Source organism: Arachis ipaensis, chromosome B8 (assembly GCF_059453495.1).
Source record: "Arachis ipaensis isolate K30076 ecotype BB chromosome B8, ASM5945349v1, whole genome shotgun sequence".
Taxonomy (NCBI): domain Eukaryota; kingdom Viridiplantae; phylum Streptophyta; class Magnoliopsida; order Fabales; family Fabaceae; genus Arachis; species Arachis ipaensis.
The window spans coordinates 85,939,880-86,011,968 of NC_142443.1; the positions used below are offsets into that span (position 1 = coordinate 85,939,880).

A 72,089-nucleotide genomic window follows, 5' to 3' on the forward strand; every position below is an offset into this window, starting at 1 on the left:
CAGAGGATAGCCCTTGATCCGACTGTCCCATGGGTCATGGGTAAGAACACCACAATGCCTAAAGAAATCAAGCTTATGTATCTAAATGATGAGGCTCGGCTCTGGCACCAGATACCGAGCAAATTTGTTATTCTGAGCACTCATGAGACGGAGCTGCCTGCCACTATGATCACCCTCCTCTGGTGTGTGCTAGAGGGTAAGGAGCTGTATCTGCCACGATTCATCCGGCACTTTATGGCCAGGGTCCATGTCAGAGGCACTCTCCCCTTCCCATATCTGATTACCCAGCTCGGCCGTCGAGTTGATGTGCCTTAGGAGCTGGCTGATGCGAAGCCGACTGCTGCAGACTACAAGAAGATCATTCCTCACATGAGGAAGTTTCTGGCTTTAGGCTACAGACCTCCATTTCTTACTGTTTCTGATGAGATAGCCACGCCTTCAGCTGCCCCCTCTTCTTCCACTACTGCACCAGCCCTACCCACTGCACCTCTACCTGCCTCAGAGCCCGTTTACCACCTCGAGCACCGCTTATTCCAGCAGCTGGACCAGATGGAGCGCCGCAACAAGTGGCGATATGAGAGATCTGAGCGTCGCAACAAGCGATGCTATGAGCACCTCAAGATGATGATCCGATCTGGCAGTGACTTCTCCTCCGAGCCTGACACACCATCAGAGCCATCTGAGGAGGAGGCAGACGAGCATGAGGAGGAGACCCATCCACAGAGAGAGGCCGAGCAGGCAGGCTCAGAGCAGGATGCTCCACAGCAGAAGGAGCCACACCAGATATAGGCCGCAGATCCAGAGATTCCTATCCAGTCAGAGCCTCCACTGCAGCAGACAGATCCTCCTACCCTTATCCAGTTCGCAGACCCTCAGGCCACTAGAGAGACTCCATCGGCCCATCCTTCTGGTGATGACACTCCTTCACACCCAGCTTGAGTGAGCATTGAGGATGATGCTTTATTTTAAGTATGGAGAGGTAGCCATCCATGGCATATCTTTTTGGTGAACCACTACAGACTCTTTTTATCTTATTTTGTTTATTTTTCTGTATTTTTATCTTTATTTTTACTTTTCAGTACTTATACATTGTTCTTTTGCTATATTTTTACTTTATTTCCGCATTTTGCACTTTAGTTTATATTTTAGCCATTTAGTTTAGTTTGCAATTATAAACTTATTAGCTATAGAAAATGTGGATTAATTAGTATAGTTTACCCTTTTAGCATATGATAGTTCGGTTTAAATTGAAAATAAAAAGGAAGTAAACTAGAGACTTTAACATAATCAAAACAACCCACACACCTTGTATATATAGCATTACATGTTAGTTAGTTAACAACATTTCATCGAGGAACAACTCTAAAACTTTAAAGGCACCCTAAGATTTACATTGAGAATAATGGGAACTCTTAATTTTTACTTGCATGACATGTATAACTGATATATGATTTTTGAGCTAGAGAACACACAGCCTGTGAGTTTTGAGCTCAATTGTATGGTTACATTCAAACCATAATTTTTATTCCTGTGTGTTTTGCCCTTCTTTTTTATTCTGGTGTTCTTTACTTTGTTTTAATCTATATGTCCAATTATAGAGTATAGATACATACTAAGAGATGATTGAGGCTATCATTTGAATTTTTCCTCACTTATCCCAAATTAGCCTACCTTTTACATCACCCCTGTTAGCCCCTTAAGCTTTTTAATCCCCTCTTGTTCTATAAACCACATTACTAGCCTTAAGTAGAAAAATAAAATAAAAATCCGAAGTTGAATCCTTGGTTAGCTTAAGATAGAAATTGTGTATTGTTTAAGTGTGGGGAACTTTATGGGAACATGGATGATAGAAACAAAGGTAGAAAGTTAAAAAGAATAAACATGTTTCAGAATAAAAATTTGGGAAGCATGCTCATGTGAAATCAAAACAATTGAATTACCATGTGCATTAAAAAAAATTTCGGTATTTAATTAAAGGGATACAAAAATTCCCCAATTGCAAAATAAAAAGAATCAATGCACATGGGATAAAATTAAAGTTAATGCATGAGCTTGCAATAGAAAGTGAGAAAATTTGGGCAATTAGGTTAAGAAACTTTGAATTACAAAATATGTATGTTAGGTGAGATCTTAGACTAATCAAGGATTCACTTATTAGCTCACTTGGCCTTATACATATACCCTTACCTTTACCTTGGCCCCATTACAACCTTGAAAAAGACCTCATGATTTTTGTATGCCTATATTCTATAATTGTTGATTGGTTAGATGAAGAACAAAGTTATAGAAAGTAAGGATAAAAAAGAAGAATAGAGTGATTTACCCAATAAACACTGAGTGACTAGAGAGTAAACACAAAATCCAATGAGGGTTCAATAGCTCATCACCATATATCTCTGCTTAAATTGTTAATTGTCTTGGAAGTTTGTAAAATATTTTACCCATCTCAATTGAAAAAGTGCTTTAACATTATCTAGGGTTTGGCTATGTATATATGATTCCTTGAGGATGTGAATTAATTTAACTACATGTAAGTTTTATATACAAGTGAATAACAATTAGAATTGAATGATTCATTTAGGTAGTTGCATTTAGGATAGATTACATTGCATGAGATTCCACCACTTTAACCTTACCTTACTCTTTATCTTGGACTTAGCATGAGGACATGCTATTGTTTAAGTGTGGGGAGGTTGATAAACCCATATTTTATGATATATATTGTGCTCAATTTAAGTGATTTATTCAACCCTTCACCCACTTATTCATGTAAATTGCATGGTTTCACTTTTCCTTCCTTATTATGTGATATATGTGAAATACATGTTTCCTATGCTTTGAAATTATTTATTTTAATTACCCTTTATTACCATTCGATGCCGTGATTTATGTGTTGAGAAGTTTCAAATCTTCTAAGGTAGGAATGACTTAAAGGATTGAAAGGAAACATACAAAAATGGAAGGAAAGCACAAAATGGAGTTTTTGAAGAAACTGGCAGTGACGCGAACGCATGGACGACGCGGCCGCATGCCTAGCGCAAAAAAGCAGCGACGCGAACGCGTGACTGACGCGGACACGCGCCTTAAGCAGAATACAGATGACGCGGACGCATGACCGAAGCGAACGCGTGATAAGGAAAACGCAAGATGACGCGAACGCGTGACCCACGCAGACGCGTGACAGACGCCACGCACCAGAAATTACAAAAAATTTTCCCATCGATTTCTGAAACCTTTTTTGCCCCAGATCCAAGTCCAGAAGGCACAGATTAGAGGTTATAAAGTGGGGGAATGCATCCATTCATGATGATGTCTTCAATTATTCACTTTTGATAGTTTAGATGTAGTTTTTAGAGAGAGAGGTTCTCTCCTCTCTCTTAGGTTTTTAGGATTAGGATTCCTCTTAAAGGATTTAGAATTTTAACTCTTCATCAGGTTCAATATTCCTTTTACTTTATATTTCTCTTTTACTTTCAGATATTTTAATGCTATCCTTTAATTACTTATATTGCCAAATTGCCTTATGAACTCTTTATGTTTAAATTGGTTTTCTCTTATTAATGCAATTGAGGTATTTCAGATCATTGATTCTTATTTAGCTTTTTATGTTATTGGCTTTAATTGATTAACTGGAAGCTCTTGAGTTATCAACTATCCGTGATTGGTTGCTATGTCGGCTAAATTGACTGGTATTCCACTAACTCTAGTCTTTCCTTAGGAGTTGGCTAGGACTTGTGAATCTAACTAATTAGTTCACTTGTCTTTTCCTTTCTTTCATAAGGGTTAACTAAGTGGGATTAACCTCCATTCTCATAGGAATAACTCGGATAGGACTTCCGAATTTTCATAACTTTCCAAGAGTTTATTTTACAGTTATTTATTTATTTTATTTGTCATTTAAATTACTTGTTCCTTACTTTCCAAACCCCAAATTTACAAAACTCATAACCATTAATAAGAATACCTCCCTGTAGTTCCTTAAGAAGACAACCCGAGGTTTAAATACTTTGGTTATCAATTTATTTAGGGGTTTGTTACTTGTGACAACCAAAACATTTGTAAGAAAGGACATTTGTTGGTTTAGAAGCTATACTTGTAACGGAAATTTATTCTGAATTCTAGACCACGCAAAAGTTCGCTCTTCAGGTTGTCATGCTACACTATATAATAGTGGGAGGAGAGGTAAAGGTTCATGAGATCATTGCAAATGACATTCAAAAGATCTCCGAGAAAAATTCTGCTGAATCCTGGCTATACTATCCCAGCACTATAATGCGGTTATGCATGAAGGCCAGAGTTTCACTGGAGGATTTACACCCAACATGGCTGCACCCAGGCATGCCTATGACCCTCGAAAGGATGATGAATGTCACGGAGGCACAACAAAGTCGAATACCACAAAGGAGGACAAGGAGAGAAGAACCAAGGGAGGAAGAAGGACAACAAGAAGAACAAGAAGAGCAATAATTCCAACCACAAAATGACATGGACATGGGACGGATGCAAGAAGCAATTGAAAGGTTATTAGAACAGTACATGAGAATTCAAGAGAATCAAGAAGAATTCCATTCACAGCACATGAGAGCTCAACAAAGACAAGAGGAGCTTCAGTTGAGAATAATGAGTCAACAGAGAGACTATGAGTCAAGAACCTTAGTTATGTAAAGGGAACAAGCTTCACAATTTCAAGAATCATTCAACCAGCTGGCCCAACTTCAAGTTGATAACATGAGAGCTTTCAAGGAGTTCACGACCCTTCAGGATGTAAGATATCAAGTTGATTATAACATAAATGGCCAAATCAAGCTCAACTACGTTGCTGAACATCTGCATAACATTGACCCAGATTTTCCAATTTACGATGAATACTTCAATGAAAGGAGTGATAGAGAAATAGACAAAGCAATATGCCTTGAAAATAGGGTAGAAGAGACAACGAAGAAAGATGGATTCTGGCAAAAGCTAAAGGGCAAAGGCAAGGGAGAAACTAGTAAGCAAGTAAGCGAGAAGAAGAAGAAAGACAAATAGGATAAAAATTGAAAGGTGGACATGTTCCTTGTTTATCACATTCAATAAAGAAAGAACATGTTTGTTTTAGTTGATAGTAACTTTTGGTTTTAGTCATCTTTCATTCTATGTGTTTAATCTTTGCAATAAGTATGCTAGCCTAGGTGTGTGTTTTCACTATCACCAGTTTAAATATTTGTTTTGTCCCCTGAGTCTTTTCAATCTCAATAAAAGAAATATTTGAATAAGAAGTGGAATAGTTCCTTCTTAGCAAGAAGTCAAATAACAGTAAGTGGTGGTATATATGTTTGATTGTGTAGTAGCTCACCTATAATGAACAAAAGGATAGATTGTTCCCCTTTAGTGTAGATTAGCATGCTGTCTATGAATCTTAGTAAATAAAAGTCCTTGGAGAAAAGAAAAACAAATAGAAAGAAAGAAAAAAAACAGCCAAAAGTGGCAACAAAAACAGAAGAAAGCAAAGAATAAGGCTAGACACCAATAGCTTGGACCTTAGGACATATGCCTGGTGCACGAATTGTGAATCACACTTTTCACAACTCGTACCACTAACCAGAAAGTGCACTGGGTCGTCCAAGTAATACCTTACGTGAGTAAGGGTCGAATCCCATGGAGATTGTTGGCTTGAACCAATCTATAGTTATCTTGTAACTCTTAGTCAAGATATCAATTATATTTATCAGTTTGAATTGCGAGAAATAAAAGAGCATGAAATAAATACTTGTTCTGCAGTAATGGAGAATATGTTAGAGTTTTGGAGATACTTTGTCTTCTGAATCTCTACTTTCTCCCTGTCTTCTTCTCCACGCACGCAAGGTTCCTCCTATGGCAAGCTGTATGTTGGTGGATCACCGTTGTCAATGGCTACCATCCGTCCTCTCAGTGAAAATGGTCTAGGTGCGCTGTCACCGCCCGGCTAATCATCTGTCGGTTCTTACTCATGCTGGAATAGGATCCGTTGGTCCTTTTGCGTCTGTTACTACGCCCAACATTTGTGAGTTTGAAGCTCGTCATAGTCATTCAATCCTTGAATCCTACTCAGAATACCACAGACAAGGTTTAGACTTTCCGGATTCTCAAGAATGCTGCCAATGGATTCTAGCTTATACCACGAAGATTCTGATTAAGGAACCTAAGAGATACTTATTCAATCTAATGTAGAATGGAGGTGGTTGTCAGGCACACGTTCATAGGTTGAGAATGGTGATGAGTGTCACAGATCATCACATTCATCATATTGAAGTGCGAATAAATATTTTAGATAGAAACAAGCGTGTTTGAATGGAAAATAGAAGTAATTGTATTAATTCATCGAGACACAGCAGAGCTCCTCACCCCCAATAATGGAGTTTAGAGACTCATGCCGTCAAAGAGTACAAAGTTCAGATCTAAAATGTCATGAGGTACAAAATAAATCTCTAAAAGTTGTTTAAATACTAAACTAGTAACCTAGGTTTACAGAAAATGAGTAAACTAAGATAGATAGTGCAGAAATCCACTTATGGGGCCCACTTGGTGTGTGCTGGGGCTGAGACTTAAGCTTTACACGTGCCTAGGCTGTTTCTGGAGTTAAACGCCAGGTTGTAACCTGTTTTGGGCGTTTAACTCCAACTTGTAACCTGTTTCTGGCGTTTAACGCCAGACTGTAACTTGGAACTGGCGTTGAACGCCAGTTTACGTCGTTTATCCTTGAGCAAAGTATGGACTATTATATATTGCTGGAAAGCCCTGGATGTCTACTTTCCAACACAATTGGGAGCGCGCCAATTGGACTCCTGTAGCTCCAGAAAATCTATTCCGAGTGTAGAGAGGTCAGAATCCAACAGCATCAGCAGTCCTTTTTCAGCCTGAATCAGATTTTTGCTCAGCTCCCTCAATTTCAGCCAAAAAATACCTGAAATTACAGAAAAACACACAAACTCATAGTAAAGTCTAGAAATGTGATTTTTATTTAAAAACTAATAAAAATATAATAAAAAGTGACTAAAATATATTAAAAACTACCTAAAAACTATGCCAAAAAGCGTATAAATTATCCGCTCATTAATGCCTGTGTTGGATAAAAAGAAGAGAATATACGATGAATTCCAAAAACATGTATGAAGATCAGTCTTAATTGGATGAGCGGGGCTATTAGCTTTTTGCTTCTGAACAGTTTTGGCATCTCACTTTATCCTTTGAAGTTCAGAATGATTGGCATCTATAGGAACTCATAATTCATATAGTGTTATTGATTCTCCTAGTTCAGTATGTTGATTCTTGAACACAGCTACTTTATAAGTCTTGGCCGTGGCCCTAAGCACTCTGTTTTCCAGTATTACCACCGGATACATACATGCCACAGACACATAACTGGGTGAACCTTTTCAGATTGTGACTCAGCTTTGCTAAAGTCCCCAATTAGAGGTGTCCAGGGTTCTTAAGCACACTCTGTTTTTGCTTTGGACCTCGACTTTAACCGCTCAGTCTCAAGTTTTCACTTGACACCTTCACGCCTCAAGCACATGGTTAGGGACAGCTTGGTTTAGCCGCTTAGGCCAGGATTTTATTCCTTTAGGCCCTCCTATCCACTGCTTGCTTTTTCTTTTTCTTGCTCTCTTTTTTTTCGCATTTTTTTCTGCAAGCTTTATTCTTCACTGCTTTTTCTTGCTTCAAGAATCATTTTCATGATTTTTTATATTATCAAATAACATTTCTCCTTTTTCATCATTCTTTCAAGAGCCAACAATTTTAACATTCATAAACAACAAATTCAAAAGACATATGCACTGTTCAAGCATTCATTCAGAGAACAAAAAGTATTGCCACCACATCAAAATAATTAAACTATTTTAAAATTTGAAATTCATGTACTTCTTTTTCTTTTTTCAAAAAATAATTTTCATTTAAGAAAGGTGATGGATTCATAGGACATTCATATCTTTAAGGCATAGACTCTAATCTTTTATTTATTATTTAATAATATAAATTAGGCATAAAAGCAGACACTTAATAATAAAAGACAGGAAATTAAGGACTTAAAAATAAATGACTCTAACTCTAATACTCATATGCTCTTGAAATAGATAAAAGGTTATCTCAGAGTTAGGACTCAACAACCTTTATTTTGGTAGGTAGATGCTTCTTTAGTCTGTGGGGTGCTTGGCCCTTCAAGAGACAGCTTCTGGCGCTTCAGTTCCTTTATGTCACGCCCTTACTCTTCTTGTTCTTTAAGCAGTTTGCATAGCATGCTGTTTTGATTTTGCTGTTCTTCCTTCAGTTGATTCACAGCTTCTTGCAACTTGGTGACAGATGCTTCTAGGCGCTCCCAGTACTCAATTTGAGGGATTTCCGGGAGGAGCTCCTCTGCTTTTCTCTTGATGGGGTCATCCTGCACTTGTAGTCCTTCCATAGACTTTTTGGTGAGTGGATGCTCAACTGAGATATACTTATCTACTCCCATTTTTATTCTAGCATATTTACATAGCAGAGAGACTAAGCTTGGATAAGCCAATTTAGCATCTTTGAAGTTCTTGTTTGCAATTTTGTAAAGCTCACAAGCAATTAGCTGATGAACTTCCACTTCTTTTTTTAGCATAATGCAATGAATCATCACTGCTCTTCTGATGGTAACCTTAGAGCGGTTGCTAGTGGGCAGTATAGAGCGCCCAATGAAGTCCAGCCAGCCTCTGGCAACTGGCTTGAGATCTCCTCTCTTGAGTTGGTTCGGGGCACCCTTTGTGTTGGTTGTCCACTTGGCTCCACGGAGGCATATGTCCTCTAGGATTTTGTCCAATCCCAGGTTTGATCTTATCATTCTCTTATTAAAGGAGTCTGGGTCATCTTGCAGTTGAGGCAGCTTGAAGATCTCCCTTATTTTGTCAGGGTGGGTGTGAACAATCTTCCCTCTGACCAGAGTTCTATAATCATAGAATGCGGTTCCAGCTATTCTCTGCTTGTTCGTCTGCCATAGATTAGCATAGAATTCCTGAACCATGTTTCTTCCCACCTTTGTTTCAGGATTAGCTAGGACTTCCTAGCTCCTGTTTCGAATTTGCTCTTGGATCTCCGGATATTCATCTTCTTTTAGATCGAATTTAACTTCCGGGATCACTGACCTTAGACTCATTATTTTGTAAAAATGGTCTGAATGTTCTTTGGTTATGAACTTCCCTTGATTCCAAAGTGGTTTTGGAATATTCTCCTTCTTGCCTCCTGAGTCGGTTTGTTTTCCCTTGGGAGCCCTGATCTTAGTGGGTATTGGCTTAGTGATCACGGATAAACACCAAACTTAGAGGTTTGCTTGTCCTCAAGCAAAAGAAAGGAGAGGGAAAGAGGGAGAGCCAAGCGCAACCTGTGGAAGAGAGGGGGAGGCCAAATTAGGATTTAAAGGGGAAAGGGAGGGTGGGTTCAAAAGTTTTGAAGGAGATATGATAGAAGATATAATTTTTTAAAGATAAGTATGATAGGAAAAAGATAGGATTTAAAATTGAGAAGATATGAAAGATATTTGAAAAAGATAAATCTGAATTTTGAAAAAGATAATGTGAGGATTTGAAAAAGATATTGATGATTTGAAAAGATTTTAGAGTGAAAAGAGACAGATTTGTTTTGAAAAGGATTTGAAAATAATTTGAGGAGGATTAAGAAAAAGGGCTTATGAATTAAGATACATTTGATATCTTTTTGAAAAAAAGAGGATTTGAAAATTTAGGATTTGTAACATGTTTGTGAAAGAAATCATGAATTGAAACATAAAAATTGGAAAAAATTTGAATTGGAAACGAAATTGCCTACTCCCCACAATCCTGGCGTTAAACGCCCAACTACTGCATGTTTTGGGCGTTTAACGCCCAGTTGCTGCTTGGTTTGGGCGTTTAACGCCCAGCTGTTGCTTCTAGCTGGCGTTAAACGCCAGAAACCCCTTTGTCACTGGGCGTTTTTCTGAACGCCCAGGATGCTGTCAATTTGGTGTTAAACGCCCAGAAGCTGCTTCTTTCTGGTGTTTAACGCCCAGATGGCTATCTTTACTGGCGTTAAACGCCCAGTAGATGCTCCTTTTGGGCGTTTAACGCCCAGTTGTGCCTCTTACTGGCGTTTTCTTGCCAGTGAGCTCTTTTGCTCTGTTTTGTGTGCTGAATCCTTCTGTAACCCTGTGAACCTATGCAATTGACTCTTTACCTTATTAACATTGAACTTATATGCTTTAAAAATAAATAAATAAAATGAAGAATAGGGCAAAATAATAGAAAGAGTTTTGCCAATGGCTGGGTTGCCTCCCAGCAAGCGATTCTTTATCGTCTTTAGCTGGACTTTGCTGAGCTTTTAAACTAGCCTCAGCCTTGAGCACTCTTGCTCAATATTTCCTTCAAGATAGTGTTTGATTCTCTGTCCATTAACAATGAACTTTTTATCAGAATCAATGTCTTGAAGCTCCACATAACCATATGGTGATACACTTGTAATCACATATGGTCCCCTCCACCGGGATTTCAGTTTCCCAGGGAATAGCCTGAGCCTAGAGTTAAACAACAAAACCTTTTGTCCTGGTTCAAAGACTCTTGATGACAGCTTTCTGTCATGCCACCTTTTTTATTTCTCCTTATAAAGCTTGGCATTTTCGAAAGCAGTGAGTCTAAATTCCTTTAGCTCATTTAGCTGGAGTAATCTTTTTTCTCTGGCTAATTTGGCATCAAAGTTCAGGAATCTGGTTGCCCAGTAGGCCTTATGTTCCAGTTCCACGGGTAGATGACAGGCCTTACCATACACAAGCTGGTATGGAGAGGTCCCTATAGGAGTCTTGAATGCTGTTCTGTAAGCCCACAGAGCATCATCCAAGCTTCTTGCCCAATCCTTTCTACGGGTACTTACAATCCGTTCCAGGATTCTTTTTAGTCCTCTGTTAGAGACTTCAGCTTGCCCATTTGTCTGTGGATGATATAGAGTTCCCACCTTGTGGCTCATCCCATATCGGACCATGGCAGAGTAAAGCTGTTTGTTGCAGAAGTAAGTGCCCCCATCACTGATTAGTACTCTAGGGACACTAAACCTGCTGAAGATATATTTCTGGAGGAACTTCAACACTATTTTAGTATCATTAGTGGGTGTGGCAACGGCCTCTACCCATTTTGATACATAGTCGACTGCCACCAGAATGTAAGTGTTTGAGTATGATGGTGGGAAAGGTCCCATGAAATCAATTCTCCATACATCAAACAACTCAATCTCCAAGATTCCCTGTTGAGGCATGGCGTAACCATGAGGCAGATTACCAGCTCTTTGGCAACTGTCACAGTTACGTACAAACTCTCGGGAATCCCTATAGAATGTAGGCCAGTAGAAGCCACATTGGAGGACCTTGGTGGCTGTTCGCTCACCTCCGAAATGGCCTCCATATTGTGATCCATGGCAATGCCATAAGATCCTCTGTGCTTCTTCTCTAGGCACACACCTACGGATTATTCCATCTGCACATCTCTTAAAGAGATAGGGTTCATCCCACAAGTAGTACTTTGCATCAGTAATTAATTTTTTCTTTTGTTGCCTGCTGTACTCTTTGGGTATGAACCTTGCAGCTTTATAGTTTGCAATATCTGCAAACCATGGTGTTTCCTGAATGGCAAACAAATGCTCATCGGGGGGAGGGGGGACTCCCCTTCTACTGGTTCTATCCGGGACAGATGATCAGCCACTTGGTTCTCTGTCCCTTTTCTGTCTCTTATTTCTATATCAAACTCTTGCAGAAGCAGCACCCATCTTATGAGCCTGGGTTTTGAATCCTGCTTTGTGAGTAGATATTTAAGAGCAGCATGGTCAGTGTACACAATCACTTTTGATCCTACTAAGTATGATCTAAACTTGTCAATGGCATAAACCACTACAAGCAATTCTTTTTCTGTGGTTGTGTAATTTTTTTGGGCATCATTTAAAACACGGCTAGCATAATAAATGACATGCAGAAGCTTGCATGCCTCTGCCCCAGTACGGCACCAATGGCGTAGTCACTGGCATCACACATTAGTTCAAATGGTAGAGTCCAATCTGGTGCAGAAATAACTGGTGCTGTGACCAGCTAAGCTTTCAGAGTCTCAAACGCCTGCAGACACTCTGTGTCAAACACAAATGGCGTGTCAGCAGCTAGCAGATTGCTCAGGGGTTTTGCAATTTTTGAAAAATCCTTTATAAACCTCCTGTAGAATCCTGCATACCCCAGAAAGCTTCTGATTGCCTTAACATTAGCAGGTGGTGGTAATTTTTCAATTACTTCCACTTTAGCTTGATCCACCTCTATCCCCTTGTTTGAAATTTTATGCCCAAGGACAATTCCTTCAGTCACCATAAAGTGACATTTTTTCCAGTTTAAAACTAGGTTGGTCTCTTGGAATCTTTTCTAAACAAGTGCTAAATGATCAAGGCAGGAGCTGAATGAGTCTCCAAATACTGAAAAGTCATCCATGAAGACTTCCAGAAATTTCTCTACCATATCAGAGAAGATAGAGAGCATGCACCTCTGGAAGATTGCAGGTGCATTACACAGACCAAAAGGCATTCCTCTATAAGCAAATACTCCAGAAGGACATGTGAATGCTGTTTTCTCTTGGTTCTGAGGATCTACTGCAATTTGGTTGTAACCTGAATAGCCATCCAAAAAACAGTAATATTCATGACCTGCTAGTCTCTCTAGCATCTGGTCTATGAATGGTAAAGGAAAATGATCCTTTCTAGTGGCTGTGTTGAGCCTTCTGTAGTCAATACACATGCGCCACCCTGTAACTGTTCTTGTAGGAACCAGTTCATTTTTTTCATTATGAACCACTGTCATGCCTCCCTTCTTGGGAACAACTTGAACAAGGCTCACCCAGGGGCTATCAGAAATAGGATAAATAATCTCAGCCTCCAGTAACTTGGTGACCTCTTTCTGCACCACTTCCTTCATGGCTGGATTTAGCCGCCTCTGTGGTTGAACCACTGGCTTAGCATCATCCTCCAATAGGATTTTGTTCATGCATCTAGCTGGGCTTATGCCCTTAAGGTCACTTATGGACCACCCAAGAGCTGTCTTGTGTGTCCTTAGCACTTGAATTAGTGCTTTCTCTTCCAGTGGGTTTAAAGCAGAGCTTATGATCATTGGAAAAGTGTCACTTTCTCCCAGAAATGCATATTTCAGGGATGGTAGTAATGGCTTGAGCTCGGGTTTAGAAGGTTTCTCCTCTTCATGAGGAAATCTCAGAGGCTCTTTCAGTTCCTCTGAACCCTCCAAATCAGGCTGAACATCTTTAAAGATGTCTTCCAGCTCTGATTGGAGACTCTCAGCCATGTTGACCTCCTCTACCAAAGAGTCAATGAGATCAACTTTCATGCAGTCTTTTGGTGTGTCTGGATGCTGCATGGCCATGACTTAAACTCATCCTCATTGATTCTCAGGGTTACTTCCCCCTTTTGGACATCATTGAGAGTTCGTCCAGTTGCTAGGAAAGGTCTTCCGAGAATGAGAGTAGCACTCTTGTGCTCCTCCATTTCCAGTACTACAAAGTCAGTGGGAAAGGCGAATGGCCTAACCCTGACAATCATGTCCTCAATCACACCTGATGGGTATTTAATGGAGCCATCAGCAAGTTGGAGACATATCCGGGTTGGTTTAACTTCTTCAGTTAAACCAAGCTTTCTGATAGTGGATACAGGTATTAAGTTGATGCTTGCCCCAAGATCACATAAAGCTGTCTTGGTGCAATTACACTCTAATATGCATGGTATCAGAAAGCTCCCGGGATCTTTAAGCTTTTCTGGAAAGCGTTTTAGAATGACTGCACTACATTCTTCAGTGAGGAGAACTCTTTCAGTTTCTCTCCAATCCTTCTTATGACTCAAGATCTCCTTCATGAACTTGGCATAAGAAGTTATTTGCTCAGGTGCCTTTGCAAATGGAATCTTTATTTCAAGAGTCCTGAGGTAATCTGCAAAGCGAGCAAATTGCTTATCCTGCTCCTCATGACGGAGTTTTTGAGGATAAGGTATCTTGGCTTTATATTCCTCAACCTTAGTTGCTGCAGGTTTATTTCCTACAGAGGTGGTTGGAGAAGCCTTTTTAGAGGGGTTGTTATCAGCACTTGTGAGTGTCTGATCCCTCACTGGCATTTGGATACCAGGGTTAGAAGCTGGAGTGGCGTTGGACTCTAACTCCTTACTTGTTCCTAGCGTTTGAACGCCAGAACTGAACTTCCATTGGGCGTTTGATGCCAAATCCTTGCCTGTTTCTTGCGTTTGAACGCCAGAGTTATTCCTCTCTGGGTTCTTACTATCCTCAGAGGAATTTTGGATAGCAGTTTGTTCTTTTCTTGGCTTCCTGCTGCCTTGAAGTGAGGTATTTAATGTTTTCTTGGTCTTTTACAGCAAATGGAAACAGTAATAATCTGTAGACATCTTGATCTACTTCCTTATCATGTACTGTGTCAGCAATCTGTAAAAACTGTGCCAGAAACTCTGTAGGTTCTTCTTGTGGAAGACCAGAATACTGGCAACTTTGCTGCACCATGATAATGTGCTGAGGATTCAACTCAAAGCTACTGACTCCAATAGAGGGTATACAGATACTACTCCCATATGAAGCAGTAGTGGGGTTGGCATATGACCCCAGAGTCCTTCTGGACTGCTCATTTCCACTTAGGTCCATAATGAAGAAAAGGGAATTGATATGAATAGCAAATAGAATATATCTTTATTATTTTTTTTATAAAAAGAGAACGAAAAGAAAAATGAAATAAAATAACTAGAAATTAAATATAGATTTTGAAAATTAAGAATAAAAAAATTAAAACTAAAATAATTACTTAATTAAGAAGATTTGAAAAGCTTTGGATATGATTTTTGAAAAAGATTTTAAATTTTGAAATAGAAATCTGAATTTTAAAGGCAATTTTCGAAAATTCACTTTAAAATAGAGAGAAAAGATATTTTTTTTTATTTTTGAATTTTATGATGAAAGAGAAAAATACACAAAAGACACACAACTTAAAATTTTTAGATCTAATGTTCCTTATTTTCGAAAATTTTGGAGGGAAACACCAAGGAACACCAAACTTAAAAATTTTAAGATCAAAACACAAGGAAGACTCAAGAACACTTTGAAGAATCACAAGAACAACAAGAACATGAAGATAGAACATCAAACTTAAAATTTTTAGAAAACCAAAATAAAATTTTTGAAAACTAAAGAAAAATCAACAAGAAAACACCAAACTTAAAGTTTGGTACAGGATTTATTCAAAGAAGAATTATTTTTGAAAAAGTTTTTTTAAAAAAGAAGATAGCCAATTACCAAGAACATAAGCATCACGCTCTAGCCAATTGACCTATAAATTTAAAGTGTTTTAACAAGGTATTTAATAAATAATTATTTTTTTAGATACTAATAATTCGAAAATGCACAAGAAAAACAAGAAAAATCCCAAAACAAGAAAAACTAAAGATCAAACAAGGAAAATAAACAAGAACAACTTGAAGATTAAGAAAGAACAATGAACACAATTTCGAAAATTTAAAAGAAAATAAAAACATGCAATTGACACCAAACTTAAAACATGAAACTAAACTCAAACAGAAAAACTCAATTATCAGTTTATAAAATTTAAAAAAAAATTAAAAAGAAAAAATAAGGATTTTTAAAAGAAGAAATTTCAACCAAAGACAATAATAAAAGACTCTAAACTAAAAAGAAAAATTTTTCCTAATCTAAGCAACAAAATAAACCGTCAGTTGTCCATACTCGAACAATTCCCGGCAACGGCGCCAAAAACTTGGTGCACAAATTGTGAATCACACTTTTCACAACTCGTACCACTAACCAGCAAGTGCACTGGGTCGTCCAAGTAATACCTTACGTGAGTAAGGGTCGAATCCCACGGAGATTGTTGGCTTGAAGCAATCTATGGTTATCTTGTAACTCTTAGTCAGGATATCAATTATATTTATCAGTTTGAATTGCGAGAAATAAAAGAGCATGAAATAAATACTTGTTCTGCAGTAATGGAGAATATGTTGGAGTTTTGGAGATGCTTTGTCTTCTGAATCTTTACTTCCCCCTGTTTTCTTCTTCATGCACGCAAGGTTCCTCCTATGGCAAGCTGTATGTTGGTGGATCACCGTTGTCATTGGCTACCATCTGTCCTCTCAGTGAAAATGGTCCAAGTGCGCTGTCACCGCCCGGCTAATCATCTGTCGGTTCTCACTCATGCAGGAATAGGATCCGTTGGTCCTTTTGCGTCTGTCACTACGCCCAACCTTTATGAGTTTGAAGCTCGTCACAGTCATTCAATCCTTGAATCCTACTCAGAATACCATAGACAAGGTTTAGACTTTCCAGATTCTCAAGAATGCTGCCAATGGGTTCTAGCTTATACCACGAAGATTTAAGGAACCCAGGAGATACTTATTCAATCTAATGTAGAACGGAGGTGGTTGTCAGGCACGCGTTCATAGGTTGAGAATGGTGATGAGTGTCACAGATCATCACATTCATCATATTGAAGTGCGAATAAATATTTTAGATAGAAACAAGCGTGTTTGAATGGAAAACAGAAGTAATTGTATTAATTCATCGAGACACAGCAGAGCTCCTCACCCCCAACAATGGAGTTTAGAGACTTATGCCATCAAAGAGTACAAAGTTCAAATCTAAAATGTCATGAGGTACAAAATAAATCTCTAAAAGTTGTTTAAATACTAAACTAGTAACCTAGGTTTATAGAAAATGGGTAAACTAAGATAGATAGTGCAGAAATCCACTTCTGGGGCCCACTTGGTGTGTGCTGGGGCTGAGACTTAAGCCTTACACGTGCCTAGGCTGTTTCTGGAGTTAAACGCCAGGTTGTAACATGTTTTGGGCGTTTAACTCCAACTTGTAACCTGTTTCTGGCGTTTAACGCCAGACTACAACATGGAACTGGCGTTGAACGGCAGTTTACATCGTCTATTCTTGAGAAAAGTATGAACTATTATATATTGCTGGAAAGCCCTGGATGTCTACTTTCCAACACAATTGGTAGCGCGCCAATTGGACTCCTGTAGCTCCAGAAAATCCATTCCGAGTGCAGAGAGGTCAGAATCCAACAGCATCAACAGTCCTTTTTCAGCCTGAATCAGATTTTTGCTCAGCTCCCTCAATTTTAGCCAGAAAATACCTGAAATTACAGAAAAAACACACAAACTCATAGTAAAGTCTAGAAATATGATTTTTATTTAAAAACTAATAAAAATATAATAAAAAGTGACTAAAACATATTAAAAACTACCTAAAAACAATGCCAAAAAGCGTATAAATTATCCGCTCATTAATGCCTGCGTTGTCTTTGTACTAGGATCTGCTTGGATGATTAGGTTCTATGAAGTGCTTTAACACTTGGTTACTTGGGTTAGCTAACCCGGAGTTATCAACCGAAAGTCCATTATCAAGAGCAACCTAGTTACAAGGCATTTAGTTACCCAAAGAGGTGCTGGGCATCAATGTCTTAAGAAGAATTGTGAGCCAAGTGTCTGTAGTGGATATGTGTTGAGTACAAATGAGCTAAAGAAGCTACTACTACACATGACACTAAGCTATAAGTAAGAAACAAGTTTACAGAAAAAGAAAATAAAGAAAAGTAATTACCAAGGATGAGTGAATAATAAGATGTCATAGCAGTGTGTTAATGGATACTTAAAGGAGACAGTCTATACCTAAAGATCAATAAAAAGGTGAGCCACTACATTGTCTGCATAAAACCCATAAGCTACTAATAATGCCTTGCTGATATGAACATCTCCTTCTGTTTCATTCTTTCTTCTCAATAATTCAGTACTTGCTTAGGGACAAGTAAGATTTAAGTTTGGTGTTGTGATGCCAGGGCATCTTAGGCTAGTTTCACCAGCCTTGTTCTTTGTTTTTAATAGGTTTTATGCACTTTCTTGAGCTATAAGTAAGCAAATTGGGTAGAAATTCATGTATGCCTAGATTTATTTAACCATGAATAATTTGATGCAATTTCATGATGATTTAAGCTATGATTACTGTATGCTAAGAATGATAAGAATTCTCATGACTTTAGCAAGACTTTGATGCATTTATTGGTTGATGATAGGTAAAGGAAAGCATGGAGGAAGGTTGGAGAAAGAGCACGGAAAAGACAAAGAGGAAGCAACGTTGGTGGCCAAGTTGGACCACCAACGTTGCCTCAAACATTGGAATGGAAGCAGAGCAACTCTCTGTAAAGTGTGCTGCTGCTCACGTTGGAGGTGGCGTTGGAGGTCTAACATTAACCCCAACGTTGAGTGACGCGTACGCATGAAAAAGCAAGATTTTCATATCCACACACAAGCGTGAGTCTCGCGTACACGTGGAATGGAAAAATTCACTATCCACGCGTACGCGTGGGTCACGCGTATGCATCACTAAACGAATATTGGAGTCCAACGTTACCTCAAACGCTAGCCTCCAACGTCTGCGATGAAGAACCCAAAATTTGGATTTGAAAAATTGGAATCGGCGCGTATGTGTTAGTGACACGTACGCGTGGATGGGAAAAGGGTGAATCACGCGTAAGCGTGGAGTACACACACGCGTGAAAATGCCAACGTTGGAGGGAACGTTGGAGGTCCAACACTGAGGCCAACGTCCCATGCATTGTGTTGAAACTGTAAAATGAAATCTTTGCATCCACGCGCACGCATAAAGCACGCGTACGCGTGGATGATCATTTTTGCCCCTGGTGCGCAACGCATACGCGTGGATTGCGGGACGTTGGCCCTCCAACGTTGAGTCAAATTCCAATAACAGCAAGTTTCACTGGTTTTTCTGAAGAGCGTTTGAGTCAACGTTGGCCATCAAACATTGACCCCAATGTGAAGCATCAGACTCTGCAATTCAAACCAATCTCTTCTCAACAGCAAAGGGAACCAATTGGAGCCAATTCAAACAAATTTCACCAAGGCCAAAATCCCAATTCAGAGATTGAAGATCAATGGAAGAGAGTGTATAAATAGTTTAGAATTTAAGTTAGAGGGACCTTTTTTTTGTTTTCGATTTTCCTTTTACTGAGTACTGCACATTTACTTTCTGTTGATTTTTCTTTTGCAATGTATCTTTCAATCCGAATTTCCATTTTTAATGCTATGAACAACTAAACCCCTTTCATTGGGTTAGGGAGCTCTGTGTAATTCAATGGATCAATAGTAATTTTCATTCATCTTCTTCTTTCTTTTCTCTTGATTTTGCTAGAAAGCTTTCGTTCTTCATCCAATTGGATAGTTATCTTGGGAAAGAAGCTATCCATAATTGGATCTCCTCGGAACCTTGGAAGAGGAATGAGGAGATCATGCTAGAAATACTTTCTCACATTGGATTAGATTGGGGTTTGGATGGATATAATGACATGTAATCCTACCAAAACTTTGATCCATGAATTTGTGTGGTATAATCAGAGACCAAACTTCATCTCTTCCCATGAGCACTTAAATCAAGGAATTGGGAAATTTTTCATGCTTAGAGAGATTGGTGAGCCAAGGAATTGGGATCCACTCAATTAAGAATGCCAAGGAGATCAATGAATGCATTGATTGCGGAAGAGATGAAAATGAATTTGATCCGGAGAGTTATACATCTCCTACCCATTCTATTTACATTCTGCTTCTTTAATTTCATGTTAAATCACCATTCCCTTTTAATTTCTTGCAATTTAAGTTCCTGTTCTTTAATTCCAACAATTTAATTCTCTGTCATTTAATTCTGGCAATTTACGTTTTCCGCCAATTTTACTTTCTGCAAGTCTCAATTCACTTCGAATTTCGCTCAACTAGCATAATTCTCCGATTAACATTGCTCAATCTACCAATCCCTGTGGGATTCAACCTCACTCTACAGTGAGTTTTTACTTGACGACAATCTGGTGCACTTGCCAGAAGGAAATTTGTTGAGAGGCGAATTCCCGCACATCATGCGCGTTCATTGATGTACTCCCAATCATTGTTTCCTCATGCATTCTCCACTTTGCATGCTTTTCTCTTCACTTCTTCCATCCAATACTTTTCTTATGAACCTGAAATCACTCAACAAACACATCAAGGCATCGAATGGAATTAAAGTTAATTAAAATTACCAATTTAGGGCCTAAAAAGCATGTTTTTACACTTAAGCTCAAATTACGGGAGAATTACAAAACCATGCTATTTCAATGAATAAATGTGAGAAAAGTGATAAAATCCCCAAAAATAAGTACAAGATAAACCACAAAATTAGGGTTTATCAGACATCGGTCTAGCGTTTGGCGCCACCAAGGGTTCTCCTACAAGGTGTGCTATTTTTCCGCCTAAGTTTTTCTATTCCTGTTTTGAGTGCTATACATGATCACAAACGTTAGAAAAATGAGAAAAACTATGAAAATAAATATAGAATAAAATAATATAAAATCAAACTCAAATAAACTAAAATAGAACAAAAGAAAGTAAAAGGAACTAAAGGATATGTGTGGTTGGGCTGCCTCCTAACAAGTGCTTCTTTTCCGTCATTAGCTTGACGGACAGCTCCTTTACCGAGTGTTATAGGGGATCAGATCTTCAACCCCCATTGTGAACTTATTTTATGTGCTCTCATGAATCAGCTCAGTGATGAGCGGATAATTTATACGCTTTTTGGCATTGTTTTTAGTATGTTTTTAGTATATTTTAATTAGTTTTTATTATATTTTTATTAGTTTTTAAATAAAAATCACTCTTCTGGACTTTACTATGAGTTGGTGTGTTTTTCTGTGATTTCAGGTATTTTCTGGCTGAAATTGAGGGACCTGAGCAAAAATCTGATTCAGAGGCTGAAAAAGGACTGCAGATGCTGTTGGATTCTGACCTCCCTGCACTCAAAGGGGATTTTCTGGAGCTACAGAAGCCCAATTGGTGCTCTTTCAATTGCATTGGAAAGTAGACATCCTAGGCTTTTCAGCAATATTTAATAGTCCATACTTTGCCCAAGATTTAATGGCCCAAACCGGCGCTCCAAGTCAGCTCAAGAATTCTGGCGTTTTACTCCAAAACTGGCACAAAAGCTGGAGTTAAACGCCCAAACTGGCACAAAAGCTGGCGTTTAACTCCAAGAAAAGTCTCTACACATGGAAGCTTCAATGCTCCGCCCAAGAACACACCAACTGGTCCCGGAAGAAGATTTCTGCATTAATTACTGATTTTTGTAAACCCTAGGCTATTAGTTCTCTATAAATAGGACCTTATACTTTTAATCTTGGAGAAGTCTTATGCTATCTTACACACGTTTGGAGGCTGGCCATTCGGCCATGCCTAGACCTTATTCTTAAGTATTTTCAACGGTGGAGTTTCTACACACCATAGATTAAGGTGTGGAGCTCTGCTGTTCTTCATGAATTAATACAAAGTACTACTGTTTTTCTATTCAATTCACACCTACTTCTTCTCTAAGATATTCATTCGTTCTTCATCTTGATGAATGTGATGATCCGTGACACTCATCATCATTCTCACCTATGAACATATGCCTGACAACCACCTCTGTTCTACTAGCAATGGCTTGAATGCGTATCTCTTGGGTTTCTGATCTAAGATTGAAACCTTCGTAGTATAGGCTAGAATTATTGGCGGCCATTCCTGAGATCCAAAACATCTAAACCTTGTCTGTGGTATTCTGAGTAGGATCTGGGAAGGGATGACTGTGACGAGCTTCAAACTCGCGATTGTGGGGCGTGTGACAGACGCAAAAGGTTCAATGGATCCTATTCCGACATGATCGAGAACCAACCGATGATTAGTCGTGCGGTGACAGCGTATTTGGAACGTTTTCACTGAGAGGACGGGAAGTAGCCATTGACAATGGTGATGCCCAACATAAAGCTTGCCATGAAAAGGAGTATGAATGATTGGAAGAAGGCAATAGGAAAGCAGAGGTTCACGGGGAACAAAGCATCCTCATACGCTTATCTGAAATTCCAACCGAAGAATTACATAAGTATCTCTATCTTTATTTTATGTTTTACAAGGTGACCATAGCTTGCTTCAAGCCGACAGTCTCCGTGGGATCGACCGTTACTCACGTAAGGTATTACTTGGACGACCCAGTGCACTTGCTGGTTAGTTGTGCGGAATTGTGAAAAGTGTGATTCATGTTTAAGAGCTCCAAGTCTTTGGCGCCATTGTTGATGATCACAATTTTGTGCACCAAGTTTTTGGCGCCGTTGCCGGGGATTATTCGAGTTTGGACAACTGACGGTTCATCTTGTTGCTTAGATTAGATAATTTTATTTTTTATTTTCGAAAAATCACAAAAAAAAAAATTTTTTTTTCTATTTTGTTCTTCAGAGTTTTTAAGAATGAATTCTAGAGTTTCATGATGATTTGTTAAAGTCTGGCTGGCTGTGAAGCCATGTCTAATCTTATTGGACCAAGGTTTCAACTTATCATCACAAGAGCTTGTTGATTCCTATCAATTTTGCTGTTGTTAGCAATGATCTGCTAAAGCTTGGCTGGCCATTGGCCATGTCTAGTGTTTTGGACCGGAGCTTTCATTGAAAGCTTGGCTGGCTAGTAAGCCATGTCTAATTCCTGGACCGGAGTCTTAGACTAGCATTGCAATGATTCCTGGAACTCTTATTAAAAATTTTGAACCCCTTTATTTTCTTTTCCACTCAATTTTTGAAAAATAACAAAAAAAAATTTATAAAACCATAAAAATAAAAAATATTTTATGTTTTTTGTTTGAGTCTAGTATCTAATTTTAAGTTTGGTGTAAATTGCATGCCTATAATTTTCTAAAATTACATGCATTATGTTCTTCATTAATCTTCAAGTTGTTCTTGATGATTTACTTGTTCTGATCTTTAAATACTCTTGTTTTGTGTGTTTTGTTGTTTTTGATAGGCATTTTCCATTTGTTAGTGTCTCTAGTATGAAAATTTCTATGTTTGGTGTCTTGCATGCATTGTTTACTTGATCTTAGTTGCATTTTTATTGTTTCTCATCATCAAAAATTCAAAAAATATTTTTAAAACTATGTCTTTTGAAGTCAATAATACAGAGAATTGAAGATTTAGAATATTCAACAGAGGAATCAAACAGAAAAAGCTGGGCGTTCAAAATGCCCAGTGAAGAAGGCAAACTGGCGTTTAAACGCCAGCCAGGGTACCTGGCTGGGCGTTTAACCCCCAAAAAGGTAGAGTTTTGGGCGTTAAACACCAGAATGAATGCCATTCTGGGCGTTTAATGCCAGGATGACACTAGAGGGAAGATTTTGTTTTCAATTCAAATTTTTTTCAAATCTTCATAATTTTTCAAAATCAAATCATTTTCAAATCATATCTTTTCAATCATATCTCTTCAAAATCAATTTCTTTCCATTTTTTTATTTATTACTATTTTCGAAAATCCTTGCTAAAATTAATGATTTACTTCAAAATTTTTAAGTTGTTACTTGCCTATTAAGAAAGATCAAATTTTAAATTTTAAGAATCATATCTTTTAATTTCTTGTTAGTCAAGTAATGAACTTTAATTTTAAAACTTTCTCTTTTTTTTGATTTTCAATCATATCTTTTCAATCATATATTTTCAATCACATCTTTTTCAAAATTAATTTTTCAGTCATATCTTTTTAATTTCTAATTTCAAAATCTTTTTCAAAAATCACTTTATTTCTTTCCCAATCTTAGTTTTCGAAAATCTCAATCAAATTTTCAAATTTTCTTTTAATTATTTCAAAATCTTTTACTTTAATTTTCGAAAATTCTTCCCCTCTTCTCACATCTTTCTATTTAAGGGACTAACACTCATCCTCAAGGTGCAATTCGAACTCTATCCTTCTTTATATGTTTGAATTCTCTTGTATCTACCTCCTGCTTCTATTCTTCTTTTTCTCTGACACCTCAAGGAATCTCTATACTGTGACATAGAGGATCCCTACTTTCTTGTTCTCTTCTCTTTCATATGAGCAGAAGCAAAGATAAAGGCATACTTGTTCAAGCTGATCCTGAACCTGAAAGGACCTTGAAGAGAAAGCTAAGAGAAGCTAAAGCACAATTCTCTTTAGAAGGCCTAACAGAGCTTTTCAAAGAAGAAGAAACCATGGCAGCCGAAAACAACAATGCCAACAATGCAAGGAAGGTGCTTGGTGACTTTACTGCACCCACTCCCGACTTCTATGGGAGAAGCATCTCAATCCCTGCCATTGGAGCAAACAACTTTGAGCTTAAGCCTCAATTAGTTTCTCTAATGCAATAGAATTGCAAGTTTCATGGACTTCCATTGGAAGATCCTCATCAGTTCTTAGCTGAATTCTTGCAAATCTGTAACACTGTCAAGACCAATGGGGTTGACCCTGAAGTCTACAAACTTATGCTTTTTCCTTTTGCTGTAAGACACAGAGCTAGGACATGGTTGGATTCACAACCTAAAGAAAGCCTGAACTCTTGGGAAAAGCTAGTCAATGCCTTCTTGGCAAAGTTCTTTCCACCTCAAAAATTGAGCAAGCTTAGAGTGGAAGTCCAAACCTTCAGACAGAAGGAAGGTGAATCCCTCTATGAAGCTTGGGAAAGATACAAGAAATTGATCAGAAGGTGCCCTTCTGACATGCTTTCAGAATGGAGCATCATAGGTATTTTCTATGATGGTCTGTCTGAACTATCCAAGATGTCATTGGATAGCTCTGCTGGAGGATCTCTTCATCTGAAGAAGACGCCTGCAAAAGCTTAGGAACTCATTGAAATAGTTGTAAATAACCAATTCATGTACACTTCTGAAAGGAATCCTGTGAATAATGGGATAGCTCAGAAGAAAAGAGTTCTTGAGATTGATACTCTGAATGCCATATTGGCTCAGAATAAAATATTGACCCAACAAGTCAATATGATTTCTCAGAGTCTGTCTGAAATGCAAGCAGCAACAGGCAGTACTAAAGAAGCTTCCTCTGAAGAAGAAGCTTATGATCCTGAGAACCCAGCAATGGAAGAGGTGAATTACATGGGAGAACCCTATGGAAACACCTATAATTCTTCATGGAGAAATCATCCAAATCTCTCATCGAAGGATCAACAGAGACCTCAACAAGGTTTCAACAACAATAATGGTGGAAGAAACAGGTTTAGCAATAGCAAGCCTATTTCATCATTTTCTCAGCAACAGACAGAGAATTCTAAGCAAATCCACTCTAACTTAGTAACCATTGTCTCTGATCTAATCAAAACTACTCAAAGTTTCATGACTGAAACAAGGTCCTCCATTAGAAATTTGGAGGCACAAGTGGGTCAGCTGAGTAAGAAAATTACTGAACTCCCTCCTAGTACTCTCCCAAGCAATACAGAAGAAAATCCAAAAAGAGAGTGCAAGGCCATAACCACAGAACCTGTAGAGGAGGAAAAGGCAGTGATCTCCACTGAGGAAGACCTCAATGGATGTCCACTGACCTCCATGGAGTTCCCTAAAGAGGAACCATGGGAATCTGAGGCCCACATTGAGACCATAGAGATTCCAGTGAATTTACTTTTTCCATTCATGAGCTCTGATGAGTATTCTTCCTCTGAAGAGGATGAAGATGTTACTGAAGAGCAAGTTGCTAAGTACCTTGGAGCAATCATGAAGCTAAATGCTAAGTTGTTTGGTAATGAGACTTGGGAGGAAGAACACCCTTGCTCATCAAAGAACTGGATGACTTGACTAGGCAGAGATTACCTCTAAAGAGACAAGATCCTGGAAAGTTCTCAATACCTTGCACCATAGGCACCATGACCTTTGAGAAGGCTCTGTGTGACCTAGGGTCAAGCATAAACCTCATGCCTCTCTCTGTAATGGAGAAGCTAGGGATCATTGAGGTACAAGCTGCAAGAATCTCACTGGAGATGGTAGACAATTCAAAGAAACAGGCTTATGGACTTGTAGAGGATGTCTTGGTAAAGGTTGAAGGCCACTACATCCCTGCTGACTTCATAATCCTAGAGACTGGGAAGTGTATGGATGAATCCATCATCCTTGGCAGACCCTTCCTAGCCACAGCAAAAGTTGTGATTGATGTTGACAGAGGAGAATTGATCATTCAAGTGGATGAAGACTCCCTTGTGTTTAAAGCTCAAGGATATCCCTCTGTCACCATAGAGAGGAAGCATGAAGAGCTTTTCTCAACACAGAGTCAAACAGAGCCCGCACAGTCAAACTCTAAGTTTGGTGTTGAACCCCCACATTCAAACTCTAAGTTTGGTGTTGGGAGGTTCCAACATTGCTCTGAACATCTGTAAGGCTCCATGAGAGCTCACTGTCAAGCTATTGACATTAAAGAAGCGCTTGTTGGGAGGCAACCCAATTTTTACTTATCTATGTTAAATTTCTCTTTTCTTTTGTTATTTTATGTTTTCTGTAGGTTGATGATCATGTGAAGTCACAAAAACAATTGAAAAAGCAAAAACAGAAGGAAAAACAAAATGAAAAATAGAACACCCTAGAGGAGAAACTTACTGGCATTTAAACGCCAGTAAGGGTAGCAAAATGGGCGTTAAACGCCCAATCTGGCACCATTCTGGGTGTTTAACGCCATAAATGGGCACCAGACTGGCGTTTAACGCCAAGAATGGGCAAGAAGCTGGCGTTAAACACCAGAAATGGGTAGCAGCCTGGCATTTAACGCCAGGATTGGCAGCAAGGGGCGTTTTGCACGCCACATGGTGCAGGGATGAGAAATCCTTGACACCTCAGGATCTGTGGACCCCACAGGATCCCCACCTACCCCACCTCTCTCTCTCTTCTTCACCCATTCACCAATCACCTCAATACCTCTTCCCCAAAAACACATCACCTATCAAATCCCACCATTCTCTTCACCACTCACATCCATCCTTCATATCACTCCACCTACCTCATTATTCAAATTCAAACCACTTTCCCACCCAAACCCACCCATAATGGCCGAAACATACCCCGCCTCTCCACTCCTATATAAACCCATCTTCACTCTTTCATTTTCACACAACCTAACCACTACTTCTCCCCCTTGGCCGAAACACAAAGCCCCATCCATCTCCTCTATTTCTTCTTCTTCTACTCTCTTCTTTCTTCTTTTGCTCGAGGACGAGCAACCTTCTAAGTTTGGTGTGGTAAAAGCTAAAGCTTTTTGTTTTTCCATAACTATTAATGGAACCAATGGCCGGAGAAACCTCTAGAAAGAGGAAAGGGAAGGCAAAAGCTTCCACCTCCGAGTCATAGGAGATGGAGAGATTCCTCTCAAGGGTGCATCAAGACCACTTCTATGAAGTTGTGGCCAAGAAGAAGGTGATCCCCGGGGTCCCTTTTAAGCTCAAAAGGGGCGAATATCCGGAGATCCGACATGAGATTCGAAGAAGAGGTTGGGAAGTTCTCACCAACCCCATTCAACAAGTCGGAATCTTAATGGTTCAAGAGTTCTATGCCAATGCATGGATCACCAAGAACCATGATCAAAGTGTGAACCCGGACCCTAAGAATTGGCTTATAATGGTCCGAGGGAAATACTTAGATTTCAGTCCGGAAAATGTAAGGTTGGCGTTCAACTTGCCCATGATGCAAGGAGATGCACACCCATACACTAGAAGGGTCAACTTTGATCAAAGGTTGGACCAAGTCCTCATGGACATCTGTGAAGAGGGCACTCAATGGAAGAGTGATTCAAGAGGAAAGCCGGTTCAACTAAGAAGGCATGACCTCAAGCCCGTGGCTAGGGGATAGTTGGAGTTCATCCAACGCTCAATCATTCCTACTAGCAACCGATCTGAAGTAACTATAGACCGGGATATCATGATTCATAGCATCATGATTAGAGAGGAAGTAGAAGTTCATGAGGTTATATCCCAAGAACTCTACAAGGTGGCGGACAAGTCCTCTATTGTGGCAAGGTTAGCCTTCCCTCATCTTATTTGTCACCTCTGCAATTCAGCTAGAATTGACATAGAGGAAGACATCCTCATTAATGAGGACAAGCCCATCACTAAGAAAAGGATGGAGCAAACAAGAGATCCCACTCATGAACAAGAGCATGAGGAAACTCATCATGAAATCCCTGAGATGCCTCAAGGGATGCATTTTCCTCCACAAAACTATTGGGAGCAAATCAATACCTCCCTAGGAGAATTAAGTTCCAACATGGGACAACTAAGGGTGGAGCACCAAGAGTATTCCATCCTCCTCCATGAAATTAGAGAAGACCAAAGAACCATGAGAGAGGAGCAATGAAGGCAAGAAAGAGACATTGAGGAGCTCAAGCACTCCATAAGATCTTCAAGAGGAAGAACAAGCCGCCATCACTAAGGTGGACCCGTTCTTTAATTTCCTTGTTCTTTATTTTCCTGTTTTTTGAATTTTTATGCTTATGTTATTTATGTTTGTGTCTTTATTACATGATCATTAGTGTCTAAGTGTCTATGCCTTAAAGCTATGAAAATAAATCCATCACCTTTCTTAAATGAAAAATATTTTTAATTGAAAAGGAAAAAGAAGTGCATGAATTTCAAATTTTAAAACAGTTTAATTATTTTGATGTGGTGGCAATACTATTGTTTTTCTGAATGAATGCTTGAACAATGCATATTTTTGAATTTTTTGTTTAAAGAATGTTAAAATTGTTGGCTCTTGAAAGAATGATGGAAAAAGGAGAAATGTTATCTGATGATCTGAAAAATCATAAAATTGATTCTTGAAGCAAGAAAAAGTAGTGAAAAGCTTGCAGAAAAAAAGGATATATGCGAAAAAAAAGAGAGGCGAAAAAAAAAGAGAAAAGAAAAAGAAAGAAAAAGAAAAGCAAGCAGAAAAAGCCAATACCCCTTTAAACCAAAAGGCAAGGGTGATAAAAAGGATCCAAGGCTTTGAGCATCAGTGGATAGGAGGGCCCACAGGAATAAAATCCTGGCCTAAGCGGCTAAACCAAGCTGTCCCTAACCATGTGCTTGTGGCGTGAAGGTGTCAAATGAAAACCTGAGACTGAGCGGTTAAAGTCGTGGTCCAAAATCAAAAAGAGTGTGATTAAGAGCTCTGGACACCTCTAATTGGGGACTCTAGCAAAGCTGAGTCACAATCTAAAAAGGTTCACCCAGTTATGTGTCTGTGGCATTTATGTATCCGGTGGTAATACTGGAAAACAAAGTGCTTAGGGCCATGGCCAAGACTCATAAAGTAGCTGTGTTCAAGAATCAACATACTTAACTAGGAGAATCAATAACACTATTTGGATTCTGAGTTCCTATAGATGCCAATCATTCTGAACTTCAAGGGATAAAGTGAGATGCCAAAACTGTTCAGAAGCAAAAAGCCAAAAGCCCCGCTCATCTAATTAATACTGATCTTCATAGATGTTTTTGGAATTCATTGTATATTATCTTCTTTTGATCCTATTTGATTTTCAGTTGCTTGGGGACAAGCAACAATTTAAGTTTGGTGTTGTGATGAGCGGATAATTTATACGCTTTTTGGCATTGTTTTTAGTATGTTTTTTGTATATTTTAATTAGTTTTTATTATATTTTTATTAGTTTTTAAATAAAAATCACTCTTCTAGAATTTACTGAGTTTGTGTATTTTTCTGTGATTTCAGGTATTTTCTGGCTGAAATTGAGGGACCTGAGCAAAAATCTGACTCAGAGGCTGAAAAAGGACTGTAGATGCTGTTGGATTCTGACCTACCTGCACTCAAAGGGAATTTTCTGGAGCTACAGAAGCCCAATTGGCGCACTCTCAATTGTGTTGGAAGGTAGACATCCTGGGCTTTCCAGCAATATATAATTGTCCATATTTTGCCCAAGATTTAATGGCCCAAACCGGCGTTCCAAGTCAGCTCAAGAATTCTGGCGTTTAACCCCAAAACTGGCACAAAAGCTGGAGTTAAACGTCCAAACTGGCAAAAAAGCTGGCGTTTAACTCCAAGAAAAGTCTCTACACATGGAAGCTTTAATGCTCAGCCCAAGCACACACCAAGTGGGCCCGGAAGAAGATTTTTGCATTATTACTGATTTCTGTAAACCCTAGGCTATTAGTTCTCTATAAATAGGACCTTATACTTTTAATCTTGGAGAAGTCTTATGCTATCTTAGACACGTTTGGAGGTTGGCCATTCGGCCATGCCTAGACCTTGTTCTTATGTATTTTCAACGGTGGAGTTTCTACACACCATAGATTAAGGGTTGGAGCTCTGCTGTTCTTCATGAATTAATACGAAGTACTACTGTTTTTCTATTCAATTCACGCCTACTTCTTCTCTAAGATATTCATTCGTTCTTCATCTTGATGAATGTGATGATCCGTGACACTCATCATCATTCTCACCTATGAACATGTGCCTGACAACCACCTCTGTTCTACTAGCAATGGCTTGAATGCGTTTCTCTTGGGTTTCTGATCTAAGATTAGAACCTTTGTGGTATAGGCTAGAATTCTTAGCGGCCATTCCTGAGATCCGGAACGTCTAAACCTTGTCTTTGGTATTCTGAGTAGGATCTGGGAAGGGATGACTGTGACGAGCTTCAAACTCGCGATTATCGGGTGTGTGACAGACGCAAAAGGATCAATGGATCCTATTCCGACATGATCGAGAACCGACAGATGATTAGCCGTGCGGTGACAGTGCATTTGGAACATTTCACTGAGAGGATGGGAAGTAGCCATTGACAACGGTGATGCCCAACATAAAGCTTGCCATGGAAAGGAGTATGAATGATTGGAAGGAGGCAATAGGAAAGCAGAGGTTCAGGGGGAACAAAGCATCTTCATACGCTTATCTGAAATTCCAATCGAAGAATTACATAAGTATCTCTATCTTTATTTTATGTTTTATTTATCTTTTAATTATCAATTCTCCGTCACTATTTGAATCCGCCTGACTGAGATTTACAAGGTGACCATAGCTTGCTTCAAGCCGACAGTCTCCGTGGGATCGACCCTTACTCACGTAAGGTATTACTTGGACGACCCAGTGCACTTGCTGGTTAGTTGTGTGGAATTGTAACAAAGTGTGATTCACATTTAAGAGCTCCAAGCCTTTGGCGCCATTGTTGATGATCACAATTTCGTGCACCACTCTAGCCCCTGGGTGCTTTCTTCTTGGGGCCTCTTCCATCTTTGATGGGTGGTGAATGACCAACAACAAATTTAAGTTTGATGTTTGGGGTTATTGTATGGATTTCCACCCCGTGAGAGGCTTAAGCACTGAGCTTTACATGCTAGTACCTCTTTTGTCAGAGAGTGGTTGAGGTTTAAAAATCTTGAACATCAAATAGTCCTCATGCATCCTCAAGACTAATTCTCCTCTCTCTACATCAATGAGGGCTCTTATAGTGGCTGTGAATGGCCTTCCTAGGATGATGGAGTCATTAGTGTCCTCTCCCGTATCAAGTATCACAAAATCTACATGGAGGTAAAGGTCTTTCAACTTTACTTGGACATTTTCCACCACTTTGTATGCCTGCTTTTGGGACTTGTCTGCCATCTCCGGTGAGATTCTTGTGGGCTGCGCCTCTTGTATCCCCAGCTTCTTCATCACTGAGAGAGGTATCATATTTATGCTTGATCCAAGGTCACATAATACCTTCTCAAATGTGATAGTCCCAATAGTACAGGGAATTAGGAAGCTTTCGGGATCTGGCATCTTCGTGGGTAGCCTTTTCTGCACTAGTGCACTACACTCCTTGGTCAGCACCACAGTTTTATCTCCCTTTAAGCCTGTCTTCTCAGAGAGTATGCTTTTCAAACAGGCCATGTAGGGAGGCATCTTTTCCAACACCTCAGCAAAAGGAATATTGATGTCCAACTTTTTGAAGATCTCCAAGAATTGAGTGAGCTGCTCATCTTTGGTCTTCTCCTATAGTCTCTGAGGGTGTTGTACTTCAGGCTCCTTTGCCACCATTGGGGCGTGCAACATTGTACTTCCAGTCTCCTCTTGCGCCTTTTGCTCCTTCAATTTTTCAGCAGCATGCATCTCTCTAGGCTCGGCCTCCTTGCCTATCATTAGGCTCTTGCACTCTTCTCTTGGATTTACCTCTATATTACTTAGAAGAGTGTTAGGAGGTCTCTTAGGTGTCCTCTTACTAAACTGACCCACTTATACTTCCAAGTTCCTAATTGAAGCTTTTGTCTATTGTATAAAGCTGTGAGTGGTGTTGGAAAGTTTAGAGATTATTATGGCCAAGTCAGAGTTGTCTTGAGGGGTCCTTGTTTCTGCTGAGAGGGTGAAACTGCCTGTTGTTAGACCTATTCTGATTGGCTCCACCCTGATTGTTGTAGAAGCCCTACTGGGGTCTTTATGGTTGCTCTCTCCATGAAAAGTTAGAGTGATTCCTCCGTCCCTTATTGAAAGTATTGGCATGGGGATCATTGTTGAAATTTCTTGAAGAATTTCCCATGTAATTAACTTGCTCAGTAGTGGGTTGAGCATAGCCACCAGCGTCCCCATGGATGTAGCTTCCCGTCAAGTGTTGAGAGATCAAGCTAATCTGTTGGGATAGGATCTTGTTTTGAGCCATGATGGCGTCTAGTGTATCCGCCTCCATAACCCTTCTCTTTTGAGTAGTTCCAGTATTCACAGGGTTTGTCTCAGAAGTGTACGGATACTGGTTGTTGGCAACCATCTCAATAAACTCATCTGCCTCTTTAGGCGTCTTTTTCATGTATAGAGAACTACCTGTAGAGTGATCCAATGACATCTTGGCAATCTCAGAGAGGCCATCATAAAAGATCTGCAGCCTAGTCCAATTTGAAACCATGTCAGGAGGGCATCTCCTGATCATCTGCTTGTATCTCTCCCATGCCTTATAGAGGGACTCTCCATCTTTCTGTTTGAAGGTCTGGACATCTACCCTAAGCTTAGTCAGGTTCTCAGGTGGAAAGAATTGGGTCAGAAATCCAGTGACCATCTTCTCCCATGTGTCTAGGCTCTCCTTAGGCTAAGAATCAAGCCACTGCTTTGCTCTGTCCCGTACAGCAAAAGGAAAGAGCATGAGCCTGTAGACCTCAGGATTCACTCCATTCATCTTAATAGTATAACAAATCTGTAGGAAGTCACATATGAATTTGTTGGCATCCTCCTACGGGAGTCCATGAAACTGACAGTTCTGGTGCACCAAAGTGACCAGTTGAGGATCAAGCTCAAAATTGTAGGCACCAATGGCAGTTACAGCTATACTGCGCCTATAGAAGTCAGGTGTGGGTGCAGTCTATGAAATTAAGTAAAATAAAGTGAACAATTAACCAAAACAATTTGAAACAACTAGTGAAAAAAAAACTTTAAAATTTTCAAAAACAAAAAAAGCCAATAACCCTAAAATTTTTGAAAATAAAAATAAAAGAAAAACCTTAACAGGACACCAAACTTAAAATTAAAAATTATATGAAGATTAATAAGATAAAATTCAAAAATCAACATAAATAAGAAAAATTGAAAATTGAAAATTAAGAAGAAATTAAATAAACAAAAACTAATAAAAATACCTAATCTAAGTAACAAGACAACTGGTAGTTGTCAGTCACAAACAATCCCCGGCAACGGCGCCAAAAACTTGGTGTGCTAATTAGAATTTCACATAGCTTAACCGGCAAGTGCACCAGGTCATCCAAGTAATACCACAGGTGAGTGAGGGTCGATCCCACGAGGATTGTTGGACTGAGCAAGCAATGGTTATCCTGTTGGACTTAGTCAGGCGAATTAGAAAAGAGGTTTGGTGAGTTGTAAGCGCATAAACAATAGCAAGGGAAATAAAGAAAGCAATAAACAATTTGGTGTGAAAACAATGTGAGAAAACAGTTAAGATTTTGGAGATGTTTACTTTTTCTGGATTAAAATGTCTTACAAACTATTCTAACAATGAATGATTCATTGTATGGAAAACCATAAGTGTCTAAACCCTAATCCCTTAGCGATTTAGCCTCCTCTAACCTTCATCAACTGCCACTCTCGTGGTCACTTAACTCAGATTAGAGGGTGAAGTTCAGAAAACTAATTTATACCACGATGTCCCTAATCACCTTAAACCGGCTGAATAGATGTTGTTTTTCCCTATCGGTTAGTGTAATTAGCCATCTAAGTGGAATGTTTTCAAGTTGTAGTTCAAGCGAGATAACTCTCTCGAGAATCACAACAACTCATGTAGAAAAGGGTAATACTCTCGTTCCACCCAGTTCATAGGATTAAGAACGAAAACAATCCTTAGAATTGAATCAACCATAAATTCAAATAGAAAAAATAATAATCTTAATCCATAAAAATAAACAAAGCTCCTAACCTTAACCGAGAGGTTTAAGTGCTCATAACTTACAGAGAAAACAGGGTTCTGAAAACGTCTAATGATACGTGATGCCCTAGAAAGAGTGCATCTTATTCCTTAAATACTAACCTAATTTGATAAGGAAATAAAATAAAATAATAAATTCTAAACCCAAAAGATATTGTTTGTAATTAAAAATTACAAAACGAGAATAAAAATAAGCTAAGAGGTGCAAAATCCACTTGAGAGGCCCAATTCAGTGTGGATTCGGATTGCTGCTGGCGTTTAACCCCGAGATGAAAGTTAAATGCCGGGGCGGGGTGGGGGGGAGTGCAACGTTTCTGGTCTTGTATCCCCCTGCTGGCATAAAACACCGGGTGGGCGTTCAGCGCCCTGGGGGGATGCTGACAACATTTTCCTTTTTAGCTCTAAACTTCGCCAAACTGCTCCAAATTTCACCTAAAATCATAAAAACATGAGAAAAAATCAAAGTAGCATCCAAAGGTGAGTTTTGCACTAAAATCAGGTAAAAATAAATAAAATCTAACTAAAAATAACTAGAAAATGATGCCAAAAGGGTATAAGATGCTCACGTATCATTTCTACGCCTCACCAATGCATGAAGTTCCCAATTGCAGAAGGAATTGCCACTATAAAAGGAGACCAGAAGTTAGCAAGAAAGTGTTACAAGTGGTAAAGAGGTCAATACTATTGAGTTCGGTGGTGTCCGAGTTCGGAAAGAGCTACGCCCCCAACCTAAAGAAAAATAAAAATGGTGCAAATCGGTGATCAAGTAGAAAAGACAACGACCATAAAGACCAACTTGGAAGAAAGTCTAAAGGCACAAATCGTTGATCTCTTGCAAAGGAATTCTGACCTGTTCACGTGGAAAGCCTCCGATATATCGGGTATAGACCCTGACCTCATGAATCACAAGCTCGTCGTTTATCTAGGTTCTCGACCCATTTAGCAAAAGCGACGGAAGCTCGATCCCGAAAGAACGCAGGTCATGGAAGAACAGGAGCAAGCATTACTAGAAGCTGGGTTTATAAGGGAGGTAAAGTATCCTTTGTAGCTGGTGATGTAGTTGTTGGATGTCAGTTAGGAATTTCGCTAATTGAAAGAATGGATTCATTATAAGTATAGCTCCCAACCGACAAACAACATGGATCAAAGTTTAATTTGTTTGTCATGAATGCAAACAAAAAAAAACCGAGAGTATTAGATCTCGGATCATCTCTCAAAGGAATTGCAATGAGCTGTGCGTATTGTTGGCTATGAGAAAACGGGGTGTGCAGATAAACATACAAGAAAATAGATGATAAGAAAGTAAAGCTAACAACTAAAGGAAAAATAAATTCTAAAAGACACTCATAACAAGGATTGAGAATCAAAGCTTCCTATTTAATTCATTGACCATAAACATGGTGATTTCCTAGAGTTAATCCCATTTCGTCAACACCATCCTAGGTTCGTTATGGTTTGACAGCTTACATGAGAATTCCAAGGTTAAACAACCCGGTTGGAGCGATGATGAGCCACTTAAAGACGGGTGTGGAAACAAGATTTGGATCCCGGAATACATGAGGATCAAATTTGGGAGCGCTTAGGTTGTGAAGAACTCCATCAGAGCTTGAAGCTATTAATTTTAAAGAATGGAGCTTATTGGAAGTCCAAGCATTGATGGATGTTCAGAGATGAGTTCAAGCACAAACCACCATGACAAGGAGCTCACCAAATGTCCAACTTAAGGACTTTAACTAAAAGTGCTAGTGGGAGACAACCCACCATGGTATGATCTTTCGTTTTTATTCTTAGTTTTATTTTGTTTTATTTTTTTCTCAGTGTTCATTTATAAAATTCTGCATAATCACCTGCATTCTACATAAAAAAAATGGTGTTCGACGCGCAAGCGTCTATGACGCGCACGCGTCATATGGATGTATGCACAACCATTAAAATTAAACAGAGAGTTGTGCTGGAACGACGTGGGAGGGGTTCCTGGCGCACAAGCCAACCCACGCATACGCGTCCCCTTTTTTTTTGCCAATCCACACGTATGCGCTCCTGACGCGTACGCGTGGGATTGCCAATCGGCGTGAAAGAGTGCTTGAACAAAGAGTTGTGATGCCATGGTGCTGGAGCCGCGCGGGTTCTCACACGTATGCATGACCGACGCTCACGCGTCAGTGTTCATTTTTGGCAACCCACGCGTACGCGTGGGTGACACATAGGCGTCGCATGGCTAAGGCAGTTTTCACGCGCACGCATGATGCACGTGCGCACGTCACACCCTGTTTTCCATTTCTTACTTCCTTCTTCTCTCCTTTCTCCTTCTTTCCTCCTCCTTTCTTACTTTCTTCTTCTTCATTCCTTTAACTTCTCATCCTTATTATCTTTTGCCTATTACATTTGCATACTTCCACTCATTGAATTTTAATTTTGTGCATGTTTTTATATTCTTTTCTAAATTTGATACTTTTTCTTCGGTGTTGAATTTTCTTGCTCGACTGTTAAATATCTCTTGCATTATTCTCGTGCTTCTTGACTTGTTTTATTCTAATTGGGTATTATTATTCATAAGTCAATGCTAATCTTTTATGATACTTGCATTCCATTTGCATTGATATGCACTTATACTATCTTGCATTACCCACACTCTCTCCCCCATTGTTGCAATTTTTGCACTATTGATACGCCAATTGCTTCTACTGTTTTCTTATTGCATGTTGTAGCTACCATGTAGTTGGGACCCTTATTATTTGGCATTAACCCACGCATACTTTATTTGTTTTCTTATCTTTATTTCTGGGTTACTTTTCTTCTTTTTCCTCTTCTTTCAGGATGGCCACCGAGAAGGAAAGGAAAAAGCTTCTCAATGTGGCGACAGACAAGTCCATCTGCACAATATTTGGAGAAAAACATCAGTCGTAGCAGCCCGTCCACTTGCACATCTTAGCATGAACCGAGGATGGTGCAATCTTTAAGTATGGGGAGGTTGATACCGACTTCCGTGGGTTAGTTATTTCCCATTTTAACACCAATGTTTAATTTTCTTTGTTAAATTAGTTGTTGCATTTGCATGTTTGTTTGATGTTATGCATATTCTTCTACCACTACCTGGTTGGAGTGATGAATTCTTATTCAAGAACCTTTTTATAGCATTTCATTAATTTAAATTAAAACTTTTTTTTGTTAAACTTGTTTGAAGATTATAATTTGGAACATGGTTTATAGCTAAAAACACACAACCTGTGAGATTTTGAGCTTAATTATATGGTTACATTATTTAACCATAATATTTTATTCGTGTGTGTTTTCTTCCCTATGATTGCAATCTATAGTTTGTTCCATTCTATATGTCCATTGTTTAGTGTTTTTGCATGCATACATGGCTATCATTTGTTATTAGCCCACTTATCCCAAATAGCCTACCATTTCAATTACCTTTGTTTGCCACTTTGAGCCTTTTAATCCCCATTTGTTCTGTATTTTACCACATGACTAGCCTTAAGCGGAAAAATAATTAATTACCCCAATTGAATCTTTGGTTAGCTTAAGATAGAGATTGTTTATCAATTAAGTGTGGGGAATTGTGGGAACTTGGGTTGATAAAAATTGTGTTGACAAAAGTATTAGGAATTTGGGTGCATACTCATGTGATACCAGAAAAACCATATGCATTGATATGTTATGTTTGCTTTCATGTTCATAAAAAAAAAACAATTTTATTACAATATAAATAAATAAATAAATATCGGACAAAATTACCCCAATGTTAAGTTTAATAAAAGATCAGTGTATATGTGGTGAAATTAAAGAAAATTTGATACATGAGTATGTGAAATATACAACAGGTAAATTATGGGTAGCTAGGCATGATTTTAGAATCACATAGAGTGTGTGTATGTTAGGTGAGAGCTTAGGTTAGTCAAAGATTCATATTATAGCTCACTTGACCATACATATATCCTCACCCTTACCTTAGCTCCATTACAACCTTGAAAAGACCTCATGATGTTTGCATTGGTATACTAAATTTTTGTTGATTGGTTAGATGAAGAACAAAGTTTTAGAAAGCATGACTAGAGAAGAGTAGAGTAGATTAACCCTAGACACTTGAGAGATTAGAGTGCATATACACCTCCAGTGAGGGTTCAATGCTTGATTCTATGTTCCTGGCTTTCATGAGCTGTCTTCTTACAAGTTTACTTGTCTCTTATTGTGTGATTTGAATTAGTGGAATCTGATTTATGTTTGTCTTGGAGAATTTGTTTACTTTTAACCAAGTAGGTAGAAGTATTTTTGCATTTAGTTGCATTCATATAGATAGGTTGCATTTCATAAGTTTTACCGTTCCTCTTCACTCCTTTATAGCTTCTCTTGAGCTTAGCATGAGGACATGTTAATGTTTAAGTGTGGGGAGATTTGATGTACCACTATTTTGTGGTACATTTTATGCTTAATTGAGTGGATTTTATCCGCTAAATTCACACTTATTCATATAATTCGCATGTTTTACATTTTCCTTCCTAATTATTAATCCTCTCTTATTACCATTCGATGCCTTGATATGTGTGTTAAGTGTTTTCAGGGTTTATAGGGTAGAAATGGCTTAGAGGATGGAAAGGAAGCATGCAAAAGTGGAAGGAATACAAGAAATTGAAGGAATTGCTGAAGCCTGACCTCTTCATACTAAATTGATCATAACTTGAGCTACAGAGTTCCGAATGAGGCGGTTTCAGTTGCGTTGGAAAGATAACATCTAGGGCTTCAAAATAATATGCAATTTACCATAGTTGCCATGCTGTTAGGTGATGCGCATGCGTGCATGACGCGTATGCGTGATCTTGCGGAAGTTCAGCGACGTGTACGTATGACGTAAGCGTACACATGACGTGCGCCACGTGCAGAAATTGCAGAAGATGCTGGGGGCGATTTTGGGCTGGTTTTGGCCCCAGTTTTGGGTCCAGAAAACATAGATTAGAGGCTGCAGAGTGGGAGAATCATTCATTCATTGACACAAAAATTCATTCACATAATTTTAGATTTTAGATGTAGTTTCTAGAGAGAGATACTCTCTCCTCTCTCTAGGTTTTAGGATTCTTAGTTTTATTCCTTTTCAATTTCAGATTTCTATCTTAGTTTAATTTAGTTTCTCTTCTACTTTTATTTGTCTTAGCATTCTAGTTTATTTATTTAACTTATTGATTACTTTGTGTTGCTACTTTAGTTTATGAGTTCTCATGTTAGATTTGATTTTCTATTTAATGCAATTTGAGGTATTTCATATTTATGATTGCTTTCTTCAATTTATGTTATTGATGCTTTCAATTTGTTGTTTGGATTTTATTATCTCTTATTGCTTTTCTATATTTTTATGTTATGCCTTCCAAGTGTTTGATAGAATGCTTGATTGGATTTTAGTGTAGATTTCTCTCCTCTTGGCTTTGGTTGAGTAATTGGAGACTCTTGAGTTATCAAACTCCTTTGCTGATTGATAATTGAAAGTTGCTAGTTGATTTGGATCCCTCTAAAGCTAGTCTTTCCTTAGGTGTTGACTAGAACTTGAGGAATCAAATTGATTTATCCACTTGACTTTCCTTCATAGTTAGAGGTTAACTAAGTGGGAGCAATGGGCAATTCTCATCACAATTGATAAGGATAACTAGGATAGGACTTCTAATTCTCATACCTTGCCAAGAGTTTTCTTAGTTAATTTAATTTCTTGCCATTTTATTTCCTTGTTCCTTATTTCAAAAACCCAAAAAGATAATTTTCCACAACCAATAATAAACTACACTTCCCTACAATTCCTTGAGAGACGACCCGATGTTTAAATACTTTGGTTTATTTTTATTGGGTTTTGTTACTTGTGACAAATAAATTTTTGTATGAAAGGATTCTTTGTTGGTTTAGATACTATACTTGCAACGAGGATTTATTGTGAAATTCTAAACCGTCAAAAATCCATTCATCACCCATACACCCGACAAGGAGGTAAATAAAGGGTGTGCGTACACACAGCTGGGTGCGTACGCACAATTCACTGAATAAATGGGTATGTTTGCATACGCACAGATGGGTGTGCATGCACAAATGACAATTTTTTTATTAGGTGAAAGGGTCATATGTGCGTACGCACAGGTCTGAGCATGCGCACCCAGCAGGGAGCATAAATTGTAGTGTGCATACATAACTATGCATGCGTACGCACAAATCAATGGAAATGGGTTTTTTGTGCGTACGCAGAGGTGGGTGCCCACGCACAAAATCCTGTTTTTGCAAAATTTTAAAAGCTCTAAGGCTCCAAACATAATGTCCAACAGAGGCTTTTCAATCCTAAAACACATTATTCCTTAAGAACAACTCATTAAAACTAAAATGCAACTAAACTAAGCTAAGTAAGATAAGCAAGTATTAAAGAAACAAAAGCTAAAAGAAGAGAAAATTAGAAGGATATTACCATGGTGAGGTGTCTCCCACCTAGCACTTTGGTTTATTGTCCTTAAATTAGGCATTTTTTATGAAGCTCATGTCAAGATGTTTTATGCTTCTTTTCCTCCTTGAATCTCCACCCATATTTGCTCTTCAAAGGTCCTCCGGGATCCCAAATAAAGCACATCAAACTCTCAAGCAACTCTGAGCAAGTATGAAGAACCCAAGATCGTTGATCGTCAAAGCTTATACCAAGATTCCATACTCTAGTCATCCGTTCACCTTTTTGTTGATCTTTATGCTTGTACTCGGGTGAACAAACTCTCAAATTTCCATTAAAACACCCTACTTGAAGTCAAATTTTTTATTTGGTTTCTTTGATGATCCTTAGACCTCTACTCCAACTAACATCTAATGCTTCACTATTGAACACTCCAAGAAGGACTTCAAGTTGGTGATCTGTTTCCAAGATAGCATATTGATGTGGGCCGATGAAGTTCATTGGTGAAATTGTTACCCACTCAATTTGCTCTTGGAATGGAGTTACTCTTTTAGACTCTTGCATAAAAGCCTCTACTCTTTGGTTGTCAACTTCTTCCTTACCAACTCTTCTAGCTCTTCCTCACCCACCTCTTCAAGCTCTTTCATAATCCCCAATTTTAGGGTTTATCTTGTGTTAAATTTAGTGAATTTTATCAACTTATCCCATATTTATTCAATGAAATAGCATGGTTTTGTGAATTTCTCCTAAATTGTGCTTAAGAGTAAAAATATGCTTTTTAAGCCCTTAATTTGCTAAATTTAATTCACTTTGATTCCACTCGATACCTTGATGTATTTATTTAGTGATTTTAGGCTTAGGAAGTAAGGATTGGATCAAAGAAGGTGAAGAAAAATGCATGCAAGATAGAGAATTCATGAAAAAATAAGGATTTGGTTAATGCAAGGCCACGCGTACGCGTGACGAAGGAATTCGCCAGGCCACGCGTACGCATGACATCCCGCGTACGCGTGACACTTGTCACGTGACCTCATTAAAGGTACACACTGGGGGCGATTTATGAGCTCATCCAAGCCCAAATCCAACTCAACTCAAGAAGGACCAAAGGGGGAGAATAATTAGATAAGGTTAGAAACATGTTTTGGGGTAGTTTTCTAGAGAGAGAAGCTACCTCTTCTCTCTAGAAATTATGGTTTTTAGTTTGATTTCATCTTAGATTTAGGTTTAAATACTTGTTTTGATTTAGTTTCCTTTACCTTTCCTTGTTCCATCGCTTTAAATTTCTTAGTTCTTCTTGTTAATTTCTTATTTTGGGCTACTTTTATGTTATTGAACTCTTGTTGATTTTTATTTTCTTTAATGCAATTGATGTCCTTTTATGTTTCTCATTGTTTAATTGAGTTGTTATTGTTATTTTCTTGCATTTGGTAGTAGTAGATTTTATTATTATTGTAATTTAATATGCTTCTCTTTTTATCCACACCAAGTGTTTGATAAACTGATTGGTTTAGTCTTGGCTTGGAAAGAGAAGTTTGGTGATCTTGAGTCATTAATATCCAATTTATATTGGTGATTCTAGAGTTGTTAGTTAATCTTGTTTCCATTGACATTACTTATGGATTGGGGTTAACTAGGCATATTTAAGTTTCTTCCGATGTGAAGATAACGTTATAGGCTTGGCTCTTGAAAATTATTGTGTTATGATTAATGACGAGGATAGAAAATCTTGATTCTCAATCCTTGCCATGAATGCCTCTTTAGCATTTGTTATCTTTTGTTGTTTAATTTACTTTATTGTCATTTAAATTTCTTGCCATTTAATTTCTTGTCTTATCATTAACCCACCCCCGTATACTCATAACCAATAATTGAGCACTCGATTATAATTCTTAGGGAGAACGACCCGAGCGCAATACTCTCGGTTATTTTTATTGGGTTGAACTTGTTAAAACCAAAAATTAAACTTTGATTGAGGGTTGTTTGTTGGTTTGGATCTATACTTTGATGAGATTATTTTGAGAAATTTCGAACCGATGATTTTCCTCCGTCACTCTTCCCCATCACTTAAATCATATTTTGGAGGTTGTGTGAAGTCTACACTAACCTCTTGGTGCACGAAATTGTGATCACACTTTTCACAACTCCGCACAACTAACCAGCAAGTGCACTGGGTCGTCCAAGTAATACCTTACGTGAGTAAGGGTCGATCCCACAGAGATTGTCGGCTTGAAGCAAGCTATGGTCATTGATGAGAGGACTTTTGTGTGGTTTAGAATTCACAATATATTCTTGTTGCAATATAGTTTCTAAACTAACAATAGTCCTTTCATACAAAAATTTTGTTTGTCACAAGTACAAACCCCTAAATTTATAAACCGAAGTATTGAACATCGGGTCGTACTCCCTAAGAATTGCAATAAAGTGTCTTGTTATTGGTTATGAGTTATGTTTGGGGTTTTTGAATGAGAAACATGAAAAGTAAATTGCAATGAAAATAAACTAACAACTAGAAAGATCTTGGTAAGGTTGTGAGAATTAGAAGTCCTATCCTAGTTATCCTCCTCAATTGTGACCACAAATTGTCTATTGCTACCACTTAGTTAACTTCTAACTATGGAGGAAAGTCAAGTGGATGAATCAACTTGATTCCACAAGTCCTAGCCAACTCCCAAGGGAAAGACTAGCTTTAGTGGTATCCAAATCAATTAGCAACTTCTGATTATCAATCAACAAAGGCATTAGATAACTCAAGCGTCACTAATTACTCTACCAAAGCCAAGAGGTACACAATCTACACTAAAATCCAACCATGTATTTCATCAAACACTTGGAAGGCACTAAAGAAAAGCATAGTAAATAGACAACAAAAATAGAATCTAACAACAATTATTGTAAGAAATCAATAACAATAATCAAAAGAAACACAATTATTATGAATTACCTCAACTTGAATTGAAAGAAAAGAGAAGGAGCAAGAGTAGATCTACAACAAAGTATAGAAGCAACATAAAGGAAATTACGACAAAAGAATAGAAGAAGATGATTGCAACAACAAAGAATTCAGAAGCAAAAGTAGAAGAAAGCATGAACTAAAACCTAGATCTAAGATCTAAACCTAATCCTAATCCTAGAGAGAAGTGAGAGCTTCTCTCTCTAAAACTAACTAAAACTACTCCTCAAGCTTAAACTATGACTAATGATCCAAGGTATGTTAATACCCCTTCAATCCTTGGCTTAAATAGCATCAGAAATGAGTTGGATTGGGCCCGCAAGGCTTCTAAAATCGCTAGCCACGTGTTTGACTAAGTGAACCATGTGCCACCATCAGCGCATAAGGCCTATATACAAGAACATCAATGCATAAGGCCTATTCATTTTATCAATACATGAGCATGTACCCAATTCCCAATAATTTCAATAAAAATACAAAACTACCCTTTTATTCCCCCAATATCCCAAGATTCCCACACTTGAATAATACACACACTCTATCCTAAGCTAATCAAAGATCCAATTAAGGATATTTATTGTTTTCCACTTTAAGGCTTGTAATGTGCTAAATTAAGAACAAGTGGGTTAAGCGTAGGCTCAAATTTGCAAACGATGGAAGATAAAAGGTAAGGCCATTTGGGTAATTAAGCTAAATGAAATGATGGCCTCAATAATACAAATGCATGAATACACAAAATAATGAAAATAAAGAATTAAACAAATCAAAGATTACAATCGTAGAAAGAGAACAATTGCACACAAGAAGGGATAATAAGTGGTTATAAGATGTAACCACACCATTAGGCTCAAATATCACAAGTTTGTGTTCTTAGCTCAGAAACCATGTTCCAAAATAAATTCTTTCAAGCAAGTTCAACAAAAATTCTTCAAATTGGTAGGGTGCCCTAAAACAATTTCTTGGAAAAGAAATCATCACCATAACCAAGTAGTCCTAGCATAAAAAGAAGTGATAAAATATATAAAAATTCTAACTAATATGCAATCTATCATGCAATGCAACAACTAACTAACAAAGAAAACTAAGAATTGGTGTTGAAAAAGGAATTGTTACCCATGGAGATCGGTCGAATGACCTCCCCACACTTGAAGATTGCACCGTCCTCGGTGCATGCGAAGAAGAGCAAGGTGGATGGGTTGCTACAATTGATGAGGTTCCTCAAAAGGTTGTGCGAATGACTTGTTTGTTGCCCCATTTCAAAGCTTTTCCTTTTCCTCCTTTCTTGGTGGCCAACCTAAAGGGAGAGAAAAAGAAAGAATATTTAGCCTATAACAAAGATATCAAAACAAATAAAATATAGGCGGGGGCTAATGCCAAATAAGAGTATGATTCTCTAATACATGGTAGCTAAGCATGTGAGTGAGAAAACAATGTAAGCTAATGCATATCATTAAGCTTGATGCAAGAGTAAAGTCAAGGCATGAAGAGCATATTGAGCATCAAGTTCACATAAGAAAAAGTGGGTCATGAAAGGCAATATGAGGTCATATCAAGGCACAAAGACACAATAGTCATAGAAGATGAAGCATTGATTTAAAAGTTTCATCACCCATCAATATCAAACAAGTCAAGAGGCACCAAAATAATGCAAGAAATTCTCAACAATTGACTAGGAAAATTCAACACCATTATTAAAATAAGAAACTTAAAAAAAGAAAATTACAATAAGCTATAAAAACAAAATTAAAATGCAATGAATGAAAGTAAGAAATTGCAATAAAAGAAAATGGAAGAAAAGAAAAAAATTTTAGTATTTTATTTATTTATTTATTTAAATTTTTTTATATATTTTGATTTATTTATTTATTTTAAATTTTTTTTTATTTAAATTTTTTTTTTCAGGAGAGGAAGAAGAAAGGTAGAAAGAAAGAAGAAGAAGAGAAGAAAGAAGACGAGAGGAGAAAGGAGAAAAACAGGGTGCAAATCCGCGCATAAGCGCCATGCGTGCTTACGCGCGCCTTGCGCAGTTGGGATCATGGGCGCGTACGCGGCATGTGCGCGGGCGCGCGCATTGCGGGTTATGCCATCAGCGCGCATGCGCGCAGTGCACATACGCGCACATTAGGTTGTGCCAGGAGCTTAATGTTTGTGCAGAATTAGCACAACTCTCTGGAAAATGTACCAGGAGCCATGCAGTGCAATCCGTGCGTACGCGCCATGCGTGCTTAAGCGCGGATTGATTTTTTTTTAGAAGCATAAACACGGAATTTAAGACTCTCCTAACCTATAAACATCCTAATGCAACCAAAATTCAAATTTAACAAAAATCTTTAAGTTCTTGAAGAATTTTCAAAAACAAAATAAACACAACTTGCACTTCAAGTAACCTACTTTAACAACAATCTAAACTAATGAAAACACACTACTACAACCTATTAATCAAAACAAAATGTAGAAGAGTATGGAAAAGAAGAAAACTACCTATAATGGTAACTCAAATCACTTATTAAGTATATATACAAGAGTATGGAAAGAGTTTACCATGGTGGGGTGTCTCCCTCCTAGCACTTTTAGTTTAAGTCCTTAAGTTGGACATTTGGGAAGCTCTTGTCATGGTAGCTTACGCTTGTACTCATCCTTGAATCTCCAAGGATCGTTGTGCTTCATACGGTTGATAGAAATTCCAACCAAATTCACCATGCTTAGGCAAAGTTCTACCCAAGATATGAGCTTCCATAGTCGGTCTACATATTTCGATCCGGGATCCCATATCTTGTTCTCACACCCATCTTCTTGTTGATGGTCATGATTCTTCCATCCGGGTGGTTGATGCATAGAATTTTCTTGAGCACACCAAGTCTTCTTCCTAGAACCATGTAAAGCAGCATTCATCCAATCATAGTCCCTATACTTTGAGGTTTTGACCTTGATGAGTGTAATTCCAAACCTCCAACCACTACACAACTCCTTTTTACTCTTAATTCCACAAAGAGCTCTAAGTTGACCATCTTTTTCAATTAAACCATATTCAAGTAAGAATGTAAAGCTTAGGGATAAAAATTTTACCCACTTGAATGTTGTGTTGGATGGTGACTTGGGGAGGGAGACCTCCCCACACTTAGACAATGCGAGGTCTACTTCTTTAGGCTCTTCTTTAGTTGTTTCCACCTCTTCGCAAACTTCTTCAATTTCAACCTTTTCCCCTTTATCACTTGGCTTGGTGTTGTCTTCAAGAGCTTTAATTTCTTGCCCAATGAGAGGTGATTCAATTTTGGATAGGATTTCATTGATGAATGAATTCATCTCTTAGTCAACCTCTTCATATTCTTCAATTTCGATATACACCATGCCGACTTTTTTCTTTTGCTGGCTCTCTTCCAATTCACTCTCTTCTTCATTGCTCACCAAAGGTATGGGAGGTTGTGCACATTCTTCTACAATTTCAACATCATGTCCAATGGGAGAGGATTCCATTGTAGATAGGAATTCGTCCATGATTGAATCCATCTCTTGATAAGCCTCTTTCAAGTCTCCAACTATGATATGCCTTGGAGGTTGCGCACCTTCATCAACATCAATATCAAGCTTCTTGGAAGAATGCTCCATGATGCTATGTTCCCTTGGACTTTCAACATCTCCTAAATCTTCAACCACTTCTTCCTTTTCTTCAATGATCATAGGCTCCTCCAATTGTTCTAACACAAAGTGGCATCCCTCATTTTCCACCAGAGTTTTCAATCTCTCTTTCATGCTATGATCTTCAATTGATTCTTCACATATAGCCATGGAAGCACATTGAGTGTTCAAGCATTGGTAGGCTAAAGTATGCACTACCTTGGTCAAGTTAGTTACAAACTCTAACATGTTCCTTTGCATATTCGCTTGTCCTTGAAGTAGAAATGTAAGAGAATCATCTATTGGGGCTTGGGGTGGATAGGAGGGTTCATCATTTTGGAGAAAGGTTTCATAGTAGGAAGGCGGTTCTTCTTGGTAAGGGTATGGAGATGGTGTGCATTGAGGTGGTTCTTCATAGTAGTCATGATAATGTTGTGATGGTTCCAAAGGTTCTTGCTCATAATAGTCATGGGAATATGGTATGGGTGATTGGTCATATGATGAGTATGGATCATAGGAAGGTGTTTGGTATGGAACGGCTTGTGAGAATGGTTGAGGTTCATGTTGAGGATAAGAGTTATAGGCATATGATGTTGGTAATTGATTGCCATAAGAGGATTCACCATAGCCATTGAATTGATGTGCATTAGGATGGTGATTATACCTATAAGTATTCGGAGGTTGTTGCCAATAGGAGGGGTCAATTCCTTGAGGCTCCTCCCATCTTTGTTGGTTTCATCCATAATGAGTGTCATCATTGAAGTTCATATTTCCTACAACACAATTAGAACCAAACTCATAGCCGATGTGAGAATTCATGGTGACAAGAGAAAATGGAAACAAAATCAAATAAGAAGCAAGAAAATTGAATCCTAAAACTAGCAAGAACTAACAAGGAAGCAAAAATGCAAACCTATTTACAATATTCACATATATACAATAACCAATAACACAACACCATTGCAACATCCCCGGCAACGGTGCCATTTTGATGAGTGAACTTTTGTTGATATAGAATTTCCTCAATTGAATGAATTCTCGTTGCAAGTATAGTTCTACACCGACAAACAATCCTCCCAATCAAAAATTTGGTTTTGTCACAAGTACAAACCCCAATGAATTTATAACCGAAGTATTTAGACTCCGGGTCGTCTCACAAGGAATTGCAATGAAGTGTTTAATTATTGGCTATCAGGTATTTTGGGGTTTTTGGGATAAGAGACATGAAATGTAAATGGCAATAAAAATAAACTAACAACTAAAAAAGCTCTTGGCTAGATATGAGAACTAGAAGTCCCATCCTAGTTGTCCTCCTCAATTGTGACCACAAATTGTCTATTGCTACCACTTAGTTAACCTCTAACTATGGAGGAAAGTCAAGTGGATGAATCAACTTGATTCCACAAGTCCTAGCCAACTCCCAAGGAAAAGACTAGCGTTAGTGGTATCCAAATCAATTAGCAACTTCTAATTGTCAATCAATCAAAGGAATTAGATAACTCAAGCGTCACTAATTACTCTGCCAAAGCCAAGAGGAGAAAATTCTATACTAAAATCCAACCAAGCATTTTATCAAACACTTGGAAGGCATAAAAGTAAAGCAAAGTAAATTGATAAAAATAATGAAATCTAACAACTACTTATTGCAAGGAATTAATAACAACAATCAAAGAAAACAAGATCTACATGAATTACCTCAAATTCCATTAAAAGAAAACAGAATGAACAAGAGTAGATCTACAAACAAAATAGAAGAAAGAAATAACAACAAGAGAAGAATGATGAATGTAACAACATAGAATTGAAAGATAGAAGGAGAAGAAAGCATGAACTGAAACCTAGATCTAAGATCTAAACCTAATCCTAATCCTAGAGAGAAGTGAGAGATTCTCTCTCTAAAACTAACTAACACTACTCCTCAAGCTTAAACTATGACTAATGATCCAAGGTATGTTAATCCCCCTTCAACCCTTGGCTTAAATAGCATCAGAAATGAGTTGGATTGGGCCCACAAGGCTTCTAAAATCGCTGGCCACGTGTTTGACTAAGTGAAACATGTGCCACCATCGGCACGTACACGTACTGTGCGCGTTCGCGCCCCTTAACGTGGTACAGCTATGACAAATCATATATCATTTCGAAGCCCCGGATGTTAGCCTTCCAACACAACTACAACCGTGTCAATTGGACTTTTGTAACTCAAGTTATGGCCAATTAAGTGCGAAGAGGTCGGCTTGACAGCTTTTGTGATTCTTTCATTTCTTCATGAGTTCTCCATTTTTACATGCTTTTCCTTCATCCCCTTGATCCAATCTTTGCCTCAAAAACTTAAAATCACTTAACAAACATATCAAGGAATCTAATGGAATCAAGGTGAATTAAATTTAGCTATTTTAAGTCCTCAAACCATGTTTTCACTCTTAAGCACAATTAAAGGAGAAGTTATAAAACCATGCTATTTCATTGGATAAACGTGAGAAAAGGTTGATAAAATCCTCTAAATTTAACACAAGATAAATCCTAAAAATGGGGTTTATCAGTCATCTTGTAAATCTTAGTCAGGCGAATTCAATTGGTTATGAGTTTTTGATAATTAAAAGATAAATAAAACATAAAATAAAATAAAGATACTTATGTAATTCATTGGTGGGAATTTCAGATAAGCGTTTGGAGATGCTTTGTTGCTTTTGAACCTCTGCTTTCCTATTGTCTTCTTCCAATCATGCGTGCTCCCTTCCATGGTAAGCTGTATGATCCTCTCAGTAAAAATGGTACAAGTACAGTTTCAGCACGGCTAATCAACTGTCAGATTTCTCATCTCGGATGAAAAATACCAGGTACAGCTACCACACGGCTAATCATCTGTCGGTTCTCACTTGTGTCGGAATAGCATCTCTCTATCCTTTTGCACACTGTCACTGCGCCCAACATTCGCGAGTTTGAAACTCGTCACAGACATCCCTTCCCAGATCCTACTCGGAATACCATAGACAAGGTTTAGACTTTTCGGATCTCAGGAATGCTTCCAATTAGCTCTAGCCTTTACCACGAAGTTTCTAACCTCACAGACTTGGTCCGTGGATCAAAGACCCAAGAGAATATACTCCAGCTGTCGTCTAATGACTACGTTGAACATCATGTAGACCGCTTGTGGTTGTCAGGCATGCGGATCTTGGCTAAGCGAGTAACGAAGATAGTGGGTGATTGTCACGGGTCATCCCTTCATTCTAACTTAACTGAATTAAGTACGAGAGTATATCTTGGAGAAGAAGTAGGCATGAATTGAAAGAGAAACAATAGTACTTGCATTAATTCATGAAGAATAGCAGAGCTCCGCACCTTAATCTATGAGGTGTAGAAACTCCACCGTAGAAAATACATAAGAGAAAAAGGTCTAGGCATGGCCGAATGACCAGCCTCCCAAATGTAACATAAGATGATCCAAGACTAAGAACTAAACGTTCAGAGATGATAAGATCCTAATACAATAGTAAAACGTGCTATTTATACTAAACTAGTTACTAATGATTGCAGAAAATAAGTAACTAAGTGCAGATAGTGCAGAAATCCACTTTTGGGGCCCACTTGGTGTGTACTTGGGCTGAGCATTGATCTTTAAACGTGCATAGGCCTTTTCTAGAGTTAAACGCCAGCTTGGATGCCAGTTTGGGCATTTAACTCCAGTTCTGGTGTCAGTTCTGGCGTTTTATGCCAAAAAAGGGTCTCTGGCTGGCGTTTAGACGCCAATTTGGGCCATCAAATATCGGGCAAAGTTTGGACTATTATACATTGTTGGAAAGCCCAATATGTCTAATTTCCAACACAATTGAGAGCGCGCCAATTGGGCTTCTGTAGATCTATAAAATCCACTTCGAGTGCAGGAGGGTCAGAATCCAACAGCATCTGTAGTCCTTTCTCAACCTCTGAATCAGACTTTTGGTCAGGTCCCTCAATTTCAGCCAGAAAATACCTGAAATTACAAAAAAATACACAAAGTCATAGTAAAGTCTAGAAATGTGATTTTTGCATAAAAACTAATAAAAATATGATAAAAAGTAACTAAAACATACTAAAACTATGTAAAAACAATGCCAAAAAGCATATAAATTATCCGCTCATCACCTCTATTCCAAATCCAATGGGGGAAGGTTCATCAAGATCATTGAGCGGGTTGACCAAGGTGTACAAAAAATCATTAATGATGGAATCCATTTCTTGATCAATTTCCCTCAATTCTCCCTTTACCTCTTCTGTTTCACTCATCCCACCTTCCTCCTCTTGTGATTCATGCCTTAACTCCTCACCTCCCACTTGAGCTTGGAAACTTTTCTTCATTCCACACTCTTCACTTGAGCATGGTTCCTCACATTCATCCATGAAATTGCCTTGGTTGTGGCATGAACGTAACGAGGCTAACTAGGTTAAGACTTCGGCCAATGTAGCCATAATACGCTCTTACTTCTTCTGGAACACTTCTTGTTTTTGGACAAGCACTAGGAGTGCTTCTTATGTGGATTGGTCCATATGTAGAGATGAGGCTTGGTTTGATGAAGGTTGAAAAATAAAATCATGGGGGTTAGGGTCTTGGCTTTGTATATAGGGAGGTGGTGGTGTATAAAGTTGGTGACAAGGTGAATAAGTGATGAGGGAAAATTGATTCCACACAAACTCATCGGCAAGGGTACCGGGTCGCATCAAGTAGTAATAACTCACGAGAGTGAGGTCGATCCCACAAGGATTAATGGATTGAGCAACTTTAGTGATTCACTCGAAAACTGTCTCTCAACAATTTCCTACCGGCAAGTGCACCGGATTGTCGTCAAGTAAAAACTCACTGTAGAGTGAGGTCGAACCCCATATGGATTGGTAGATTGATCAATTTTAATTGGAGAATTGTTCTAGTTGAGCAAAATCGGAATTGAATTGGGATTGCAGAAAGTAAATTTGGCGGGAAACTTAAATTGCAAGATGACAGAAATTAAATTGCTGAAAATTAAATGACAGAAGCTTAAATTGCAAGAAATTAAATGGGAACGGGGATGAAGCATGAAATTAAAGAAGCAGAATGTAAAAGAAATGGTAGATCAGAGATGGGGAAGCTCATTGGGGTCAGGAGATGTGATAATTCTCCGAATCAAGTTCATTTTCATCTCTTCCTCAATCAATGCATTCATTGATCTCCTTGGCAATCTTAGGTGATTAGCTCCCAATTCCTTGGCAATCTAATCTCTCTAAACATGAACAATTGCCCAATCCCTTGATTTAAGTGCTCATGGGAAGAGATGAAGTTTGGTCACTGATCATACCACGCAAATTTGTAGATCAAAGTATTGGTAGGATTACATGTCACTATATCTATCCAAACCCCAATCTAATCCAATGTGATAAAGCAATTCTAGCATGATCTCCTCATTCCTTTTCCAAGGTTCCGAGGATATCCAATTATGAATAGCTTCTTTCCCAAGACAACTATCCAATTGAATGAAGAATGAACGCTTTCTAGTAAAATCAAGAGAAAAGAAAGAAGAAGAATAATGAAAACTAATATTGATCCATTGAATTACACAGAGCTCCCTAACCTAATGAATCGAAAAGTAAAAGTGTAGTACAAATAATGAAGTCCCCTCAGTTCTCTCTAACCTAAATTCTAAGCTATTTATACACTTTCTTCCATTGATCTTCAATCTCTGAATTGGGCTTTTGGCCTTGATGGAATTGGGTTGAAATGGCTTCCAATTGGTTTCCTTTGCTGTTGAAAAGAGATCTGTTTGAATTACAAGTTCTCGTGCTTCAAGTTGGAGTCAACGTTTGAGGGCCAACGTTGACTCAAACGCCGTCCAAAAAAAATAGATGAATCTGCTGCCATTGGCATTTGACTCCACATTGGAGGGCCAACGTTCTGCTATCCACGGGTACGCGTGCACCACGCGTGCGCATGAAGTCTTTGATTTTGCTTCTTCACGCGTGCGCGTACACCACGCTTACGCGTGCATTGCATTTTTCCCATCCACGCGTGCGCGTGCTATACGCGTACGCGTGGATGCAAAAATCCCATTTTCCAGTTTTAACAACATGTAGAAGAGCGTTGGCCTCAGCGTTGGACTGGCAATGTTCCCTCCAACGTTGGCCAATCCACGCGTGCGCGTGCTTCACGCTTACGCGTGAATTGCCCTTTTTCCTATCGACGCATACGCGTCACTGACGCGTACGCGTAGATTCAAGTTTTTTAATTCCAAATTCTAGGCTTCGCATCGCGGACGTTGGAGGCAGGGTTTGAGGTAACGTTGGAGCTCCAACGTTCGTTTGGTGACGCGTACGCATGGATGGTCAATTTTGCCATTCCACGCGTGCGCGTGACTCACGCTTGCGCGTGGATATAGAAATTTTCTTCTATTACGCGTACGCGTCGCTCAAAAATTCTTTAGCTCCAGAATTGAACATTTTATCACAATGTTGGGGGTAACGTTGGCTTGCCAACGTTACCTTAAACGTGAGCACCAGCACATTATGTAGAGAATTGTTCTGCTCCCTTCCAACGTTTGAGGCAACGTTGGTTGTCCAACTTGGCCACCAACGTTGCTTCTTCTTCATCTCTTCTATGCTCCTTCTTCAACTTCCTTCCATGCCTTCCTTCACCTGTCATCAACCAATACATGCATCAAAGCCTTGCTAAAGTCATGAGAATTCTCATCATTCTTAGCATACAAGTAATTATAGTATAATTCTCATGAAATTGCATCAAATTAACCATAGTTGGATGAATCTAGGTATGCATGAATTTCTACCCAAATTGGTTACTTACAACTCAATAAAGTACATAAAACCTATTAAAAACAAAGAAAAAGGCTAGTGAAACTAGCCTAAGATGCCCTGGCAACACAACACCAAACCTAAATCTTGCTTGTCCCTAAGCAAGTACTGAATTATTAAGAAGAAAGAATGAAACAGAGAGTGATGTTCATATCAACAAGTCATTATTATTACTTCATGGTGTTTTATGCATAAAATGTTGTAGCTCACTTCTTGTTAATCCTTAGGACTAGAATGTCTTCTTTAAGCATCCAATAACATATTGCTATGACCTTTTATTATTCACTCATCCTTGGTAATTGCTTTTCTTTGCTTTTCTTTTCCTGTGAGCTTATTTCTCACTTGTAGCTTAGTGTCATGTGTTGTAGCAGCTCCTTATCTTATTTTTACACAACGCATATTCACTACAGACACTTGGTTCACAATTCTTGTTAAGACATTGGTGCCCAGCACCTCTTTGGGTTACGAAATGCCTTGTAACTAGGTTACTCTTGATAATGGACTTTCGGTTGATAATCCCGGGTTAGTCAACCCAAGTGACCAAGTGTTAAAGTACTCCATAGAACCTAATCATCCAAGCAGATCCTAGTACAAAGACACCACAGGCATATGTCCTAAGGTCCAAGCTATTAGTGTCTAGCCTTATTCTTTTGCTTTCTTCTGTTTTTGTTGCCACTTTTGGCCTTTCTTTTTATTTCTTTCTATTTGTCTTTTTCTTCCTTCCAAGGACTTTTATTTGCTAAGATTCATAGACAGCATGCTAGTTTATACTAAAAAGGTAGATAGTCTATCCTTTTATTAATTATAAGTGAGCTACTACACAATCAGACATATATACCACCACTTACTATTATTTCACTTCTTGCTAAAAAGGAACTCTTCCAATTCTTGTTTAAACATTTCTTTTATTTAAATTGAAAAGACTCAGGGGACAACACAAGTATTTAAATAAGTGAAAATGAAAACACACACCTAGGCTATCATACTTATTGCAAAATTAAACATAATGGAATGAAAATGACTCAAACTAGAAGTAACTATCAATTAAAACAAACATGTTCTTTCTTTATTGAATGGCATAGCCAAGGAGCAAGTCCACCTTTCATTTTTTATCCTGTTTGTCTTTCTTCTTCTTCTCGCTTGCTTGCTTACTAGTTTCTCCCTTGCCTTTTCCCTTTAGCTTTGTCCAGAATCCAGCTTTCTTCATTGTCTCTTCCACTCTGTTTTCAAGGCGTATTGCTTTGTCTACTTCTATGTCCTTCCTTTCCTTGAAGTATTGATCATAAATTGGAAATGCTGGGTCCATACTATGTAGATGTTTCGCAATATAGTTAAGCTTGATTTGACCATTTATGTTATAATCAGATTGAACTCTATATCTTGCATCCTGAAGAGTCGTGAACTCCTTGAAAGCTCTTATATTATCAACTTGAAGTTGGGCTAGCTGGTTGAGAGATCCTTGAAATTATGAAGCTTGTTCTCTATGCATAACTAGAAATCTTGACTCAAAATCTCTCTGCGGGCTCATCATTCTCAACTGAAGCTCCTTTTGTCTCTCTTGAGCTCTAATGACATGTCATCATGTCATGTTTTTCTATGCTTTTTCATACAAGAAATTGATGATTAGTGCTTAAATATTGAATGCTTTTGTGCTTAAATGGTATATTTCTTTGATCTTTTGATTTTATAAACTTTATAGAAAATAATATAAGAAAAAGCAATAAAAGCACTAAAAGAAGAATCATACTCCCAAGGTGGCAAAAGAGTTGGAAACAGACTCAAGGAGAAGCAAAGAGGATTTGCAACCCTGACCTCTTTACACTCCAACAAGAATAACTCAAGCTACAAAACACAAAATGAGGTGATTCAAGTGGCATTGGAAAGTAGGAATCTAGAGCTTTCCAAGAATATATGGCACTACATGGTAAACACTAAATCTGAGAGAGAAAACTTACCTCGAAAGTATAAAGATGAACATAGTATCAACCTACAATAAGGCCAGCTGACTTCTTCACCTTCCAATGGGGATAACTCGAGCTGTAGAGCTTTGAATGATGTGCTCTTAAATGCATTGGAAAGTAGACAGCCAGAGCTTTCCAACAATTTATAATAGTATGGGGTGAACATTGAGTTTGGGCCTCAGAAGCTGGCACTAACTTTGGCCTCCAAACAGTGCTCACTAAGTTAACTTGGCGCTCACTAAGAGAGCGCTAAGGAAGAAAACCAGCGACCCCTGACAAAATGACCATGCCTTCTTCAAAGGACCATAACTTGAGTTACAGATATCCAATTGATGCGCTTCCAGTTGCGTTGGAAATCTGAAATTCAGAGCTTTCCAATGAAATTGAAGAACAAGTGATAGGCATCTTTAAGGCCCAAAAACACACTTGGAGTAGCGTTCACTTCCAAAGTGAGCGCCACGCTCACTAAGTTAACATTTTCATAAATTTCAAGCTTGGTGCAAAAGCTGTTGCTATCCGTACATACTAGGAGCACTCACTAAGTTAACTTGGCGCTCACTAAGTGAGCACTAGTAAAGAAAACAAGCACACCAAAGAGCACGCTTGGTGAAGTGAACGCTGCGCTCATTGTTTCAACTGAGCACTCCACTGGAGGCAACACCCAAGACCCATTTCATTGAAGCCCCAAAGCAAGCAAGGCCCATTGACATGACTCAAATGCACAAGAAACAGTTAGACTAGGAATTTCATTTAAATTGTAATTTATTTTTAATTTCAATTTCATTTTCATTTTGCAAAGCCTATATAAAGGCATCAGTTTCATTTCATTGGGAAGGTCAGGCTCCGCTAAAGAGCAGTAGGAGCGCACAGTAGGAGTATGATTAAAATAGGAGGCTTAGGCTGGAGGATTAGAGACTCCAGATCTCTTTTGGAGGATTAGAGACTCCAGAGAGGTTACCAAAGTTTGATAAATTTTTATCTTTATGCAATTGCCATAGTTCAGCATTGAATTCAATTTAGTTTATGCAATTTAATTCTTCCTGCAAATTTGCAATTCTGTTCTTCTGCAATTTCACTTTTCCATTCACACTGAGCTTGATTTACTTTCCCGCAAATTTATAATTCCTGCAATTGTCCTGAGTTTTGATTTACTGCTTCTTTAATTTCCCTGCTCTTAATTCCCTTTACATTTGCCGCAATTTACTTTTCTTGCCATTTAAGTTTCTGTCAAATTTACTTTCTATAATTTATTCTCTGCAACTTACATTCTGTTATCCAATTTTCATTCAATTCATCACTCTCTGCTTGACTAAACTGATCACTCACTAAAGTTGCTTGATCCATCAATCCCTGTGGGATCGACCTCACTATTGTGAGTTATTACTACTTGATGCGACCCGGTACACTTGCCGGTGAGTTTGTGTGGAAATCTAATTTTCCCTCATCAAGTTTTTGGCACCGTTGCTAGGGGTTGATATAGATCGACAATGATTAAATGGGTGAGAAGTCTAGATTAAGCATTTTCTTTGTTTTTATTCTTTTAATTTTCTATTTTAGGCTGATTCCAAGGTGTTTGAGTTATTGCCTCATTAAGAAATTATCACTTGTGACATGAATTTCAATTTTCATTGGTGATGTATTTTACAATATTCAAATGGAGTTCAATTCATCTTTTGATCAAACAAGTTTCATGGGATATTACCCACCATCACCAATTGACTATTCTAATGGTGGCTGGGAATATCACCAAGAAATCACAGATTCTAAGCACTCCAATCAATGGAGATATGCTTCAGAGCCACAGGATAAGCAAGAGAATCATATGGGATATTGCCCATCACCACAAATTGAGTCAAGTCATTATTCTAATGGTGGCTGAGAATATCTCTAAGAATCAACATATTATGAGCAATCCAACCAATGGGGACATGCTAATCAAGACAATTCCATGGAATACTACCCAACACGATAAAATAATTCATGTTATTATGCTAATGGTGGATGGGAGTATCAACAAGGAATAAATAAGTATGAACACCTCCTAGAGCCACAAGATGATTCATACTGCTATAACAACTACTCAGATTGTGACTTAGAGGGTCAAAATCAAAGAGATCTTGATGATCCATACTTTGTTCATCGAGAGACATCATCACTGGAGTGTGCTTTCGATAAATTCATGCAAGATTGTCCCCCAATGCCACAAAATAATCCATACTGTGATGAATTCTACAATAATTTACATTGTGGATGGGAGGATCAAAACCAGAAAGCATTTGACAGTTCATATTCTAATTATCAAGAGCCATCATCACTTGAGCAAACCTTTAACTCATTTATGCTATGTTGTCCAACCTCACCTTGCAGTTCTTCACTTAAAAATTCTTCATCACTTGATTATGCCTCAACACAAAGTCTCCTCCAACATCCATACAACTCATTCCACCAACCATAAAACTTATTCCACAATCCATAAGATTCATTCCATACCACTCAAAACAACCTCACCATAACACATCCATATCCACAAAATTTCCCTCAACCTTCATATTTTGAGCTAGTAGCTGAGGATCCCCTTCAAAAGTCTAGAGAATTATTGGAAAGGCAAGAATAATCCTGGAGAAAACAAGAAATTCTCCTCCAAAAGATGGATGAACACTTGGAGAACATAAGGAAACACTCAGAACCACTAAGCAAGGAAGATGAAGACCACTTGATGGATGTGAAGGAGGAAGTGGAAAAGCAAGAAGAATAGGCACCTGTGTCACGCAAACTTTCAATGAAGAATGAGGTGGTGGAGGTATTTGAACCTTAAACTGCACTTGAGATGACAAGGAAACATGAAAACTCATAACCCTCACAAACTTCCCTGAACCAAAGATGCTCAACACTTGAATCTGTGATTGAAAGATATGAAGAGGGGATGAAGAAATCTTGGGAAGAACAACAGACCTCCTCTATTAAAGTATTATTAAATTAAATGTTGAGTGCAAAAAAGGTAGTAAAAAAACAAGAAAGTGAGGAAGACAATCAAGGAAGTCAAAACTCAAGTGAAGCAGAGAATTACATAGATGAAGGACTCATTGAACCACCAAGGCAAGAAGCTCTTGATGAAGATAACACTCTAACCAACACACAACCACCAAGTCTTGATATCCAAGAAGTGAAGGTAAATAACAAGAGCACTGAGAAGAAGATTGTGACCAAGATAACAAGGACAAGATTCAAGAAAAGTTCAACTGGAGACAATCCTACCCCTGATCCAGCAAGCAAGTTCAATCCAGCAAAGAACAAAAGGAAGCTTGCTGAGAAGAGATCAAAACAGGGGATAATAGTTGAATCTTCTCTCCCTCCCCTTGAGGTCATTCCTCTTAACAAACTGGAAGAAGAGGAAGAAAGTGAAGAACAACATATCAAGCTAATGACACTAAAAGAGAGCTTATTGGGAGGCAACCCAACCTTAGGTAACATTTCATTCCTTTGCCTTGTTTATTTTCTCTGTCTGCTTTGTTTAAATTTCAATAAATTGGCATATGGTTACATTCTAAGTTTGTTGTTGCCCTGCAACAATCTGTTTTCAATCCTTATAGATGATTGCATAAATTCTAAATTGAAAGTGTCACACTAAGTTTCTAAGTTTGGTGTGCCACTTAATTCTCTATGTAAGAAATTCAGCAACACCACTTGTCTGCATAATCATAATGCCTTCACAGTGTGATCTTTCTTTTGGTTTGACATTTTTCTTATTCTCTTTGTTTTAATTAAATCTTTATTTTTTAATGTTTCTATTTATTTTACTCCTTAACTGTTTTTGTTAAATACCTCACCAAGAAATCCTCATTCATGACAAATTCTTTGCTTGGTGATTGTATTTAACATATAACAATTCCCTTTGTTTAGTTTTCGTTCAAATAAATTGACATATGATTGTATTCTAAGTTTGGTGTTGCTATGCAACACAATTTACTTCCAATCTTTATTGGGTATTTGCATCAATTCCAAGTGAAAGTGTCACACTAAGGTTGGTGTGCCACTTATCTTTTATGCAATGTATCATGCACACCCTCCTTATTTTTGCAATCATAATGTCTTTGTTTCCTATGCCTTCATGGTTATTCTTAATTTTGCTTGCTTAAACACATGTACTACTGATATTTCATTATATAAGACACTCATGATCCATCATAGACCCCATCACCATTGTTCTAATTATTGTTTGAGGATGAGCAAACACTCTAAGTTGGTATGGAAAGGGGAAGAATAGGAGGAAATGGACAACAATAAGTGAAGATGAACTACAAGGTGGTAAAGTTCTTTTTCCTCTTAATTGTTTCCAGTACTTTAATGTGCATGACTGTCTGCTATTTTCTATGTATACATGTGTGTATGAATAAGCATAACCTGGATTTTGATTTGTAACATATTGCTGTGACATTATGATTACTATCTTGAATTGTGTGAGTCAAAGTAATTAAGGAATCATGATCATAAACAAACAAGGTCATTAAAGAAGAATTTAGCATGGGCATACAAGTATTGGATGGCTAGTATGATTAATTGTTGCTCAATCACATTAGATTTTATTTAATTGAAGTTTTCATCTAGGACATTTTATGAAATTGTTTGAAATCATGAAAACCTTCAAGAAGCAATTGCAAATTAAGGCAAGAAAGAAAAAGGGAAAAAAATGAGAAAGCTGAAGGCTCTGAGTACCAATGACAATTCATTTGTTAAGTACTTGTGGTGTTTATGTATCAAGCAAAAAGCTTGAAAACAAAACACTTAGAGTCAAGGCTAGGCTCAAGCGCAAAAGCAATCCCTCAAAGCTCAAGACTCTGAGCATCAATGATTAGAGAGAGTAAAGAAAAGAAACAAATGAGCTTAAAGAAGTCCTCTAATTAAATGCTTGTGGTGCTTATGTATCAAGTGGTAATACTTGAAAACAAAGCATTTAGAGTCGTAGCTTTGTTATCAACTCATGGGGCAAAGCGCCCAAAAGGAGAAGCTAATAAGAGAATGTAAAAGCTTGTTTCAAGGAAGAAATATAAGGAAAAGATTTCATAAAATGAGTTAGATAGAAGCATCAATCATTTACATTTGTTTTGTGATTGTAGCATGCATAGAAAACTAGCCAACCATGAACATTAACTTGCTATTCTTCCCACCTTGATTTGTCAAAATTTACTGCATGATTCTTTTCCTGCTTAGGGACAAGCAAGGTTTAAGTTTGGTGTTGTGATGACATGTCATCATGTCATATTTTTCTATGCTTTTTCATACAAGAAATTGATGATTAGTGCTTAAATATTGAATGCTTTTGTGCTTAAATGGTATATTTCTTTGATCTTTTGATTTTATAAACTTTGTAGGAAATAATAGAAGAAGAAGCAATAAAAGCACTAAAAGAAGAATCATACTCCCAAGGTGGCAAAAGAGTTGGAAACAGACTCAAGGAGGAGCAAAGAGGATTTGCAACCCTGACCTCTTTACACTCTAACAAGAATAACTCGAGCTACAAAACTCCAAATGAGGTGATTCAAGTGGCATTGGAAAGTAGAAATCTAGAGCTTTCCATATATATATATATATGGCACTACATAGTGGACACTAAATTTGAGGGAGAAAACTTACCCCAAAAGTACAAAGATGAACATAGTATCAACCTGTAGTAAGGCCAGCTGACCTCTTCACCTTCCAAGGAGGATAACTCGAGCTGTAGAGATTTGAATGATACGCTATAAAATGTATTAGGAAGTAGACATCCAGAGCTTTCCAATGATATATAATAGTATGGAGTGAACATTAAGTTTGGGCCTCAGAAGCTGGTGCTAACTTTGGCCTCCAAACAGCGCTCACTAAGTTAACTTGGCGCTCACTAAAAGAGCGCTAAGGAAGAAAACCAGCGACCCCTGACAGCACGACCACACCTTCTTCAAAGGACCATAACTTGAGCTACAGATATTCAATTGATGTGCTTCTAGTTACGTTGGAAAGCAGACATTCTTAACATTCCAACGATATATAATAATCTATATTTGGCAAGAAATTGAAGCACAAGTGATAGGCATCTTTAAGGCCCAAAAACATACTTGGAGTAGCGTTCACTTCCAAAGTGAGCGCCACGCTCACTAAGTTAACTTTTTCATGAATTTTAAGCTTGGAGCAAAAGCTGGTGCTATCCGTACATACTAGGAGCACTCACTAAGTTAACTTGGCGCTCACTAAGTGAGCGCTAGTGAAGAAAACAAGTGCACCAAAGAGCACGCATGGTGAAGTGAACGCTGCGCTCATTGTTTCAACTGAGCACTCCACTGGAGGCAACAAAGCAAGCAAGGCCCATTGACATGACTCAAAGGAACAAGAAACAGTTAGACTAGGAATTTTATTTAAATTGTAATTTGTTTTCAATTTTAATTTCATTTTTATTTTGTAAAGCCTATATAAAGGCATCAGTTTCATTTCATTGGGAAGGTCAGGCTCTGCTAGAGAGCAGTAGGAGCGCACAGTAGGAGTAGGACTAAAATAGGAGGCTTAAGCTGGAGGATTAGAGACTCCAGATCTCTCTTGGAGGATTAGAGACTCCAAAGAGCTTAGCATAGTTTGATACACTTTTATCTTTATGAAGTTGTCACAGTTCAGCATTGAATTCAATTTAGTTTATGCAATTTAATTCTTCCTGCATATCTGCAATTCTGTTCTTCTGTAATTTTACTTTTCCATTCACACTGAGCTTGATTTACTTTCCGGCAAATTTACAATTCCTGCAATTATCCTGATTTTGATTTACTGCTTCTTTAATTTCCCTGCTCCCAATTCCCTTTACATTTGTCGCAATTTACTTTTCTTTCCATTAAAGTTTCTGTCAAATTTACTTTCTGCAATTTATAATTCTCTCTGCAACTTACATTCTGTTATCAAATTTTCATTCCATTTATCACTGTTTGCTTGACTAAACTGATCACTCACTAGAGTTGCTTGATCCATCAATCCCTGTGGGATCGACCTCACTCTTGTGAGTTATTACTACTTGATGCGACCCGGTACACTTGTCGGTGAGTTTGTGTGGAAATCTAATTTTCCCTCATCAAGCTCTCATGTGTTGTGAATGGAATTCTTCTTGTTTCTCTTGAACTCTCATGTACTTTTCGGATAGCCTTTCAATTGCTTCTTGCATTCGCCCCATATACATGTTGGTTTGTGGTTGGAATTGTTGCTCTTCTTCTTGTTTTGCATCTTGTTCTTCTTCTTCTCGTGGTTCCTCTCTCCTTCGCCTCCTTTGTGGTCTTCGACTTTATTGTGCCTCTGTGACATTCATCATCCTTTCAAGGGTCATAGGCATGCCTGGATGCAGCCATGTTGGGTTTGCATCCTCCATTGGCGCTTTGGCCTTCATGCATAACCTCATAATGGTGCTTGGACAATGGAGCCAGGCTTCAGTAGAATTTGTTTCTGCAACCTTTTGAATATCATTTGCAATGATATCGTGAACTTTTATCTCATCCCACCATTATGCAGTGTAGCATGACATCCCTTTTCTTGTTAACTTCCGAGCTGTTCACTGTGCCCTCCTTGATTGTCCCTCTCCCAGTCAGTGTTCACCACACAGATATCACTAGATATTTCATCATAATCTGGGTTCCACGTTACTCTTTTTTGGTACCCTGGCTCATCAAAATGTGCTGCCCGTAGTCCTAAGACCTTCATAATGGTCTTCAGACTAAAGTCTACTTCCACGCCCCGTACATAACGCTTGTATGTTGGGGCTTCGGTCATATCTAGCCTTGCAGTGTTAGCATAGAACTCTTTTATGATGTTTCTATTGATCCTGGTGATTGGTGAGGTCAGCTCTTCCCATTTTCTCTTTCTGATCTTGGCTCTCATTTCTATGCATCCATCCTCAGGTAGTTGGAACGGGATTTCTGGATATATCTTTTTGTCATTCATCTATCAAAGTTGCATTTGATGGAACCATGATCTGAACTTCCATCGATCATATTCGTTTTCTCCTTCTTCAACAATGGGTTCCTTTCCTGTCCTTATTTTGAAACTTGAGGAAGATGCCATACTTTCCTTGATGATTAACTGAATAGAGGTTAAAGCTTTATGAAGAGGGGTGACTAGTGTGATGCACTCTTGATGAAAAGGTGGTTTGAAGGTTAAGTACTATTGTAGAGACAAGTGAATGAGGATGATTTATTGCACAAAGAACACGGTTGTTTGGTCTTGGTTTTAGAGACTACAAGAGCTAAAATTCTGGAGTACAAGAAGTGTGAACTTTAGTTCATGTGCACGGTCCAATTGAGGCCATTTATAGTAAGCTTTAATAAAGAATGGATGGTTAGGATTCTTTGGGATAGGTTATGAATGAAGGGTGTGCATGCAAGGTTGCATGAAGACAAAAGTTGCCTCTTCACTAAGCATATATTTTTGGTCTTCTAGGTCCCTATTCTCAATGTGGCCAAATTTTTATTCCCAAGAAGCACCCTTCCAACCATGTGACTTACCCTTTTGTCCTCTTGCTATCTTTTATCATCCATTGCCTTGTCCCTTTTATTAAATAGTTCTTATGCTCACTGATGAACGGAAAATTGACGGTGTAGAAATTTCACTAATGAATTATCGTTGCAAGTATAGTTTCTAAACCAACAAATAATCCTTTCATACAAAAGATTGTTTGTTACAAGTACAAACCCCTAAAATTATAAACCGAAGTATTGGAACCTCGGGTCATTCTCCCTAGGAATTGCAATAAAGTGTCTTGTTATTGGTTATAAGGTATGTTTTGGGGTTTTTGAGATAATAGAAAAGAAATGTAAATAGCAAAGGAAATAAACTAACAAAAAGGCCTTGGCAAGGATTGGTGGTCAAGGATCTTTATCCTAATCACTAACCACAAAATGAGAATCGGCAAGGATCAATCCCATTAAGTCATCCTCTAACTAGTAGTAAGGGAAAGTTAATGAGCTATATCAATCCAAGTCCATAAGTCCTAGCTCTCCACCAATTCAATTAGTGAGACATAGAGTTAATGGCTCCCAATCATCAATTTCTTGGACATTAGTAACTCAAGAGTTCCTAAGTTACCTTCCCAAGCCAAGAGCATAAAATTCTACTATAAAATCCAACCAAGCATTTTATAAAATACTTGGAGAGCATAAAAGGAGAGCATAGTAAAATTGTAAGGAAAGTAAATCTACACTACTCAATTGTAAGGAATTAAACAACAATAAATCAAATGAACAATAAAGGAAATCAAAACATCCATTGCATTAAAAGGAAAAGGAAGGAACAAAAGTGCATCAACATAAAAGTAGAGAATTACAAGAATTGAAATACAAAACTAGAGAGAGGAGAAGAAGAGGAACAAGAATTGATAAAGAAAAAGTGAACAAGGCATGAAATTAACCTAGACTTAAGAAATCCTAATCTAGATCTAACCTAATCCTAATTCTAGCGAGAAGTGAGAGCTTCTCTCTCTAAAACTAATTTTTCCTCCAAAACTTATGTAAACTAAACTAATAATGACTATATGTCACATCCCGCTTCAATCCTTGGGTTAAATAGCATCAGAAATGAGTTTGATTGGGCCCAAAATACACCAGAAATTGCTGGCCACGAGTTGTACTTTAGTGAGTCACGTGCAACATCGGTGCGTATGAGTATAGTGCGCATGCGCGCCCCTAAACGCGATGCAACTATGGCAAATTTTATATCATTATGAAGCCCCAGAAGTTAGCTTTTCAACGCAACTGGAACCGCCTCATTTGGACCTCTGTAGCTCAAGTTATGGTCGATTAAGTGTGAAGAGGTCAGGCTTGACAGCTTTGCGATTCCTTCATTTCTTCATGAGTTCTCCATTTCTACATGCTTTTTTCTTCATTCCCTCAATCCAATCCTTGCCTCCTAAATCTGAAATCACTTAAAAAACATATCAAGACATCTAATGGAATCAAGGTGAATTAAATTTAGCTATTTTAAGAGCTAAGAAGCATGTTTTCACTTTTAAGCACAACTAAAGGAGAATTTACAAAACCATGCTATTTCATTGGATTCATGGGAGAGAAGTTGACAAAACCCTCTAAATTCAACACAAGATAAACCCTAGAAATGGGGTTTATCACTCACCTAACCATCATAACAAGACAAAAAAAGTAAGTACTAACAAGTGGTGGCAATAGAACTATTAATATTTAAAGCTAAAAATTAGATTAGCATTCCTTATTCTTGTTTAACCAACCGTGACTCCTTTTGTGCTCTTATATATAGTCTTGGAGGGCACCAAACTTAGTGTTTGGCTATATGGTTCAAAGTGTTACTCCCTCCAAGTATTGTCATTGAGATATCAATGGGATTAGTGTCACTTTTGGTTAAACCATCATGAGAAACACTTTATTTTTCTATTTCTCCTCATGAACTAAAAATTATAACATGGTTGCACTTTCATGACTTTCAAAACTCAAAAGAACTTTGACTCTCATGCCTTGTTATTGCAATATATAGAACACCAAACTTAATGTTTGGTTCGAGGAGCACATGTCAAAATGGCGATATGATCATTATTTTTGAAAGGTATCTTAGTGTGCCTGTAGGCACACCAAACTTAGCATTGGATCATATGCTTCACAATGTCTTGGATAGTTGTCAAAATTGTCTATGACAGCTTGAATTCACGTTAGAGCAGCAATTATTATTCATACTGAAAAATAAAAAACAAGGAAACTAAATCATGGGCTGTGACAAATGATTTTTTTGCTAGTAAAGAATTTCACAAAAGTAATCGCGTTGTAAATATAGTTTCTAAACCAACAAATAATGCTTTCGTACAAAAACTTGTTTGTCACTAAAGCAAACCCATAAAATTAAACCAAAGTATTTAAACATCGGGTCGTCTCTTACGGAATTGCAGGGAAGTTTATTTATTATTGGGTATGAAAAATTATCTTTTTGGGTTTTTGAAATAAAGAACAAGGAAATAAAATGGCAAGAAAGTAAATTAATAACTAAGAAAAGCTCTTGGCAAGGTATGAGAACTAGAAGTCCTATCCTAGTTATCCTTATCAATTGTGATGAGAATTGTTCATTGCTCCCACTTAGTTAACCCTTACTAAATAAAGGAAAGTCAAGTGGACTAATCAATTTGATTCCTCGAGTTCTAGTCAACTCCTAAGGAAATACTAGCTTTAGAGGGATCCAAATCAACCAGTAACTTCTAATTATCAATCAACAAAGGAGTTTGATAACTCAAGTGTCTCTAATTACTCAACCAAGGCCAAGGATATAAAAATCTAACTTAGAACTCTCCCAAGCATTTTGTCAAACACTTGGAAGGCATAACATAAAAACATAGAAAAAGTAATAGGGAATGTAAAATATAAAACCAACAATTGCAAGCATCAATAATAACAATTAAAGCAAGAAGCAATAAATCTGAAATACCTCAAATTGCATTAAATAGAGAATAAAGTCTAACATGAAAATTTCATAAATTCAATTGGAAAGATAAATAAACTAGAATGCTAAGACAATTAAAAGTAGAAGAGAAACTAAATTAAAGGAACATTGAACCTAGAATTGAGAAGAAATAAACCTAAAACTAAGATAAATCCTAAAACCTAGAGAGAGGAGAGAGCTTCTCTCTCTAAAAACTACATCTAAAACCTAAATTGTTGTGAATTGATGAAAAATGTATGAATTAATGATTGATTCCCCCACTCTGCAGCTTTTAATATGTGTTTTCTGGGTCAAAAACAGCCCAGAAATCGTCCCCAGCATTTTCTTATGCGTCCAGCACGTGGCTCTGTCACGCGTACACGTTGTCCACGAGTACGCATGGATTGAACTTTTGCCAGGTCATGCATACGCGTGATCCACACGTGCATGTCGCCTAACAGCATGGCAACTATGGCAAATTATATATCATTTCGAAGCCCCGGATGTAAGCTTTCCAATGCAACTAGAGCCGCTTCATTTAGACTTCTGTAGCTCAAGTTATGGTCAGGCTAGACAGCTTAGCAATTCCTTCAATTTCTTGTATTCCTTCCACTTTTGCATGCTTCCTTTCTATCCTCTAAGCCATTCCTGCCCTACAAATCCTAAAAACACTTAACACACATCACAGCATTGAATGGTAATAAGAGAGGATGAATAATTAGCAATTTTAAGGCCAAAGAAGCATGTTTTCAATCAAAACACAAAATTAAGAAGGAAAATATAAAACATGCGAATTATATGAATAAGTGTGAGTTTAGTGGATAAAATCCACTCAATTAAGTACAAAATATACCACGAAATAGTGGTGCATCAAATCTCCCCACACTTAAACATTAGTATGTCCTCATGCTAAACTCAAGAGAAGCTATAAAGGAGTGAAGAGGAATGGTAGAAATTATGAAATGCAACCTATATATATAAATGCAACTACATGCAAAAAATGCTTTTACCTACTTGGTTAAAAGTAAACAAATTCTCCAAGACAAACATAAATCAGATTCCACTAATTCAAATTACACAATAAGAGACAAGTAAACTTGTAAGAAGATAGCTTATGAAAGTCGGGAACACAAAATCAAGCATTGAACCCTCACTGGAAGTGTATATGCACTCTAATCGCTCAAGTGTCTAGGGTTAATTCATTCTACTCTTCTCTAGTCATGCTTTCTAAAGTTTGTTCTTCATCTAACCAATCGACAAAAATTTAGTATACCAATGCAAACATCATGAGGTCTTTTCAAGGTTGTAATGGGGCTAAGGTAAGGGTGAGGATATATGTATGGCCAAGTGAGCTAAAATATGAATCTTTGATTAACCTAAGCTTTCACCTAACATACACACACACTCTATGTAACTCTAAAATCGTGCCTAGCTACCCATAATTCCCACTATTGCATCACATACTCATGCATCAACTTTTCTTTAATTTTATCATATATGCATTAATCTTTTATTAAACTTAACATTGGGGTAATTTTGTCCCCTTATTTATCTATTTAATTATTTGAATATTTTTGGTTTTTTTTTGAATCATAAAAGCAAACATAACATATCAATGCACATGATTTTTTAATTTTTCTGGTCTCATATGAGTATGCACCTAAATTTCTAATACTTTTGTCAATAAAACACAGCACACTTTCATCAACCCAAGTTCCCACAGTTCCCACATTTAATTAATACACAATCTCTATCTTAAGCTAACCAAAGATTCACTTGTGATAATTAATTATTTTTCTGCTTAAGGCTAGTGATATGGTAAAATATATAAATAAGGGGATTAAAAGGCTCAAAGTGGCAAACAAAGGTAGTTGAAAGGGTAGGCTATTTGGGATAAGTGAGCTAATAATAAATGATGGCCTCGATCACATGCATGCATGTAAATACACTAAAAAATGGACATATAGAATGAAAAAAAGCAAAGATTGCAATTATAGAGAAGAGAACACACAAGAATAAAATATTATGGTTAAATAATATAACCATGTTATTAAGCTCAAATCTCACAGGTTGTGTGTTCTTAGCTATAACTATGTTCCAAATTACAATCTTCAAACAAGTTTAACACAAAATTTCAATTTAAATTAGTGAAATGTTATAAAAAGGGGCTTGAAAAAAAAATATTACTTCAACCAAGTAGTAGCTAAATGCACAAAATCAAACAAACATGCAATCAAATATGCAAAGACAACAATTAAATTAACATAGAAAATTAAACATTGGTGTTAAGAAGGAAATAACTAACCCACGGAAGTCGGTATCGACCTCCCCACACTTAAAGATTGCACCGTCCTCGGTGCATGCTAAGATGTGCAAGTGGGCGGGCTGTTACAACTGATGCTTTTCTCCAAAGATTGTGCAGATGGACTAGTTTGTCACCCCATGTAAACGTCTTCCGGTTCCCTTCCTAGTGGCCATCCTGAAAGAAGAGAAAATGGGAGAAAAGTAACCCAAAAACAAAGATAGAAAACAAATAAAATATGGGTGGGTTAATGCCAAATAATGAGGGTCTCAATTACATGGTAGCTACAACATGCAAGTGAGAAAACAGTAGGAGCAAATGGCATATCAATAGATTAAAAATTGCAACAATTGAGAAGAGGGATTGGGTAATGAAAGACAATATAAATTCATGTCAATGCAAAAAGGAATATAAGTATCATAAAGGATTAGCATTGACTTAAATAAAATTACCCAATCAGTGTAAAACAACTCATGAAACACTAACATAATGCAAGAAAAGGTGCAACAGTTGAAGAAGAACATTTAACACCAATGGTGAAATAATAACTTAGAAAAGAAAATAAAAATATGCACAAAATTAAAAATGCAATGAATGAATGTATACAAATAAATTAAGTAAAATATAATGAAAGTGAAGAAGGATGAGAAGTTAAAGAGATGAAGAAAAAGAAAGTAAGAAAGGATGAGGGGAGAATGAGAAAGGATAGAAGAAAGAAGTAAGAATTTAAAAATAGGGTGCGACGCGCAAGCGTGCTTCGCGCGTACGCGTGAAAACTGAGTTGGCCATTCGACGCGTAAGCGTTGCCCACGCGTACGCGTGGGTGCTCTGAAAGCAAAATGTCGCGCACGCGTCAGGGACGCGTACGCGTTGGGTGATTTTGTGCCTCTAGGACAGATCCATCGTAAGGGCAGCACAACTCTCGGGTCAAACACCCATTTACGTCGATTGCCATATCCACACGTGCGTGTCAGGGACGCGTACACGTGGTTTTGCTAAGGTTGCAAGTGAGCGCAGCGTGATGTGCGCGTACGCGTGGGTCGAATTGTGCGCAGAGCACTCCAGCCGCACGATTCCATCACAACTTTCTGTTCATTGGATGGGATAGAAAAATTTGGAATCGACGCCCACGCGTGACCGACGCGCACGCGTGGGGTGGCTTTTTCTTTTTTTTTTTTTATGCAGTATGCAGAATGCAAAATGCAGATGCTGATGCAGACATTATGAATGAACACTAAGAAAAATAAAATAAAATAAAACTAAGAATAAAACAAAACAAAATAAAACTAAGACTGAAAAAGAACGATCATACCATGGTGGGTTGTCTCCCACCTAGCACTTTTAGTTAAAGTCCTCAAGTTGGACATTTGGTGAGCTCCATGTCACAGTGGCTTATGCTTGAACTCATCCAGGAATCCCCACCAATGTTTGCAATTCCAATAACCTCCGGGGTCCCAAACTAGGCACATAAATCCTTCGAGCAAGTTAAATCAAGTGACAAAGCTCCAGGAGTGTTGATTGTCAGAATAAATTCCGGGGGTCCCAAACCTTGCTTTTGCACCCGTCTTTGCTTTGATCTACATTGTTCCAACTGGGTGGTACGCAATCTGAATTCTCACTGAGATACTCAAATATCTTCCGAGACCCATTCAATCGAGCTCTATACCAATCCTTGTACTTTAATTTGGAGCATTGAACCATATTGAACCGTGCATGCCAACTCCTATCACTAACCATCTCCCTCTTACTCTTAAAGCCACAAAGAGCTCTAAGCTGACCATCTGTTTCAAGCAAACCATATTCAGGTGGAACGTAAGGGTTGAGGATAAGGATTTTACCCACTTGAATGTTGTATTGGATGGTAATGGCCTTAGGAGAGGTGTTTCCAATGGTCTTGCAAGCTCCACTTCCTTGTACTTTTCTGTGAATTCTTCCACCTCCATGCAAACCTCTTCAACTGCAACCGCGTCTTGATCAAAATCTTCTACTTCTTCCCCATCACTCAAGTCATAAGTTGGAGGTTGAGAAAAGTCTACCTCCACATCATCTTCATATTCACTTGGGGAAGGTTCTTCAAGCTCAAGGGGTTCAATTGCGGATGCAAGTTCATCACTAGGAGAGCTTGATTCATGATCATCATCACCACGGGAACTTGCTTTCGGATTTATTCCGTCGAATTCTTCATAGAGTACATGCCTTGGAGGTTGTGCATTATCCTCCTCAACATCAATTTCAAACTTTTTGGCGGAATTCTCTATAGCTCTCGATTCCCATGGAGGTTCAGCATCTTCTAGGTCTTCAACCACTTCTTCTTCTTCGATAATTATGGCTTCTTCCAAT

At 38.0% G+C, this 72,089-nt stretch overlaps 1 protein-coding gene and 2 non-coding genes across 3 annotated transcripts; 1 reads left to right on the plus strand and 2 right to left on the minus strand.

Annotated features, from left to right (window-relative positions):
- Positions 1-24,509: 24,509 nt before the first annotated feature.
- LOC148548696 (small nucleolar RNA R71) lies at positions 24,510-24,617 on the minus strand. Its single transcript, XR_015897181.1, has one exon. It is a non-coding gene; the product is annotated as a small nucleolar RNA R71 (small nucleolar RNA).
- A 6,582-nt stretch (positions 24,618-31,199) lies between these two features.
- On the minus strand, positions 31,200-31,991 carry LOC107611060 (uncharacterized). The gene is made up of 2 exons (XM_016313023.1): positions 31,869-31,991; positions 31,200-31,754 (listed from the first exon to the last, which is right to left on the minus strand). The coding sequence occupies exons 1-2, from the start codon at positions 31,989-31,991 to the stop codon at positions 31,200-31,202; spliced, it is 678 nt and encodes a 225-aa protein (XP_016168509.1).
- Positions 31,992-32,738: 747 nt separating this feature from the next.
- On the plus strand, positions 32,739-32,847 carry LOC148548697 (small nucleolar RNA R71). The gene has a single exon (XR_015897248.1). It is a non-coding gene; the product is annotated as a small nucleolar RNA R71 (small nucleolar RNA).
- The last annotated feature ends 39,242 nt before the right edge of the window (positions 32,848-72,089 follow it).

What these genes read in the sequence shown, in the direction of transcription:
- LOC107611060 (XM_016313023.1), bottom strand. Translation starts at nt 31,991, where the DNA reads ATGATAGGCAAGGAGGCCGAGCCTAGAGAGATGCATGCTGCTGAAAAA. An exon ending in TGGTGGCAAAGGAGCCTGAA is followed by an intron (nt 31,755 to 31,868) that starts GTACAACACCCT and finishes GTGTTGGAAAAG; the next exon opens with ATGCCTCCCTACATGGCCTG.